This window comes from Mesoplodon bidens (assembly GCF_964165515.1).
Source record: "Mesoplodon bidens genome assembly, chromosome: 7".
NCBI classification, from domain to species: Eukaryota; Metazoa; Chordata; class Mammalia; order Artiodactyla; family Ziphiidae; genus Mesoplodon; species Mesoplodon bidens.
This window is the reverse complement of record NC_138164.1, coordinates 112,177,791-112,247,243: the sequence shown is the minus strand read 5'-3', so window position 1 is coordinate 112,247,243 and position 69,453 is coordinate 112,177,791. Positions and strand designations below refer to the sequence as shown.

Here is a 69,453-nt window from a genome sequence, read left to right as displayed (position 1 = left end):
GCCCCCTCCCACCCCAAGTGCACTAAAGCTCCAGAGGGCTCTGGCTGGCATAGATGGGCAGTGGCTGCACACGGTGGGGGGCCTTGGGGCCGCCACACAGGAATGTCGGGGCCTGGCGCAGGTTCTGAACCTGCCAGATGGCCCTGCATCCTGGGACCCAGGCTGGTAGCCAAGGAGGAGCCCTGGGGCTGGGTCCACAGCCCTCCAGGCCTCTGCACAAAGCCATTTGTCAAAGGTGTTTCCCAAACGTCTCTCGAAGGAGCTGCCCTTTGAGAGGCTGGCTTGGGCTCAAGCCAGGCAGAGCCGTCTGGGGCTCTTGGCAAGAGTACCAGCCGTCCTGAGATCCAAAGCCCCTCTCCTGCTTGTCCCCGCTTCTCTGGGCCAGGTGAGCGAGCCGCAGGGCACCAGGGGCCGGCGAGGCAAGGGTTGTCTGACCCAGATGACCACACGGGGGTGGGGTCCCCCGGACCCATGCAACCCCCCGTCACACAAGATCCACGGCGGGGCCCCCTCAAACAGGAGCTTTCCCAGCACCCCACTCTGGGTGGGATCATTAGCTATTTGGCAGAGAAGCCCGGAGCGAGGGGGTGTGAAGCCAGAGGGAAGGGAGACCCTGCTGGCTGACGTGGCGTCGGCATCGAGAAGGAAAGACGGTCATGCAGGCAAGAGGGGTACCGTAAAACCAACAAAAAGTGAACTCCTCTCCACGGGGCCCCGTTTCTGAACAAGGAGACTAGGTGCAAACAGCTGCATGCTTTTCGCCATGCGGCAGGGGTGCTGGCAGCCTGGTGGTCACACTGCCTGCATTTGTCTTCTGCTGGTGGACACCGCACGGCCCAGTGTCCTAGCAGCCCAGCATCCGAGGAAAGACTCTGGGATGTCGCTGATTCCGAGAAAGCCTGCATTTCCCACTCCCAACGTCACCTGTGCCACCCTTCTAGGACAACTCATCTCTAAAGGTGTCTGATAATTATAATAGTTTCCTGGGTTCGTCCTGTTGGCACTCACCATTAATAATGCCAATAAAACCTATGCTGGACCAAAGCATTCAGGAGAGAGACAAGGTACGCGAGACTCCCCTCAACCACCTCCAGGGGCCGGGACCCAAGCCACACACTCAGCGAGGCTGGTCTGTGCTGAGCGCCGACCCTGGGCCAGGCACTGGGGGCCATGGCGAGGAGGGGGCTTCCTGCTGGTCTCTGGTCCATCCTCACTGCAGGCCAGCCAGGTGGGCACGATCGTTATCCCATCCTGCAGATAAGACAACCGAGGTACAAGGGGTTTGTGCAGCCACCGGGCGGCAGGACGGGACCCGTGGCCGTTCCCGAGGACGCTGCTCCTGGTCCCACAGTAACCGTCTCTTCTCTGTCCTCTCCATTTCCTTCAGAGAATCAGGCACTGACGTCAGTGTGGTGGTGACGTCAGCAGACCCATTTTACAGATACAGACACTGAGGCCAAGCAGGCTCAGTAACTCACCAAGACCAAACAGCTACCAAACGGCAAGGCCGGCATTGGAACCCAAACTGGGCACCAAACTCCAGCCCTGATTCCTGCAGCCCCTCCACGTTGAGTCCCCTTGTGCCCAGCATGCAGCCACTGGAAGTTCTGCTGGGTTCATTCACATCCCCCAACCCCGGAACCGCAGCACGTGACCTTATTTGAAAACAGGGCCTTGGTGGATGTAACTAAGATGAGCTCAGCTGGGTTAGGGTGGGCCCTAAAGCCAATGAGTAGCATCCTTATCAGAAGAGAGAACACAGGGCTTCCCTGGTGGCGCTGTGGTTGAGAGTCCGCCTGCCGATGCAGGGGACACTGGTTCGTGCCCCGGTCCGGGAAGATCCTACATGCCGCAGAGCGGCTGGGCCCATGAGCCATGGCCGCTGAGCCTGCGTGTCCGGAGCCTGTGCTCCACAACGGGAGAGGCCACAGCAGTGAGAGGCCCACATACCGCAAACAAAAACAAAAAAAAAAAAGAAGAGGGAACACAGACAGAGGGACACCCACGTGAAGACAAGGCAGAGGTTAGGGGGATGCAGCCACAAGCCAAGGATTGCTGGTGGGGCCCCAGAAGCTAGAGAAGGCAGGGAGGATCATCCCTCAGCGCCCTCGGAGGGAGAGTGGCCACCACAACACCTTGACCTAGGACTTCCGGCCTCCAGGCTGTGAGAAGAGAAACCTCTGTTGTTTAAAGCCACCCAGTTGTGGTGCTTTGCTCCAGCCTCCCAGGAAGGTAGTACTTCACCCCAGCGCCCTGTGTTCCGGGAGGAGGAGTCATGCAGGTCAGCTTCCGTGCTGCCACGTGACCTTTCTCTTCCTGCCACGTTACCAGTTGAGTGGCGATGTGGGTGAGCTTGGTTCTGGAAAAAGAGAAACAGGTGCCAGAACTCTCCCCTAAGGAGCACGGGTCCCAGGCCACGAAGGATGGCCGATCCTCCCACCAGGACCCAGGAGGGGCCCTTCTCCAGCCTGGGTGGCCTCACCCCCACGCCCAGCCCCCCTCCCCTGCTGCGGTCCACCCGACAGGCAGGGGCAGAGATATGTCCTGCACACCTTCGCGGCCATGTGGTCAAGCAGTCACTGCCCTTTAGTTATGCGGCAGAATTACGTACCCGGTGGAGAGCGGGGCCATCCGGTCCCAAGCGCCCCCAAACACGTTCCTCGTGTCTCAAAACAGTGCCAAAGGCATCTGATCAGGGTGAGAGCCGTCCCAGAGCGGGGTCTCCCAGTCCTGCGAAACCCTCCTCGAGGCCCCAGTGCCGGCCAGTCTCTTGCCCCTGCCAGCGCGCGTCGGGCTCTGGAAGGGACTCGGCCCGTTTCCCTCAAGCCCCTCACCCCACGACACCTCTGGACACCTCTGACGGTAACAGTACCCCCCTCTTTCTGAGCTAAAATCAGTCTCACTGGGGTGACCTCTAACCCTGGACAATCCCCAACATAAGCGGCCAACACTTTGGTTTCCGGAAGCAGCCAGCCAGGCACACACAGTGGGTGGGGTGTGGATGTTGGGGGGAGGTGTTCTGGAATGTTCTCAGCCCCAGTTCCCTCCTCTATAAGACAGAAATGAGGACGCATGAGCCTCTGGGGGCAAAGAGAGACGCCCTTGGCAGGCACCCGTGTGCCCTGATGCTGGCCGAGCCCCCAGAGGTTTATTTAACCGTTTTTCCAAGGATGTGAGCTCGGGTCCCCTTCACTCCCCTCCGTGTTGATTTCCCTGGAGCACAGATGGCGAGCCAGAACCTCTTCCAGCCTCTGGGGCTGGACAGAGAAGAGTTGGGATCTGTCCCCTTGTTTCCTCGTGGTCCATCGTCCTAGCTACATCCTGGTACCTCCCAGGCGCCACGGAGCCACGCCTCCAGGGCCTGGGCCCACCTCACGGAGCCCCATCTTTCGCTCCAGGGGGCAGGAACAGGAGTTGGGCCAGAGACAGTCAGCCCCCAGGGGCCTCTGGGCCCAGAGTAGACAGACTTGAGTCCCTCTGCCAACCAGGTGTGACTCGGCCCCGGTCCAGGTGACAACAAGCCTCTCCAGCGAGAGGCACAGCAGATCCCACATCTGAGCACAGGACACACAGCCCTGGCAGACGACCAGGGACCTCTCCCCGCCTGACCCCGCCTGACCCCACCCGGGCCAGGTGGCCACACCTCCCACAGTGGGGGACCCGGGCAGGACAACGGGGTGCAAGCAGGGGGCTTCGTCCTCTCACCTCACCTCGCCCCCCTCCACCCAGCCCCGCGGCTGCTCAGAAGTGGGATGGGGCAGCCCTGAGGGCGGGGCACGGGGTCAGGCCGCCATTCATTCATTCAGTCAACACATGCTTACACAGCACCCACTACGTGCCTAGCAGTATTCTGGGCACCGGGGACTTGGCAGAGGATACAGTAAAGTCCTCGCCCTTGTGGAGTTTACATTCCGGTAAGGAAGGCAAACAACAGACAGATACCACACTCAAGACACTGTGGGGAAGGGTCCCACCGAAGAGACCTGGTGAGGCGGGGGGAGCCCACCCGAGACCCAGGATCCTGGGAAATACGGCTGCACGAACCGAGCATCCATAGAAGCGCGAGGTCTTTCCAGCCACGACAGAGGGGCCCTCACTCTCCACCCCCAGCACCCAGACTCTCCCTGCGGGCAGCTGAGGCGGACACCTCCGGTGCCCCTGCGGGGGAGACGGGGCTCCACGGTGCCACCGCAGCAGCCGGCAGGCGGGTCCGGCACCGGGGTCACTCCAGACCCACCCAGAGGGGTTCCTGCGGCCAGAGAGGCCTGGGCCACCACCTCGCGGCTAGACGGCACCACCCGCCGAGCGTGGTCACGCCATCCCCCCACTTTCAGGCCAGATTGCCCTCCGTCGCATAGCCTGCAATTCAGCAGGTGTTTACTGTCGGCCTAGACACATCACTGCCACCACCCGGGTCCCCTGGCGTCCCTCAGACCAGCTAAAGCAGCGACAAGGGAGCCCTAAAGGAGGTAATGCCCGCCAGAGGACGTTCCCAGCACGGGCCTGGGAGCCAGGAAGGCTGCAGGAGGAGGAGACCCTTTGCAGAGAAGGAAAGAGGGAACGTTCCAGACTGGGGCACCTGGCCCCGGGCTGAGTCGGGCAGCGCTGGAGTTGGGGTGGGGCTGGGGGTGGTCTAGGCCAGGCCTCCGGGGACCCCCGTCGCTGGAGCTCTGCTGCCCTCTGCTGGCCAACTCTGGTACTGCGCACATGCCAGGGAGCGTCTCCGGGCGTGTCCTACCTGGCCCTCTACCGGGCCTTGCCTCTGGATGCCCAGGGCCTCTGTCTCCAGCCCCCACCTGTATGCAAATCACCTGTGGGACCCCCAGCCCACTGCCAGCAGGGGCAGCAGGAAGAACCTGCATTTCCTGTCACCCAAGTGTCTGGTGGATTGACAAGGTGCCCGCTCCAGGCTCACAGGCAGCCCTTCCATCCTATCTCGCACACCGGGCAACTAAGGCCAGAGGAGAGAAGGAGCCCCATCACAGAGCAGGGTCCTACTGGGCTGGGGTCAAGCCCTGGCCTGTGTGACCTCCAAGCCAGATGGTCACCTGTGCTCTGCCGTGGGTCAGCAAATCTCCCACTCAGTCAGTGGGCCTCCTGGGAGGTCCCCTAGACCCTGTGGCTTATGGGGCCACACTAGGATGGCTGGTAGCCCACGGGTGGCTGGAACGTCCACCTCCATCGCGCAGCCGCAGGCCTGACACGTGGACCCATGCCTTAGAGCCCAGGGCAGGCTGTTTGGATTATTCCCGTGGTACCTGGACCCCAAAAGTCACAACGTGCATCTTCTTCCCAGCTCACCCAGGCTTACCCTTGGAGCCAGACCCAGGCTGCTTGGGCCTAGATGTGTCCCAGAAGCTTCTTTGGGTCACCTCACTAAGAACAGCAGGAAACAGGACGGAACATCATCTGTTTTGCCTTTTTTCCCTTGAGCACTGGCCCCACTGGACGGGTCTGGGCCACCTGGAGCCTGTGATCTGAGGTCTCAACGAGCTTAGCAAAAAAGAAAAGCTGCAGCCGCTTCGCACACTGTCAGGGGCTGTGTGAGTGCCCTAGGGTGGCCATGACGAGGTATCACGAGTGGCGCTTTGGGGGCTCCTCCCAAAGGATCTAGGGGAGGGTCCTTCCTCCAGGGGCTCCAGGCATCCCTGTGCTTGTGGCCACGTCCCTCCAGCCTTGCTTCCGTGACCACGTGGCCTCTTCTCCCTGTGTCTCTGCATCCTCTCCTCTTCTTGTACAGACACCTCATCCTGTTCAGGGTCCACCTTCAATCCAGGGTGACTTCATCTCAAGATCCTTAATACAAGCACATCTGCAAAGACCATTTCCGTATAAGCACACCTTCCCAGGTACCAGGGGTAAGGACTGGGACATATATTTTGGGAGGGGTCACCATTGATTTCCCTACAGTGGTGCCAGGGAAGGGAACACCCCCAGTGGCTCCCAGAGTCCTGCCCCTAGCCAGCAGCAAGAGCATCCCCTAGGAACTGGTTAGAAATGCAAATTCCCAGGCCGATCTCCCCAGGCCTGCTGAATCAGAAACTCCAGAGTGGAGCCCAGCAAGTTGTGTTCCGTAAGCCCTCCAAGCATCCTGAGATGTGCTCAAGTTTGGGTACCACCTAAATGATACCAGAAAACATCCCTTCCTGCCTCACTAACCCATACGCACAAGAGTCCTGCTTGGGGTTGCACTGGGTGCCACGTTTACTGGGACTCATTTTACTTATTGGGATTGAGGAGACATGAGACATCTCGTTCCCAGGCCCACACCCACCTGTGACTTAGGGGTGGGGTCAGTGGTGGAACAGAGAGACAGGGCAGTAGGAACTGGGGAGGGGGTTCATTCCTGCGGGGGGACCAGAGAGGCCTCCCGGCAGAGGGGGCTGGGACGGCCCCCACAGCCACGGCCAACATCAGAACTGAGCTACTTTCACCATCCTAATTCAGCGACCACGGGGAAGAATCCTGCCACGGTTCCGCCTGTGAGCGTGCGTGGGAAAAATCAAACTCTGAGGGCTTCCCTGGTGGCGCAGTGGTTAAGAATCCTCCTGCCAACGCAGGGGATGCAGGTTCAGTCCCTGGTCCGGGAAGATCCCACATGCCGTGGAGCAACTAAGCCTGTGCGCCACAACTACTGAGCCCACGTGCCACAGCTACTGAAGCCTGCGTGCCTAGAGCCCGTGCTCCACAACGAGAGAAGCCACCACAATGAGAAGCCCGCGCACCACAACGAAGAGTAGCCCCCACTCACCGCAACTGGAGAAAACCCACGCGCAGCAACAAAGACAAATAAATAACTCTTATTAAAAAAAAAAATCAAACCCCATTGTGTCATTCCCTTCTATATGAACACAGGCCACAGGCCAGGGTGACGGTAGGACCACCGGCCTGTCATCAGCAGAAATCACAGGCACATTCCTCACTGTGGCCACTGTTGCCCATGTCCCAAAACAGGCTGTGGGTCTGCTCTGTCCCACGTGTGGGTCTGTTGCTGTTTTGTTGACAACTTTTCAATATCATTTCCTTGCACCGTGTTTTTTAGGTTATGTTTTTGGCAGGTGCCCAAGGGCCACTGGCATCACGAGGGCTATAGGCTTTAACCCTCTGTCCAATCTAGAACTTTCTAGTTCATTTTAAAGCAGTTTGCCCCTCCTTTTTCCACAATCAGGACATAGTATGGAGGGAAGGGTGGGCATTCAGTCCTTTCTTTAAACATCTCTCACGTTGCCGCCATCCAGAGGAAAGACCCACCAGCCCGAGACTTTCTGGGTTTGCCTCTGTGCAGACACACCAGCGGGGGATGCTACGGATGATGTTTCCACCTGCACCCGAAAGGCGTGACATCCCAAGGTCAGAGCCCTTTGGACGTAAAAAGTATCGACAGAGGAGAGGGATAAAAACCAGCTCCCCGATTCCTAAGCCCCCTTGTCCACTTGAGACTAGAAAGCACCCAGAGTGGGGAGTAGGTAGGATTTGCACCGCTGTGCTGCACCCCTTCCCCATATCTGACACCACCACACCTGTACTGGGCTCAGGGTCCCCTGGAGGGCTGCACCCCACAACTGGGGACCAAGCACCGAGGCCAAAGCAGCATGGCAGCACCCGCAGACTCCAGTCAGCGGGGCCAGGACCACCTGAGGCTTCCTGGGGCCAGGTGTGGGTGATGCGGGAAGGGGAGAGGATGCTGGGATGGAGCCGTTTGAAGACCTGTCCAAAGGGACCTCTGGGAGGACAAGGGTCTCCAGCGGCGAGTGTCACCCCCAGGGACAGGCATGGCACCTGTCACAAGAGGCACTGGACGGGTAGGAGGGACCCAGCAGAGCCCCAAGGAGTCAGCTCTGAACTTGTAGCGCCTTCATCCACCCGGGAAACCGTGTCCTTCACCTGGAGCCTCCTCTCCCCTGAGCCCCACTGCAGGGCGGGGCCTCCGTCCGCAAATCAGGGAGGAAGAGCTGGGGCGGGAGAAAGCAGTGACCACATACCGGAGCTCCAGCACGGACCGCGGGACATGGCCAGTGGAGCTGGGAGCACCCCAGCCTCCTCCCTCCCCCTTCCCTCTGCTGCGCACTTCTCCAGGTGGTGCTGTGGGGCAGGAGAAAGCAGGTCACGCGAGCCTGTGCTCGTCCACATCCTCGGACACAAGGTCCTCCGTGCCTCCCTCCCTTGAATGGTGGGACACCTGTGTGGACTTCGGAAACTATCAGAGCCAGAGTTTTACTTTCTTTTTGGTTTTTTTTTTCTGGTTGGTTGGTTGATTGGTTTTTTCTTTTTCTTTTTTTTTTGGCCGTACCACGCGGCATGCGGGATCTTCCCCGACCAGGGATCAAACCCGTGCCCCCTGCAATGGAAGCACAGAGTCTGAACCACTGGACCGCCAGGGAAGTCCTATTTCTTTTTTGTTTTACGTTAAGAACCTGTGAAATTTTGGAGAGGCTAAATTGACCGTGTGCCCTGGGTGTGCCTCACGACCCCATCTGTGTCCAGGGCTGGACCCTGTCTTTCTCCTAAGTGAGAAAGGGAGCTCGTGAAAGCTCACAGATGGGGCGGGTGAAACTCCCAGACAGAGGGAGCCCACTGGCCTCAGTGACCCAGCCCAGGGGCCTGGACTCTGTCCCCAGGTGGAGGAGGTGGGGCTGACGGGGCCTCTGAGGATGCTCCTAAGCAGCCAAGTACAGGTGATACACTAGGTATCACCGGGTACCCGGCACTGGACAGGGGGAGGGGAGGGGGATCCCCAACAGAAGGTTCAGCCCTTCCAGGTGGGGCCCATCCAGAGACCCTCCCTGCCTCAGCCACTGCCAAGCTCAGGGTGACAAGGTGCTCACCGAGTGGCCCGTTGACAGCTGAGGACATGAGTACAGAGAAGCCAGTGGTCCACTAAGACCCACAGTCATTGTGGTGGAGCCAAGGGCTGGAAACCCAGGAGCCAACACATGGGGAATTCATGGCCACAGCCATGGGGACAGCAGGCTGAGAGAGCACCTGGCCTCCCAGACAGCCCTGAGCTCATACTCTGCCTTGCCGCCTGTGGGCTTGGGCCCCTGCATCTCTTGTGGCTCAGTTTCCCCACTTGCAAGACGAGGACAATGACCCCCACCTACAAAGAGCTCAGAAGTGCTATTTGCACGTGTCTGAAGTGCAAATACTGCACCTGAACCAGCACAAGGGCTTCCTAGACGTCATTTCTCCAGCCGCCTACCCATCTCCTTTTCCAGTGAGGGAACCCGTGCCCAGGAAGGCCAGCCACGCATCCCGGCGTGCAGAAGGCAGGGTGCAGACCCAGACCTAGATTTCGGGTGCCCTGGGCTACTTTGGATAGTGGCTAAGATGAGAGAAAGTCACAAGAAGCCCAGCCTGCGCCCTGAAGGTCACCTCATCGTGCGTGCCACCTCCCACCTCCTGTGGTGACACACGGAGCCCACCAGGGCCTCAGTGACTCTGCCAGTCCCGCAAGTTACACCTGACGCTCCAGCGCTTGCTCTGTGAATTCTCCCACTGATGCACAGGGGGATGGAAACAGAGACAAGCCTGGGCCAGGAGAGGAGGCATCGCCATCACCAGCTGTGTGGCCATGAGCAAGTTACCCAACCTCTCTGTTGCCTCAGTTTCCCCACCTGTCAGGGGTGCCACAGCTGGGGACTTCTCAGGATTCAACTAGCCAGTGTAAAGTGCTCAGAAAAGCACCTACAGAGAGCAAGCACTCAAACCGTGGTTTTTATTGTGCCTAATTATCACTGTAACTATTAGTCTCCTGAGGGTTCCCTTAAAGGAAATAAAATGCTGACACCTTCTGTGTGCGCTGCTTCACAGACTTGAAAGGAGGAGTTTTCACATCCTTACCTCGTGGGGCCCCCACGATGAGCCCTGAAACATGCAGATGACAAAACCAAGGCTAGGGAGGCTGCTGTGGGTAGGGGCTCATTTCCCTTTTCCCAGAGGCTGCCAGGAAGCTCGGAGCTGGCCTGCAGCAGCAGCAGATCCTCAGGTGTGTTTGCAGTCCCTTCTCTTCCTCCGGGCCCCGCCTCTTCTGTGTTCACCCCCTTTCACTTCTCTCTCCCACTTCTCTTGTTGGCTGCCAGCTTGAGTGTGGTTGGCCCAGGCTCCCTGCTGCTCCGTTTGTGTTCTGGTATATAGTGGCCCCCAGGACGTATTTGTAGAGCAAATGCTAGTGTTTGACGCGGGACTCCTCGTGTCCTCTCCTGCCTTAGATGGTATGAATAGCTGCGGACTCTTTCACGCACAGATGTTGGCTGCGCGCCAGCTACACACTAAGCACCGCAGGCCGTGGGGACAGAGGAGGGAAACACCCCACTGTGGGCAGGGGGAGTGCAGGGGGGCAGCGTGAGAACACAGGACTGTGGACCTGGGAGCGGGTGGCTGGACCCCCATCTCTCCCCACTTCTAGCCCGGGGGCCCTTGGTGCTGTCCCAGCACACTACACCCAGCCCACCCGAGACTGGGGGGGGGGCCCTCAGGGTCCAGCCGGCTCTCCACGGCCAGTCACGCAGTTAGGGCACAGACCCTGAGCCGAGGATGGGCGGCACCGTCTGCCTGGACCCTGCTGACCAAGACGTGCGTCCTGCTGAGCTGACATCTTTCCCTGAATCCTCTTCCCAGAGCGGACAGTTTGGGCAATTCTGACCCCCCAGAAAGGGGTCCTTTCTGTCACAGCCCCCTCCCAAAACGGTGCTTTTTAAAAATTTACCAACAGCAGCTATGTGTGCTCGTTACATACGTGCTAAAAGCAAGCAAACAAGGGAAGGGGTGGGAAGTTCTCTACCTGTGGCCTCTGGACCGGCAGCAGCATCACCTGGGAACTATTAGGAATGCAGGTTCCCAGGCCCCAAGATGGTGTGGTTGGGGCCCAGGACTGGTGTTAACAAGCCCTCCTCCAGGGGATTCTGAGGCTCCCGCAGGTCAGCGCCAATGGCAGAGACTCCTGCTGGACGCTCAGCCCTCAGCCGGCACCAGGCTTCACCAACGGGTGCGGCTGTAGAATGGCCTCGGCCGTGGATTCTGGTGTCAGCAGCTCCCATATCCCCACACATCTTCCTGACCATTAACTGCGATGAAAAAGCAAAGGCCAGGCAGGTCTGGCTCACCTGTCGACAGGTGTTGCAGGGCCCAGGCACGGATTAGCCAACTGCTGTTGGAACCAGGGACACAGGCACGGATTAGCCAACTGCTGTTGGACCCAGGGCAGCAGCTGGGCCACCCAGGTCCCGCAGGTGTGGGCCGGCCGCCCTGGGGCGGCTCCGATTGTTTCCCAGGAGAATAGCTCAGCCAAACGTGAGCAGAGGGCCGGGAGGACGCAGCATCTGCCGGCCACTTTGACGTGAGGGGCGTTGTGAGCCCCACGCCCCCTTCGTTGGTTTTCAAGAGTGGCACAGCGTGCCTGCCTTCCACTTTTTTGTTTTAAGCGAGGAATTGTTCTCACGTTTTAATAAGAACCACCAATTATCAGCAAGGCAGGAAACCAAACCCTGGCTGTTTTGGTGAAAGACAAGGTTCGGAGGAGACCACGTGAAAGACCCACACCCGCCTGCTGGGACTCTGCTCCGAGGTTCCACCGACAGATCGGGCCCCGGGCCTGGACCCTGCCCGGCTGCCAGGGCTGGGGGACGGCACGTGGGAGGGAGCCCGGGAAGGGACCTCGGTGGCCGCTGTTGCTCCCACGAGGAACCTGGGCCTGCGGGGCCGGCAGAAACCCCACACACAGATGCTGCTGGCTGCCTCTAGGGCGCACAGAACACCCCAGCCTGCCCCATGCCCCTGCTGCTGCCCACTGCCCTCGTCCAGGGGGCCACGCCTGTCCCCCACTCAAAGCCAAGGCTACAGCCACTCCCCTTCTCACCCCTGAGTCCCTGGATCTTCCCCATAGTCCACACAATTTCTCCCACGTAAATAACCGACGTTGTCTGGACCCCCCTGCCTTCCAACCATCGCTCCCATGTCTCTGCTCCCCTGGGCAACAAAACTCCCAGGGGGAGCTGCCCATATCCTGTGTCTTCAACTCCCCTCCTCTTGTGCTCTTCCGTTAGTGTATTTTAATATATTACATTTTGGTATGTACAAAAGAATATACGGTAAGTCCCCTACATGCGAACGAGTTCCATTACGAGAGCGCGTTCGTAAGTCCAATTTGTTCGTTAAGTCCAACGAAGTTAGCCTAGGTACCCAACTAACACAGTCGACTATATACCGCTGCTTTTACCCTTGCTTCTGGACGCCCTGGGCTTGAAATAAAAATACTGTACTACTGTACTCTATAAAGTACACAAAAGCACAGCCACTTGTAGAGGATGCATGCACGTGACAACGTACACCAGACACGTGAACTAACACGTGATTGGACATGTGAACGCACATTCGCATCTTCGAAAGTTCGCAACTTGGAGGTTCACTAGTAGGGGACTTACTGTATGTAAATGTGTGTCCATTAGAAAGTTAATGACACACCCGTGTCACCCAGATGGTCCTTCTCACTCTGCCTCCGTCTCCCCAGCGCTGACCCCTCTGCTGGATTACAGGCTGCCCCTGTGTTTCACTTTTAAGTAATCCTACTGCCAATGTGTACATGCCCACACTATAGGGCTTAACTGTGGTTTTGAATTTTATAAATAATATGGTGCCACACGGAGTCTTCTGGAACTTGCTTTGTTCACTCAACATTGTGTTTCTAAGACTTGGTCACGTAGTTGTTTGTGGCTGGAGATCATCCATGTTCACTGCTGCATAATATTCCACTGCATGAATAAACCTCAGTGTATGTGCATTCTGTTGGGGACATCTCTCTGCAGGGCTCACTTTGCTCTTTTAGACATTTTACCACCTGGCACACGTGGGCAGGGGGTTCTCTTGAGTGTGTACCTTGCAGGAGAAGAAGGTATGTCATATTCAACTACAGTAAATAAAGCCAAATTGTTTTCCAGAGAGATTGAGTCCATTTAAATTTCCTCCAAGTATATATAAAAGTTCTAATCATTCAGTTGGTTAGACTTCTTCAATTCTGACCTTGTGGTAACAGTGAAATTATTGCCACGTGGTTTTACCCTGCGTGTCCCTAATTACTAGTGAGATCGAGCATCTTTTCACATACTTGCTGGACTTGGGAGTTTGCTTTTCTGTGAAAAGCCAGTTCAAGCCCATTTTTTTTTCATTCGTTTGTTTGTCTTTTCCTTGCTAATTTGTAGGCGCTCTATATGTGGTCTAGATACAAGTCCTTCATCAGTTATATCTGTTACAAATATCTTCTCCCAGGTTGTGCCTTGCCTACCTTATGGCATCTTTTCTTTTTATTTATTCGGCTGCGTCAGGTCTTAGTTGCGGCACGCGGTTTTAGTTTCAGCATGCGGGATCTTAGCTGCTTCTCTCTGGTGTGGGCAGCCCCGGGCCCAAGGTCCAGGCCACGGGCACCCACACCACCCTGCCCCATCGGTGCCCCTGTGCTGCCCCACAGCCCTGCCCTCCTGCTCCAGCCATGCTCCCAGGTGGGTGCCAACCCCTTCCCCCTCCCCCCGGGCCTGCCCCCCGCACCAGGCCATCTGTCTCCAACCTACTTCCTGCCAACACCCAGCCCAGGGCTCCCCAAGTCCCTGGCGACACAGGCCCCACCTCACACCCTAACCCCAGGCCCCAGGGCTCCTCCAGCCACAGCCACCTCCCAGCCTGCTTCCTTCTGTCCTCATCAGGGCAGACACAGCAGCTCCCGGTGTCCTCAACTCCTGTCACTGTGCTGGGCAATCCCAGGGTCCTACAGGGCTGAGCCCCCTGCACCTGGCACTCAGCCAGAGTGCTGGGGGGTGACCAGAGCCGCTGCAGCACAGGAAACAACAGGAGACCTCACCAGGGCCTCAAGGGTGTAGTGAGACATGCGAGCACGTGTTCTTTGTCAAACGCGTCTTTGGTGCGGCCGTGATATCTTCCTGAGCTCCACGGAGCGCCTGGCTGGGGACAGAGGACACTGGGAGCACTGCAAACCGGGGGACCCCCACCAGCCCTGCCCCCCTTAACGAGCAGCCGAGCCCCGGCTCAGCCTTCTCCTTCAGACAAAGGCTCAGAGGCTGACATCACTTGACACAGGGAACTGACGCAGGGACGGGTGCCCCAGCTTGTGTTCAGAAGGCACAGCAGGCACCAGCACCGGCTTCAGTCGTGCCCCCCCACCCCCCGAGGGCAGAGCCCGCGACTCCCAGAGCCCAGCGTGGGCTGTCCGGAATTATCTGCCACAGGACAGCATAATCAGAGGGGGCCTCTTTGCACACAAGACATGGAACGTGGACCCTCTGAGGTGGACCCTCAGCTGGGACCGGCACAAGGACAGGGCAGAGGGCACATCGCCCACGAGAACCAGGCTCACTCTGGGTGGACAAGCTTGAAGCCCAGTGAGGCCGGGCTCTCAGCCTCGGATCACAGGCGGGTCACAGGGGAAGCAGGCCTCCAGGGGGCCTGGGAAAAGCAAGGAGCTATCCCCTGGGGATCACGGGGTCCAGCTTACACTGAGTCAGGTCAACTGAACCTGAATCCACCACTAGATGGCGCTCAGATCTGGGTGGGGGCTGGACATACAGCCAGAAGGCACAGCAGCTGACCAGACAGGCCTCACCCTTGTCCCCAGAAGAGCAGGGCCTTGCTGAGGCACGCTGGGTATCGACTTCTAAACCATGCTCCATGAGAGCCTCCCCACCCAAAACCAGCCCTCCAGGAAGGCAGCTTACACAGGGGGGCAGGTCTGGGAGAGTCCTGTCTACCTCCAAAAGTCCCCAAAACCTGAGGAATATTGGGTGAATGCCCACAATTTCAGAAAAACTCCGGGATTAGAAACTCAGTGTGCTTGGATACACAAAACATTACCAGCAGTTAGAAAACCTCAAGCAGTTGGATTTCGTGACATTTTAGAAGTGCCGTTTTTTAGTTAAGCTTTCCTCTCATCCCATTTCCCAGACAAGCTGGGGAAGATTGAAATCACTTCCTGCAGTGGAGTCAGCATCTGTACCCTGATCTCCCCTTCAGTGCCCACAGCAGACATCACTAATAGATCCCAGCACCCCTCCCCATGAAGATTCCAATCCTTCTCAACAGAACCGCCAGGAGCTACCACCAACCGCTCGAACTGGCCCTTGAAATGAGAAACCCATTTATCAACCTGGATCGATGGCAGACCAAGTGGCAACGTGGCCATGCACTGCTCACTTTCCCCTCCTCCCCTCCCCACCCCAGCCTCATCTGTCACACACTCTGAGGACACACAAAGTAGGGCCACCGCTGACTTATACATGTCTTTATGCAAATTAGAAAAAGGTGTCCCCTCCTGAGGTAGACAGTCAATGCCAGGACACAGCCAGGTACCCTTGTGCAGTTCACAACCTCCACAACCATACCCAGGGTAGTGTTAAGCCCCGACAGTTGTTGTCTTCTTCTCTGTAATGCAAGTACCTGTCTTAAGCTTTGATTGCATAGGCGTCCACTTCAAACATGGCTCTCTCAAATAAACACATTGGCAGCCGCTCGATGAGATAAAGAGCCAGGCCACCTTCCTCCTCTGAGGCTCCTTTATTTTAGAAATCTTGGTTGATTTTTGATAACTGACCATTTGGACCACTTTTTTTTTCTTCCTTGGCTTTAAATTCCTGCTCTTATGTTTTCAATTCACCAATAAAGAGTGAGCCCCTGAAACCCTCGATCCCAACAAAAGCATAACCCCAGGCCCACACTCTCTCTCTCTCTACCCGAGACCTCACTGTGTGGCCCCAGGTGTACTATGTAATTTCCAGGTCTTGTAAGTAATAAACCTTTATTTTTTCAAAGTTTCCTGATGGTGGTTGCTGAAAGGCATCTTGCTAACACAGTACAAACCACAAAGGCTGGTCCAACCACAGCACTGGCTTCTGACAGGCTGAGACCTGGTGGCCCCGTTCCAGAGAAGCACAGTCGTGTCGGAATAAGGACCACCTCCTTCTTTGCAAGACTTACTGATGAAGATGACTGGCGTCCTCACCCATAAAGACACGCACCCAATCACACTCACACGAGACATAAAATAATAAAACACAGTCCAGATTCTTATCATGTAAAACCGGGATCCCAAGCTTGATGCCCTGGAAAGCTGCTGGTTGGCCTGTGCGGGCCTCACGTGGGCCTCTGGTCCCTGAAGGCCACCAGCAGTGAAGGCACCACGGAAATCACAGGGCACAGGGGGAGGGCTGCTGCATCTCCCTTTCACACCGTCTCAAAGGTCTCTGTGGAGTCACCCTCTTTCCACATTTAGAAAAATAAGTCTCAGGGAAGCAGCTTATAAAAGAAAGTGGCGTGGGGCTTCCCTGGTGGCGCAGCGGTTGAGAGTCCGCCTGCCGATGCAGGGGACGCGGGTTCGTGCCCCGGTCCGGGAAGATCCCACATGCCGCAGAGCGGCTGGGCCCGTGAGCCATGGCCGCTGAGCCTGCGCGTCCGGAGCCTGTGCTCCGCGATGGGAGAGGCCACAACAGTGAGAGACCCGCGTACCCAAAAAAAAAAAAAGAAAGTGGCGTGGACAGCGCCCGAGGGGCCGCGGAGGTGGTCCAGCTCGGCTCCCAACCAGGGCCTGCGTGTGTCCCAGCGTCGGCGCGCACGGTGGCTCTGCCCAAGGGAGAAGCCTGTCCGGTGGGCCGCGGCCGCCTCCTCCCCCAGCCGGCGCCCATCCCAAGGCCGCATCACCTGCCGCCGCCCCAGCCAGGAAGGCGTCTGGACGTCACCTGCACAGCTGCAGGTGCGGGTGGTGGCTCAGCTTCTCTGTCAGCTCTTCCTCCGTGGGCTCCTCCAGGACATCCCTGCGGGACGGGGGACAGCATGGGTGGGGAGCCTGGGCACCCCCAGACGAGCAGGTGAGCAGAGCTGATGCAGAAGGCCCGTCAGTGCTCGGGACGAGGGGCCCCTCGGAACCACCCCCGGGGACTCCGGTCCACCTCTGGGATGCTTACGTGGTGTCCCCCACAGCCTGGGAGGACACCTCTCCACGTGGCCGTAACAACCCAGCAAACGCTCGGAGACGGCAGTTCGACAGGCGGGGCTGACTCGGGGATGGCTGTCACCTCTGCACCAGCAGAGGGACAATCTCCAGGTTACCGCGGAGAAGAGACGGGCGACGCTTACTCGGGCCACCGATCTACACCCACCAACAGAATCACCTGGAGGCCAACGGAACCTGAGGGTGCTTCCCTAAAGATGCTCACCGGACAGCAGGAGAGAGGCAGACCCCGGGCTCGGGGGGACCAACCGCCCACCCACTGCCCCTCCACCCTCCACGCACCTGAACAGGAGCTCCACGGTCACCTCAGAGGTGGCCTCTAGGTCCCCTGTGAGGGACTGCAGGTGACTGCGGCGGTCCCACTTGTGAAGGAAGTTCTGGCAAGAGGGAGGGAGGGACGGGTGGCCAGTAGGCGTGGGCCCTGCGTGGAACCAGCCTTGTCCCCCCACCTCAACCCCAGTGTCGGCCTGGCTGAGAAGCCCACCCCGGACACCAGGATCCAAGGCCACCAGCTCCTACGGGAGCAGATGCCTGAGAGCCCTCCTCCAGCCCCCCTCCCACAGGTCAAAGGTCAGGAGCATTCCAAGAGGCCCCCAGCAGCCAGGGCGAGCAGCCCCAAGGGAGGACTGAGCCTGAACCCACCAGGGCTGCCCGAACCCAGCACGGCCTCTTCGGACCAAGCTCCGGGTGGGCCCCCATCAGCCAGTTAGCAACTCCAACTGAGAAGAGCCCAGGCAGGGTCGCCGATACCTCCAGAATCAGAGCCAGGAACAGGTTGACCCAGATGACAGACGACACCAGCCACCACAGCACAAAATAGATCTTGGACCACCTGCGGAGAACAAGGAGGCCACCGGGGCCGCCCGTGAACCGAGCGCGGCTGCTCCCCCGACCCTGCTGCCCCGCCTGCGACATCGCCGTTCCCCCCCTCGAGCTGGCCCAGCCTGGCCTTCAGGGGCGCTCGGCCAGCGGCCAGGCGGCACGGCCGGCAAGAGCGGGAGCCGGTCTGAGCTCTGCAAGCTGCAGGCTGAGCCCCGTCACCCCACGAGCCCCGCTGTCACGGCCCCCAGAAGCCACCTGCTCCTGCACGTGCCCCGCCATCCCCGGGAGGCGCAGACCCAGACGCGCACCCCGCGCAGAGCCGCGGCCGGGGCCGCCAGGGCGGGTCACTCACGGGCCCGCGTAGCGCCGGAAGGCGTCCAGGAACACCTGCCAGTTGTTCACGACCATCACGTCCCACAGAGTGACCAGGGCGGCCTGTGGGGCAGCAGACGCAGGGTCCAGGAGGCCGCGGGAGGTGGAGGCGGGGGTCCCGAGGGGCGGGGGGCGCAGGACTCACGGCAAAGTCGTCAAAGTTGTTGGTCCAGTACTCCAGCTGCTCGAAGCTCCCGCAGGGCGCAGAGCCGTTGTCAGGGGCCAGGCTGGGGGGGCACAAGCCGGGTCGGTGGGAGGCGGGGGCAGGACACACAGCCAGGCGCCCTGGCACCGCCATGGCCCCTGCTCGGCGTGGACCCAGCTGGGCCCCTGAGGAAGCGGGGAAAAGGGGAGACGGCCCCCGACCTCGGAGGTGCTGAGGGCGGCGAGGAGGCCAGCACTGTGGACACACACGGCCAGCGGCCGGCCCGGGGGGGCCCTCGGCCCTACAGTTCAGGCCTGGCCCTGGACGCACCCCCTGCCGCCGGCACGCGGCCTGGCCTGCAGGCCCAGAAAGGGGCACGGCTGGGGGCTCTGAGCCGGCACGGGAAACACCCTCAGTACAGGCTGGAGGGAGGGCTTCAGTGAGGGGCAGGCGGGTGGAGAGGCCAAGGAAGAAAGGGGCCTCCTGGATCTCTCCTGGAGAGCTGCGCCTTACCCCTCCACCCCCCGCCCGGCCCGTCACCCGCGGCTCCAGCGCCCCCAGAGGCGAGGCGCTCTCTGCACCTCGGAGCCCCCCTCACCTGCTGTTTCCAGGAGCCACGATGACACCTCGGAACAGGATGATGCCGATGACAGCAAAGACGTAGTAGACCACCTAGGGAGGTAGGCGGGGCCTGTCAGCACCACCCAGAGGGACCCCCGCAAAGCCAGGCTGAGGCCTGCGAGGGCAGCATGCCAGCAGGGATTCCCAACTGCGGGCACTGCCGGCCTCCCCGGGAACACTGGGGTTCCCAGGCACCTGCGCCAGAGGGAAGCGGGGAGGAGCCACTGTGGGGAGCCCCAAGATAAACCGGGGGCCCAGGCGTAAGAACGGAGGCTGTCCACCCCTCCTCCAGGACTGGTATGACAGGAAGAGGGTGCCACTGAGAACAGGGCAGCGAGGGCCAGGGGACGGCGTGCCATGGAAGGGTGGCCGGGGGCTGGCCGGGTCCCTCCGGAGGAGTCCCACCACTCTCCCCACGTCCATCAGGAGACATCTGAGGGCACCACTGGGCAGCCTTGTGCCACAGTCAGAGAAGGGGCTGCTGGCTGCCCCAGACCTGTCCCCAGCATGCCCGGGGGGGGGGGGAGGGGTGCAGGGAAGAGGCGCACACCCCAGGCTAACCCAGCCCCCCTCTGAGCCTCAGTTTCCTCCACTGTGCAGATAGGGGTATGCGGGGCAGTGCCCGAAGCAAGGTGCCACCTCTAGCATCCCATGACAGCCCAGAGCACCACAGGAGCCCCCTCATTGTCCAAAACAAGAAGCAGCAGGGCTTTGTCACCTTCCCTCCTGCCCTCCAGGCCTCGTGCCTGGAGCAGCACCCAGGGCCCCTGCTCACAGGGCAGCCCCGCCTGGGCCACAGGGTAGAGTCAACAGTGGCGGCGGGGGAAGGGCTGACCCCGGGGTTGGGGGGACATCACGGCTCTGTCAGCAAAAGTGACTGTGAGTTCCCAAAATCCTTCTGAGCAAGGACGGTTGACCAAACCCCACTGGGGGCTCTGTGGGCCCTGAGGGGCCCCTGGTGCCTCTTACATCTTACAGCTTCTCAGTGTGGCCCCTGGCCCAGGACACAGGAGGGATTCGGAAGTGACCAAGAGGATCTCTGGCACAGGAAGGCGTGTGGCGAGGCGGCGCCTCCAGGCGGACCAGCCCTGAGCTCCTCTCTCTGGCTTCCTGCCCCGCCCTGAGCTTCCTGGGCCCTGGTCACTCGATCCCCGAACACAGGGACCCTCCTTCCGAAGGCCACCAGAGCTTCCTGTTGAGCTCCGGCTCCCCATCCAACAGTCCAGCTCCACTGCCCCGAGGGGCCAGCGCAGGCGGCCAGACTCACCGCCAGTATCCCGCCGAAAGCCCGCATGTTTTTGATCAGGTCCAGGATGGTACTGGCCACCACAGCCATCAGCTGAGACAGGGAGAAAGCACAGACCCGGTTTCTCCTGGTCCCACTGAGGTGACACCAACCCGCCCACCACCCAACGCTGACCTGGAAAGGCAGGAGGAGACTGGTGACTTCCCAACCCACACACCTGTACACAAACCCCTCAGGCATCCAGACACACCTCACCTGTACATACACCTGTACACACCCACAGCCCCCATACACACCTGTACACACACACCCAAGGCCTCACACACACACCTGTACAAACACCCACAGCCACCCATACACGCCTCACCTGTACACATACCTGTACACACACCCACAGGCCCCCATACACACCTGTATACACATACCTGTACACACACCCCACAGCTACCCATACACGCCTCACCCGTACACACACCCATACACACCTCACCTGTACACGCACCTGTACACACCCACAGGCCCCCATACACACCTGTATACCCATACCTGTACACACACCCCACAGCTACCCATACACGCCTCACCTGTACACACACCCATACACACCTCACCTGTACACGCACCTGTACACACCCACAGGCCCCATACACACCTGTATACCCATACCTGTACACACACATGCTCATACCTCCATGCCCACCCAAACATACTCACACTTGTATACACCCATCCATGCAGATGCATATACCCCCTTCCCTGCAGATACCTCCACCCACCCAGCCTCGGGTGGGTCTAAGTCCAAGACCCTTGGTGAAGCCATGGTGTGCAGGGCCTCGGCCCACACTGCCCACCAACCCACTAAGGCTGGGTCAGCTCCTCCCTGGTCTGGAGGCTCCTAAGAAATGCCGACCTGGAGACGGCCAGTCAGCCCCGGGTGATAGGGTTTGAGATGGGGCCTCAGAGACCCCATCAGGAACCCCGGCTACAGGCCACCCTGAGCCCCGAAGAAGGGCTTTCCAAGCAGCCTGGTTCCCCGACCTGGTAAGTTAGGAGAACACAGCGCTGGATGGTAGCAGGCGGGGACCATGCTGTACATGTGCGCACATGTGATCTATGTGCACGTATGTGCATGTGTGTGTGCATGTGTGTACAGGTGTGTACAGGTGATCATGCATGTGTGTATGAGTGCACACGTGTGATTATTTATGTATATACAGTTGTGCTTGTATAAGCATATATTATGTGTGCTCTAGTGTATGATTATGTGTGATTACATGCACGTGTGTACAATTGTGTGGTTACACATATACACGTGTCAGTATATGCACGTGTATAGTCATGTGTATGTGTGAGAGGATGCATGTGATTGTGTGGATGTGTGATTACGTGTGCGTGTGTATAATTGTGTGTGCTTGTGGGTCTCTGTGTGTGTGATCACATGCCTGCGTACACTATGTGTATGCGTGTGTATAATCGCACAGGTGTGTGTGTGTGTGTGTGTGTATGAAGGCCTCAGGGCAGCAGCCCCCCTCTGCACCCAGGACCCCCGAGCCACCTTCAGATGGGAAATACCCCTGGGTGACAGGTCACTCCCCTGACAGGCCAGGAGCGCAGCTTGGTAGGAAGGACAGACGTGCACAGGGGAAGGACCTGGACACTCAGAAAGGGGTCAGATGTCCTCCGTTTCTTTTCTCCTGAAAACTGCTCAGGAAAGCAGACGGGAGCCTCCGTGCCAGGCGGGAGCTGGGTCTGAGCACCCGACTCCCGCCTCCCCTCCCCTCAAGGTGGGTGTTACTCCGGTGGGAACATTAAGAGAAACCGAGGCCCAGAGACTGTCACAACCCGCCCCACTCCTGCTCTGGGGGTCCTGGAAATGAGCACCAGCAGCCACCAGCAGCCCGTGCCGAAGGCCTTTCAGAAACGCAGGATGCCTGGGAGCACACCAGTTCCTCGCAAAGGTCAGGGACCCCAAGGAGCACGAGGCCACCCCTGCAACTGGCCGACGGGCCTCACATGGGTCTCGCCTGCACCCCCTCGCTGTCCTCACCCACAAAGCAGGGCTGGACACTCATACTTCCAACCGCCGCCAGCATGGCCCAGCCACAGTGCAGGGCGGGGCCGCAGCCCGAAGGGCCCCAGGTGGTGGGGGCAGGTGGGCAGGGTGGACAGTGCCCGGCCCCGGTCCCTGCCCACCAGGCACACCCACTTCCAGAGCAAGGCCACAGCATGTGCAGGCGGGGGCGGTACCTCCACGCTGGGAATGATGCGCAGGAAGCGGAAGGCTATGAGCGTGTTCACGAGCCGGGTCATGTCCCACAGCGACAGCAGGCCCAGCATCTCTGGCTTCCTGCGGAGACACATGGAGACGGGTTGGGGGAGGCCGGGAGGCCAGCGAGGAGCACACGGGAGACACATGGTCCAGAGACAGAGACGCAGAGACTCAGAGAGAGCCACAGAAGTGCCGGGAACGCGCCCCGTAGCCAACACCAACCAGAAAAGCTCCATCGTGACAAGAGGGCAGAGCCTGAGCCGCCCACGTCTGCAGCCCCAGGGCGGTCACGGCAACACCTTCCAGGGCACAGCCCCGTGCAGTGCTGCAGGGCTACCCGACCCCCGTCCTACACGGGAGAACACTGAGGTTCCAGACACCCAGCTCAGGTCCCAGCAGAGCTGGGAGAGATGGGGCCCCGACCCATCCCCTATCCTGTGACCCCGTCCCCTAACCTCTGAGCCATCCCGAGCCCTGACCCTGTCCCCTTGGCGTCCCTCATGGCCTTACTGGCCTCTCATTTCTATTTAAATTTAAACCCATTCTCACCCAAGATGTTACCCCCCAACACCAGCCCACCCGCCTCCCCAACGCAGGTTTTAGCGCACTTGAGAAACAAGGTGAGCCGGCCCCAAGGTGCCGGGCGGGGCAGCAGCCCCACAGCTCCCAGGGCGCAGGTCCCCGCTGAGGACCACACGGCCCCCGTCTTCCCGACACAGACCCTTCCCGGGGCCCCATCCCCGTCTCGGGCAACTCCCAGCTGCTCCACTGAGACGGAAGCAGCCCAGGAGAGGGACCAAGACACCAGGGTTGCCCGAGGGCCCGAGGTCGGCACGCATGCTTGCTGGCGGCTGTACTCTGGGCAGCGAGACCCCAAGGCTGCCACAAGCCACACTGCGAGGTGCCCTGGGACCCCTGGCCAGAGGTCCATCGCTCTGCGCGGCTAGAACTGGTGGCAGCGTAAGTTCAGCAAGCCCCGGGCCATCCCTGCCATCTACAGGGAGGTGAACTGACACCCAGAGTGGGAGGTGACGACCCCGGGTCACAGGGCCTCCAACCAGAGGAGGGCCCCAGCCCGATTCCAGTGCCCCCAGGACCTCCCTGCTTCTGGCCCCCAGCACACCTGGGGCCCGTGTCCCATCCTGGGGTGGGGGTCAGGGGGCGCTGAGCCAGCACTGCAGGCAGCACCTCCACAGCTTCCCGTCCCGGCTCTGGGAACGCTACCCTTCTGAAGGCGGCTACAAAGCACCAGCAGAGTCCCCAAGAGCGATGAGAAGGGGCCTGTCCCCATAGGCCTCAGCAGGGCAGGAGCCGCGGCCGCGCCCCATGACAGTCGGGCGTTTGGCTCTAGAACTGCCCGGGCCAGCGGCCGGAAGCCGGGTGCACACCCTTCCCCAGGGCGCTAGCCAGGCCTCCCTGGGCCCTCCACAGTCACATACCAGCCCGGGTGTGGGAAGCGGTACACAGCCAGAGTTGAGATCTCCAAAACCTTTAATCACAAAAGAAAAGAAGCTCGCTCAAGGCTCACTGGCAGCTCTAACACGCTGTCCCCAAAGGGGGTTCCGGGGAGAACAGGACCAGGGGGGTCCTATCCCCACAGTGGGTGCCACGTGGGGACATCCTGCAGCTGAGAAAGACACCTGGCCTCAGGCGTCGGTCGGGCTGCACACACGAAGGGCGGGGCTCGGGAAGGGCCGGCCGAGTCCCGGGCAAGGGAGAAGCTACTCGGTCAGCTGTCTCCCTCCTGCTCCCAGGGGCCCACGGCTCGAATCCATCAAATACGAATACATGTCACGCCAATATCGCTGCCGTGACACGCACACCAGGCGTGGCCCCTCACTCCCCCAGGCCCTGGGCAAGGGTGTCCCGAGACCCGCGGTGCCTGAGAACCCCTGCCCCTCCCGCACCCACGTCGAGGCCCCACTGGCCAGCGGGGACTGCGGGTTCCCTCCAGGCCTCCCTCAGGGGTCAGGAGAGGCAGCCTGCCACCGCTGCACACCTCCACCCACGATGCGCAGATGCAGCAGAAACCAGCCTCCTGTAGCCGCCCGCCAAGCAGCTCAGCCGGGGGAAGCCGGGCCCTGTGTCACCGGAGGCGGGAGCCCCAGTGCCCGCGGCCCCCGGGCCCGGCCAGACGCCGAGCGCTCACCGCCCGCCCGAGAGCGCGCCTCGACCCGTCTCAGACTTTACCAGCAGGACGACGGTGAGTAGCCCGTCGAACACGTTGCTGGAGGAGACGAGGTACCCCTGCAGGCCCAGAGCGAACACCTTGAGCAGCATCTCCAGCAGGTAGTACAGGATGAAGACGCAGTTGAGAATCTGAAAAGGGAGAAGCGGGACCCGGGGTTCAGTCCCGGTGCCGCCTGGCTCCCCAACCGCCCCTGACCCCTGCGCCCCGCCCCCCACCGCAATGGGGCCCAGGAGGGACCCACGCGGCTTGGACGCCACAGGGCCCCTTGGATGCCGCCCTGTTCCCCTGCTGCACACGGCGAAACCCAGCACGGGGGCTGGCCGGGGAGCAGACAGCCCCGCCCCCCCGAGCCACGTGACCCTCTCCTCCCACTTCTCTGCTGCTCCCCGGCCCCTCTGGGCTGCTCTTCCCGATGCCCCCGCACCCCCAGACACGGGCATCTTCAGAGCCCCCTTCTTGCTCCATACCCTCTCCTCGGGTGACCTGCACCCCGTGCACAGCTTCAACAACAATTCGCACGTCTGCATCCCCCGACCCAGACTCCCCCCCACCATCCGACGGGCCCTCAACCCCCCAGGCCCGGTGTCTCCCAACCCCACATCATTTCTATGCTGGCAGGGCCTGGGTCACCCACACCTGCCCCGTCCTGTTCTGCCCCATGGCTCCCTCCCCATGGCCACAGCCGGAGCCCCACCCCCAGGCCTCTGTCCCCTGGCCTCCTCGGGGGTCTCCGCCTCCAACCTGGCCCCTCTGGTCCAATCTCCTAGGGACACTGGGCAGGGTCCCTCCCTAACGGAAACTCCTGGCTCTCAGCAGCATCCTCCCAGTCGCTGGGGGGATGTGTTTAGGAGGCCTCATCATCAAAGCTGGTCTCAGGCTATGGGGTCACTGTCTTTTTTGAAGCCAGTAAGTAAAGTATCAAGTAGCTCTTCCCTTAAAGGGGGCTACGTCGGGGTGGGGTGAGGGGGGGCATGGGGTCAGCTGAGCACTGCAGTCACCTTGCCCGGTGTCCAGTCTAAATTCTATATTCTTAGCCAATGCTGTCTCATTCACACCTACACAGAGATCACCGTTAAAGGCAGAAGAATAAACATCTCTGACCCTGCATTATGAGCAGTTATCGAGGGGCATAAAATGATGGAATTCTGCAAAGTCACCTCAAGAACCCTACGTGGCATTGATCTGACCAGAAGTCTCTCATAAGCAATCAAGCTGACTCGAGTGCTTAAAAAAACTATTGTTAAAAAGGATGAAATACAGGTCAACTGTAGCCAACTTGACATTTGTCAGGAATAAAATCCAGCCACCTCTGCGATATGTGATCCACACAGAGGAGACTGAACAATTCCTGTCGAATCCAGGAAAAAAAAAAATTAGGAAAGTAGAAAATTTGATTTTAAGTGTAAAATAGAGTGATTTCAAATAGCAGGTCAAGAAGCCATTTCTTCCATTTTGATGCTGTAAGTTTAACTCTATGTTTAATATACCTGACCTAATGTGTCATTTTTTAATTGGACAAATCAAGCTTTTCTTATATAATTAGAGAACATTCAATGGTTTTCATCAACTTAATATCATTCATAATATTTTTCATTAAAATAAACTTTAAAATACATGCTTTGTGAAGGTCTGGCATTAAGTAATATGGGGGGCGGGGGGCGCAGGTACAGCTTTTTGCTTAAAATCCAAAACGGAAAAATTGTTTTTAAGTTCCTAAGGAGTTTGACAAGACCTCAGAATGTTAGGAAAGGAATTCTCTCTACACAACCCTCCCTCCGCCGTCCGGCCCGCATGCCGGTTCACCCGGGGCTCTGCATGGGCTCCCGGCTGCCCTCCCATGGCCAGCACCCCGACCCGTGGGCCATCCCTGTGATGCACTAGAACAGCCCAACCTCCCAGGGACCTGGGGCCCCAGGTGGGGAGGCTGTGCCCTCTACCCCCCTAACTCCCCATCACCCCGCACGGCTGGAAAGCTCACCCCCAGCACGAAGTCATCACGGTCCTCGGGCAGCACATCTGCATCCAACACCAGGAACACCTATGGAGCCAGAGTGGATGGCAACTCAGCCCCGAAGCCAGGAGGAAGGGCAAGTGAGAGATCTAGGGGGCGGGAGACGCCAGGGCAAATCTTCACTCACACAGATGGTCACGAGGTTTCCAAGGGCCATGAGGTTGCCCAGGTAGTCAAAGTAGTGGTGGCCGAAGAGGAACTGGGCGTTCTGCAGAAACGGAGACCGGTACTCGGGCCGCGGCGGGGGCTGGGGGGACACACTGGCTCAGAAACATGCCGGAGGTGGCCATGGCCACAGGGGCCCAACGATGCCTGTACCCCCTTATCCTGGGATTTGACCTCTTCCTACCTTACATCCTATCCCAGGCTCTCCAGCCTAAGGAAATCGTCTCAAACACAGTAACGGTTTTATGCGCAAAGATGTTCATCACAGTCTTTCTAACACCAAGAGAGGTGGAAATAACCCAGACGGCCATTGATGCTGTAAGTAACCCGTGACGGACTATCACACAGTCGTCTTAAATGCATGCAAAGCGCCATGTGAAAATACATGTATAAATTACAAGCGAATAACTACGAAAACTCAGCACAGAACGAAGGGACCTCACACACCGTGACCAGGCTGGAGTGGAACTCAAAGGAAGGCAATTAGGCAACAAATACTAACATGAAGACACCCGTCAGACCCAGCACTCCCATGCTCGGCACCCCCCAGAGCCAGGACAGAGGCGCAGGGCGGTCACCGCAGCATGAGATGGACCGCGCCTGCGCTGTCCCACGCAGGGGCCGCTCACTGCATGTGGCCACTTGATTTAAATTTAAATCCGATCAAATTAAACACTCAGCTTCTCTGTCACGATAGCCACATCTCAAGTGGGATGAGGACACCCAAGGAGCTCTGACCCAGCCTCACACTCAGATACATAGTCCCTCGGTGCCAAACAGCCACAGCCTGACCCGGTAAGAACGTTCCCTATCTTCCCACAGTCCTCCAAGTGGGAACTGGTGCCCAGAGGCACCTGCCCACACTAGGACGGTGCGGGTGCAGAGAGAATTAGGTACCAATTCCCTCTGCACCCGCACCCATCCCTGCTGCACCCCAGAGGGTGGCTTCCTGCTTGCCCAGTGACTGCAGACCAGCTCCAGGCCGGGCAAACCGGCAAACGTCTCTGTCACCCTGAGAGCTGGACCACAAGTTCTCCAAGGGAGTGTGAACCCTGGCCTTGGGGAAGACGCCCCCTCCCAGCTCTGCTCTTCCTCAGGCATCTCCCTCACCCCTCAGGTACCACAGAACTTCCTCGTATCTTACGGTTACTTTTTTATCACAGTTGACACTTCTTAATGTTAAACTTCCCCTGCTAAACCCACTGTGTGGTTTCTGTCTCCTGCTTGGACCCAGACTGATATATTGGCCAAGAGAGATTTCAGCATTATCCATGATGTTTAAACGGTTACAAGAAGTATGGACTCATAGATTACCTTGTTATCAGGAAATAACAAACCTTGAGATGATTTCGGTGGTTGTCTCTGGGAAGGGGCACAGCTGGGTGGGTTTTTCTATTTTTCTCTACTACCTATAATGAAGGACTGCCATGCTTTTAACCCAAAAAGCTTCTTATTAAAAGAAAAACAGACTTTCAGAAGCTGGCACAGTGCCTTCTCTACAACCAGTTAGCAAGAACTGACCAGTACTGGAGGCTAGGCTGATGGACAGGGGTTGACCACACACGGGAGGGCTCTCGTGGAAGGCTCATGTTTTCCTGGTATCAGCCTGCCTGGAGAACGCCTCTCTTCAGCAGCGATTCCAAATTCACAGGCTGCCAGGGCACCTGGGACAAGCCCCCACCTGCGAACAATCCGTGAAGCACCCGCCTGCCCCCTTGCAATCAGCATTTCGGGGTAAGAGGCTGTCATAAAACCAAGGCAAGAACACCACAGGTCCCCAAACCTCTAAGCACCCAAACTCCCACCTCAAATCACAATTCTGGACTTTAGACCCATGGAGCTGTGGGAAGAGAGAACATCCCATGGACCACACTAGGAAAGGCGTGGCCAGAGCAGGGGTGTGGTTAGGGCAGGGGCGTGGCCTGCGTGTTAGACCATCCCTGAGTCCGTGCCCAGCATGTGCCCTGCTCCACCAGTCACAACCACAGCACCTCCTTTTCGATATCATCAGATCCTGATGCCAGAAGAGGAAGGGAGAGTTGGCTTTGGAAAACCCGGACCCAGCAGCATCCTACAGGCCAGCAGGCAAGTGCCCAGGGAGAGCCTGGCTGGCCCAGTGGACCCCACTGAGCGAACCTTGAGAAAGGAGTCCGCCTTCCCAGACGTCTTCCTGCCCAGGTCAGCCTGAACCCAGAAAAGGGCTGGATCACATGACAGCTGCCAAGAGCTGCGTCCTGGGCCCAGAAAACCTCCTGCCCCAGGATGAGGACCATCATCTAGAAAGGTGCTTCCTGATTTTCTAACGTTTGAGGGCCACTGTCACAGTTTCTGCAAAATCTGCATCTGGTGGCACATACTTACTACTTCCTTCAAGTCACCTGGAAGCAGACACTGTTGCCTGGCCTCTTCCCAAGACAGGTGCGATGTGCACTAACATACAAAGTGTCCGCCTGTGTGTCCCTACAACCAACTCCCATGCCCCGAGGGTGCCACAATGAGGATGCTGCTGACAACAGACATGCCACGTACATACCACCCAGAGCTCCAGGCCCAGCAGGGCCTGCCTCCAGGTGACCTGGAGAGACCTCAGGAAAACACGTTCCTAGGAAAACTACCTCTGACCGGGGCCTGAGGCCACAGAGGCTGACCACAAGACCTGGAGAAGCTGACATTTGTTGTGGGCTAAGATATATCCCCCACAATTGTATTTTGACATCCTGACCCCCAGAACCTCAGATGTGACTGTATTTGGAGTCAGGGTCTCCTAAGAGGAAATTAGGGGGAAATGAGGTCACTGGGGTGGGGCCCTAGTCCAACGTGACTGGGGTGCTTATAAGAGGATGAGACCAGGACACAGACACACACAGAGGGACGACCCTGTGAGGACACAGGGAGAAGACAGCCATCTGCACGCCAAGGAGAGAGGCCTCAGGAGGACCCAGCCCTGCCCACATGGGGATCTCAGACTTCCAGCCTCCGGGACTGGGAGATAATAAGCCCTGTTACTTAAGCACCTCCAGGCTGTGGTATTTGTTACAGAAGCTGAGCTGACTGACTCAACGGTGACACAGAGCTGCGAGGAGTCCGATCAGCAGGAGATGTCCGATTCCACCTCTTCACTCCAATCCCCGTTCGAGTCCAGCTTGGCCCTCTCAAGGCCACGTGGCTGCAGTGGCAGCCCCCTCCGCTGCCCCCCACGGTCTGCCTGTGAACAGCTCGGCTGTCTGTCAGCACCTCTGCCACCCCCCTCACCCACCCCACTCCACGCCCCCGCCTCCCAGAAACCTGCTACATAAAATACAGGTGGTCCAGGGTCTTGTGGACACAACACTGAGCTGGATGCTGAGGCCCATTTGGTAACTTTAAAACTCAGTGCCAAGGACAACAAACAAAGGTTTTAGACAAACTCAGGAACCTCCCAGGTTAGGACACATGGGAAGAGGATAAAAGTCTATCACGGAGACGAAGAAAACTGTTTGGAAAGTTCCTCTGGGTCAGGACAATAGTCCCTGTGGTCTGTGAATTTCATGAGGTCAACAAAATCTCCCCAAGAGCCACACCATCTCTGTTCCCACGTACCATCCTAAGGACCAGAATCCTTGGGAAGGCAAGTCCTGGCAATGGTCACTAAGCGTGACCCAGATGATCAATGCCAACAGACACCGAGGACCTCCCCCTAACCCTGGGTGGCCCTGGCACTGGGCAGGTGACTCCAGTCTGGCCCGTTACCTCTTTAATCACCCTTTTGTCAAACTCATCGAAGAGCTTCTGAAACTCGTCAGCTGACAGCAGGTCCCCACTGCGGGAATGCAGCTTCTGCAAAGCAGGAAAGCACAGGTCAACCGAGCAGCTGGGCTGAGGGAAGGAGGAGGGAGCTGCCCCTGGCTCCACCCAGACTGGGCCAGCCCGGCTGATCCGAAATGACACCCACTTGACGCCCGGAGCCCAGAGGCACTGGCAGGGGAAGGCGGGGGGCGGGGGGACCGGTACCTCCGTGATGGCCTGTTTGTGGTCACTGTCCAGCTGGACTTTCTGAAGCACCTGCAGGAAGTCCTGGGGCTTCACCCCGACTCTGTGGGGAAAACGCCCCACTGTGAGCCCAGCCAGCTCAGCACCCTCGGGCGCCCCAACCTCTGGCCTGAGCAGCCCCAGGCGATGACAGGGCCTCCAAGAAGGAGCGCCTCATGGTCCTCCTGTCTCCAAAACCCCGAGACCTCATCTTCCACCTTAGAGAGTAGCAGCTGAAGCTGGGAAAGGGGTGCAATCCGACAGGCCCCGTGGCTAATGAGCAGGGGGTACTGAAGCTTCCTCAGTGACACGGCCTCCAAGCCAGGCGGCAGAGTCGATGTGTGTCCCAGGCCCTTCTGGTCCCAACACAGGAGTCACAGTACCAGGGTGTGGGAAGGGTGCCCTGGAGGGGGACAGGTCAGAGCACACGGCCCCTCACCAGCCAGGGATCTCCAGCGGGTCACGAGGACACACGAGTTAACTCAGACGCAAGGACCATGGAAAGAAACCCTGGAGCCCAGGGACGTCTTCCTGATCCCAAAGGAGCCTTGCAACCTGCTGCCAGCAGGGAGCTCGGCACAGAGCAGGTGCTCAGGAAACATCGCCCCCGTGAACACCCCCTCCCAGAGCAGCCCCAGGGGAAGAGGGCTGCAGCCCCACACTCACCCCTCGGGGTGGGCTTCTCCCTCTGCCGTCATGGACGAGAGGACCTTGTAGGCAGCCCGGATCCCCAGGCGCCTCCGCAACAGTGAGGTCTGCAGAGACTTCTGCAAAGAGTATGGCTCTGAGGGGCTCAGCTCAGCCCTCTCCCCAGCCACCCAGCCCCTTGTCCCCGGGCAGCCCCCGCCCGCCGGCAGCCTGGGGAGCAGCTCCTTGCCCCGTGGGCATCAGGGGGACAGTCCCCGACAACAAGGGCTGGTCCTGCCGATAGCCACTCGCTGTGTAATTCACTAAGGTATGCGTTTCTTCTCGGCAGATTTGGGGTCCCTGGCCCCCCTGCAAGGTGGGTTTGGGGTCACTGCAAGAAGACTGCAGCTCCCTCTAGAGGAGGCGGGGCAGGGGAGGGACCCCAGGGTGGCGTTGGGGACAGCACTGCCTGGGGGGGCAGGAAGGGAGGATGGGCCCAGTCCCCCTCACCCACAAGAGGGAGCTGGGGCAGTGCTGAGGCCACTGCGGACCCTGTCCCCCCAGCCCCGCCACTGTTCAGCTTCCCGCCAGGCCTCCAGGGACAGCTCCCCTCACAGCCGGCCAGGGTGGGCAGCTCAGCTCACCATCAGGTAGCCCCGGAACTGATTGTAGATGATGGCCGTCAGCAGGTTCATCAAAAACAAGCTCCCTTGGAGAGGAAAAGGCCATGGTCAGTGGGGACCCCTGTCCGTGGGGACCACACAGGCAGGGGCAGAGTCTGGAAGGAGCACCAGCGTTGGGGGCCCAGAGGGGCGACATGGGCATAGCAAGAAGGTGAGCAGCGAGAAGGGCCCAGATGGGCAGAGACAGGGCCTGGGGCCTGGGGGCCTCGTCTGCGGATGGGGGCGCCACCTGGCCTGCCCAGCAGGGGCACGGAGGACAACTCATCAGTGGTCACAGAATGGAAACCATGGACGGGGAGGCCACGCCGAGGTGCGGTCTCAGGGTTAGGGGGTCCACTGAGGTGAAGTTGCGGGGTCTGGGGAGCACACCCAGCCCCGAGTTTTCGGGATCTTGTCTGCCCCACGTGGCCCTGCAGACCTGCCCAGACTCACCTATCAGGGTGAAGGCTATGAAGAAGATGGCGTAGAGCCGGTTCTTGGAATAGGCAGGAATCATCACTGAAAGAAATTAAAGGAAATAAAACAGACCCACAGATCCAGTGTCCAGTCTGATTCCCTTCACTGTCTCACACCACTGCCTTCTCAACAGAAAGGAGGGCCCTGTGTTAGGAGAGCTGGGAGGTCTTCTCGTCCAACTCTGCTCCTCATGCCTCTGCTTGCACACCCACGGGGACAGGGAACTCACTACCGTTCAAGGACACTCATCCTCTAGGCTTCCCCATGACCACACCTCCCAGACTGAAAGTTCAGCTCTCCCTTGGGTGACTCGAGGACTCACAGGACACGTGGGGACGGTGCTCAGGGTCCCAAGCGCAGATCTCCCCAGGTATGAGAGCCAGTGGCTACCCTCCTGGGAGGGTCTCTATGGTCAGTGACCATCCGAGCCCAAGATGAAAGGCCTCAGCCAGGGCGGCCAGGCCACAGCTGAGCCCCAGAGGACCGTGACCACCCCACCCTGGCCACATCCCCGGCCCGAGCGAACAGAGGCCCCATCAGCAACCCTGACACAGTGAGTGTCACAGCCACCGGAGACCCCAGGGCCTCTCACACGCGGTGCGGCCAAGCCTCACCCCACAGCTGGGCCTCAAAGAGGAGACCACCAAGGCCCCCGCTGAGCACAGCTTGATCCATCACCACACAAAGAACACCGTCCATCTCTAGCTTCTCAGGACGCAGACAACAAGGGGAAGAGGAGAACGGAACAGAGAAAGAAAATTGGGAAGAAAAGGGAAGAAAAAGGGAAAAAGTAGGAGAGAAGGGAAACTAGAAAAAGAGAAAAAGAAAATCAAGAAGGAAAGGAAGGTAGAAGGGAGGGCTCCAACATCACACTTTGATTTCCCAGCTCTCGACAAAAAGGCTTTAGGGGCTCCCACCCCCTGAGCTGGGCTCTCAGGCTCAGCGCTGACTCCGCCCCCCTGCCCCCACCCCCCCCGCCCCGCCCAACAGGGCCCCTAGCCCGGCCCCACCCTCCTGGACACGCACCATCAGGGTTGTTGGCCGTGGTGAGCAACACCAGGAGGGAGGTCAGAGCCTCGGGCAGGTTGCGGAAGTAGGTCAGCCGCTCCCTGTCCCGCCTGTCGTCCTGCGGAAGCAGACGTGGCAGCGCTGAGGTGAGGCCCGGGCCCTAGGCCACTGAAGCCCAGGCCCGGGACCCAGCAAGCCAGGACCACCCAGCGAGGCTCAGCAGCCCCAGACCCGCACCTCCCCATCACCTCCCAGCGGGCTCCGAGCTTGAGGCCGGACAGGACCTAACTCAGGACCTCTGGGCCCGAGGGCCAGCGTCCGGGAATGCCACACACCCACACGGTCACCAGCCACTGCAGCAGGTGAACAGCTCTTGGCCAGCCTGGCAGAGAGCATCACAGCCTAAACACAGAGAGGGCCCACGGGGGGGCCAGCCAGCCCGCTCTCAGCCAGACTCTCCACACGCCGTGCCGTGTGACTTACACCCAGTGTGGGTGGAAGGCATGGCGCCCAGACACACAGAACCACCTGATCACTTAGGGAGCCTTGCAAAGCCACTTTGCCAGCTGCCGCCCAAGGGCCAGCCCTCCAGCAGACACCCTGGAACCCTCAGCGTTCCCAGGCCAGAGGCCCACCCCAGCCCCCCGCACCCAGCGCACCCACCCGCCCTGTCCTGGGCTCCGCGAACAGCAGGGTCGCTGGACAGACACGCGGGGCCTGAGAGTCTGTTAGCCAGTCCCACACCTCACAGGCTAGGTGCCCCCGACACCCAGACACGCACACACACACAGCACCCACAGAGATATACAGAGACACACACACACACACATGCGCGAAGCGGAACTCCTCCCCGGGGGTCTGAGGGATGGTCTTCGTCTTCCCTCACGGGCAGCACAGCCACAACCCCCAAGCGTTGCCACGAACTCACTGCAGACCAGCCCTGGCCAAGCACCGGGCACGATCCCAGGACAGAGGCGCACGACAGCCCCGCCCCGAGGAGGACGGTGACCCCGGCCGGGACACGAGGGAAGAACACGGGACAACAGATGCAAGGCAGGCCCCATGGGTGACACCTCCACACAGCAACAAGCTGCCGGGGGCCGGGCAGCAGTGAGAGGCGGGGAGGAGAGGAAGAGGTGGGAGGTGCCCTCTGGAGAGGCGGGCAGGGGCGGTGGGAGGGGCCATCCTGATGGCCAGACTGAGGGGCCTCCATCTAAGTAAGGTACGGAGAAGGCGGGTCAGCAACCGGCCCAGGAGAGAGGGGCCTTGGGAAGGGGAGAAAGAGGCAGCCAGGCAGAGCCGAGTAGCCAGAGCCCAGGAGGCCGGGGCAGACACCCTGGAGATGCGGCCGCTTGACGAAAGATGCCTGGAGTCCAGGCGGGCCACTACGGACCTCCTGGTGACGAGGCGGGCGGGTAGCCTAACCTGGTCCCCGTCTCTGCTGGCCCGAGAACCACCTGGCAGATTAACCAGGGGCGGCGCCGTCCATCACCCTGCAGGGAGCCTGCCCGGCTGGGGACAGGGCAGAGAGCAGAGCACGGTACCTTCTCGCCGGGGAAGAGCAGCATCCCAAACATGGTGAAGAGGCACAGGTGGATGGCCAGCAGCAGCCCAACGCTGGGGGCGAGAGCGGCACTCAGCGCCGGGCAGACGGGGGTCCAGGACAGCTGACCTGGCCGCGCAGGGAGCTCCCCGCAGCCGAGGCCCTGGGCCCGGTCCCTCCTCCACCCCAGACCTGCCGCCCTCCCGCCCAGGGGTCCTGCTCAGGGGAAGAGCGCAACCCCAGGGGAGTGTCCCAGGGGCCTGGGAGAGGCAGCGTCCCAGGACCCCCAGACTCTCAGAGGGGAAAGGCCACTTCCATTAACCTGGGCCGGACGGGGAACGGTCATCCACATGAGTCATGGGGGTGGGGTGGGGGAGGGCAGGGAGGGCAGGGGTCAGAGCCAAGGTGGGAAGCGCCCGCAGGATGGAGCAGGGGGCGGGGCTCAAAGCAAGGTCATGTAGGGGGCCGCCCTGAGTGTGAGACAGAGACCCCCAAACGCCCACCCACTGGCCTCCCCAGATCAGGGGAGGGGAGCCCCCGCCCCGCTCTGCCAGCCCACCTGACACCAGAGCCCACCTGGCCATCTCGGGCAGCGACCACCGGATGCACTTGAGCGTCTTCTTCATCATGGAGGAGTTCTGCATCAGGAAAAAGGGGCGCAGGAGCCGGCGCACCCGCACGGGCTGGAAGAGACCAGGACCCGGGACCCTGAGCACAGCCACTGCGGGCTGGCAGACGGCACGCAGGCCCAGAGGCCCGGCGCTCTGCACGAGAACGGCCACGGCCACGGCTGTCTGCGGGCTCCCGGCGTGCCCAGCCTTGACCTCGCAGGCTCAACACCCTCCCCGCTCCCTCCCGGGGCCCGGCTCGGAACCCCAGCCCCCAGACCTGCCAGCACCGGGGAAGGGGGGCGACCAGCGTGCCTCTCCCGCTCCTGCTCTGGCCGCGGCCGGGCGCCCTGCACTTGTCTGTGAAGCCGGCTGTCCTGCCCTCTGGGGGCTCTTCAGGGCTCCTCTCCGCAGCCCGCAGCCCCTCTGCTCGGCTCCGGGCCTCAGCCTCCAGCACAGATGGACAGAAACCGAGCAGGAACCCCACACCTCCACTCACACACACACGTGCGCACACACACACACACACACACACACACTCCTTCCTCTCCTCCCTCCTGTCACAACCAAACAGCCCTCCTCCCCGCGCTCAGGACCCCGGCCCCTCAGAGGCTCCCCTCAGGGGCCCTTCCTCCCTCCCCCACGTGGACACCAACACCACGTGTTTCCACAACCTGCCACTCGCAACAAAAACGACACTCGCCCCTTTATCCACCCGTTTCCTGTTCCCACCCCAGCCAATCTGTCCTCCTGTCCAAGGGCAGGGGACCCACCTGCAGTGACCGCCAGGCCTCTGGGCCCAAGGTCACCTCCCGTCCTCCTGCCTGGATTGGCAGCTGCCTCTCCCACCGCCCGGTGCCCTGGCCGCCTCCTCTGTGCCCGACCATGTGCTGGACGCCCTGAGCCCCCGCCTCCCCGCCCTCTGGCCTCACGCCTCAGGGAACATGTCCGTCCTTGGGATTTTAAGGGTCACAACACGTTCCATCTCCAACCCAAGCTCTCAACTCCAGACACATCCTAATGGGCATCTTGTCTCAGAAACGCGAGGCTGATGGAGTCGCCTCCTGGCCCAGACCTCTGGGGCTGCCTGGAGGCCCAGGGCACCCACCCCTCCCCGTCCCACTGGCTCACTGGCCTCCGCGCTCAGCACCGCCATCCCCCACCATCACCCCGCTCAGCAGGCTGCTCGCACCCGGCCCTCCCGTCCCGCCGTCAATGCCGCCTCCGGTGCTGCATGGCCGACCTTCCTTCTCACCACTCGCCTTGATTTCTTTCCCCGCCCCGCACACATCTGGTGCTTCCTGGTACCGTCAGCCCCCCTCACAACAGAACGAGGCCCCGCCAGCAGCAGTGCACAGTAGGCCCTCAGAATGTCTGCAGCGTGAGCGTCCCAAGGACTCACTTGGCTCCCTGGGCTGCACTCGCCCTCAGAAGGGGCCCCGGCTGCCGACAGGACTGAGAAGGGAGAAGGAAACAGCGGTGAACGGGCGCGGCTCAGGGGTCTGCCCCACTCCCAGGCTGAGGGACCAGTGCCCCAGCTCACCCACGACCCGCTCGCTGCTCCTGGGCGAAAGCTCCAGTCTCGGGGCCCATATCGAGAGTCTTTCAGCCCGTCCCCCAGGCCGAGCAGGAGCTAGAGGTCCAGCCGCACCCACTCCCCGGCTGCTGAGCCCTCGCCTGTAGTCAGACACAGACCGGAGCATGGCTTCATCCAGACGCAATCACCCCACCCAACCCAAGCCACCGAGGGCCTTCCCAATGGCTGGGGCCACATCACTGCCACGGATGCAGGGAACACATGTGAAGGGTGGGAGAACGTTCCCACGTGACCTGCCTGCAAGGAGAGCCAGCCCAGTGCCAGCTAAGCCCCTGTCGAGGCTTAAATCACACCGAGAATCACAGCCTAGGCCTCTTAGCCTTTAGAAAGAAGCTACCAACTAATCTGCAGAGAACTAGTCTCTTATGAGAGACAGCCACGGCAGTCATGACTACGGACTATCACCTGACCAGTAGACCATGTGTGACCTGACCCTCCAGCCACAAGGCTGGGGAAGCAGGACTCCATCAGGTGCAAAAGGACAGGAAAGACCAGACTGGAGCAGGTCAGAGGCCCCAGTCCTCCCGCAGGCCCCGAGGCCAGGGGAGCTCTTGAAGACCAGCCAGCTGGCCACGGAGCAGCACCTTGGGCTTGGTGTGCAGACAGTTCTGGGTGATGGGCCAGTCCCAGCCAGAAGTGGACGGCGTGTGGCGTTACAACCTCCACAGGAAAGTACCCTAGCGACGGTCCCACAGGGGGAGCTTTACAAAGGGCAGGGTCCACCCTGTACGGACCAGAAAGGTAATGACTCCCAGGGGGTCAGGGCCATGGAAAGAACAGTCTGGGTGTCTGGGGATGAGACCGTCCGAGAGGACATGTGTGGGTGGGCAGAGAGTGCCCCCACCACGAGGCAGGAGGAGGAGGCTCTCTGGACAGATGACACATCTGTGGACATCCTCAGCCTCTCCCCTGGCCACCCCGCACCGATCTCCACAGGCCACAGACAAAGTGGCCACAGAGCAGGGACGGGGGTGACTCCCGGGGCCAACCACATGGACCCCCCCCAGCCAGGCCACTACTGGGGGCCCACCCTGCCAGAAGCAGAGCCCAGAGCCGGCCCCCAGGCGGCCCCCGCGGGGACCCACCAGCCCCTCCCCAAGCAAGGTCCTCAGCTGTCCTCAGCGGACAAGCAGGCAGGGGTTATGGGCTCTGCCTGCCCTGCCCTCCATGCCTCTCCCAGGACCACCATCTGAGCCTCAGGACCAATGCTGCATCCAACCCGGGCACGGCCCACAGCTCCTACTGGCCTTACCACGGCCCTACCCCGAAGCAGCTGGCCTGTGGGAGGGCCTGGTGACCCTGAGGCGGGGCAGGGGGGTTAGGGGGACAGCCCTTTGCAGGGTGGGAAAACCAGCAGAGGCTCTGAGCACTAGGACAAAATGGGAGCAGCAACACCTCCACTCCCCACGCCACAATCCCGGGCCCTGCTGGTCTGGAAGCATCCGCTCCTGAGATGCTTCTACCAGGGACGCACGCTGGGCCCACTGGGCTGGACCACAACTGTTCATGAAAAGAGGGTTGGGGGCCAGTGTGGGCAAAAAAGCTCCAATTACCAAGGACAGATTGGGATGTTGCTGCCCAGAGGGGCAGGGAGGTCTGCGTCCAACATGAAAAATTATCACAAAACTCCAGTAATAAAAAGCCAGGACCACCGAGGACCCAGGCCCCTTGGGAAGGAAAGTCTGGGTCCCCATACGAGGGGGCCCAAGGCATGTGGGGCTGGGGCAGGGGGCAGCTGGGCTCCTGGGCCACTAACCAAACAAGACCTGCGGGTCTTCATGGCCAGTTACACAGACACAGGTTTGTGTACAGCAATGGCCCTCCTTCCCCTCCCCCTCTTCCTGACCTCACGCAAGGCCCCTTGGTGGTGCTGAGGTTCACAATCCAGCCTTAAAGTGACAAATGCTCAGGTGACATGAGATGGTCACTCAGAAGTAGAGCCGGCGGTGGTTAGGCTGGTGTCTGTCCCCTTTCTGGGGGCGGGTGAGGGCCTCCTCCTTGGTACGAAGGAGGCAGCGCCTTCTCAGGGAGAAGCACACGCTGTCGCGCTCCTACAGGGCCACGGCGGAGGCATGGGGGCTGCAGGGGGCGCTGCGCCCTCCACCCGCCCCGCGGCCCTGCTGGGAGCTGGGCCAGGACCCGCCACTGACACCTCTCCTTCATCGGCCGGCCCTGCCTAGCGGGAAGGAGGCAGGAGGCATGGGCTGGGGCCCCGCTGGCTCCCGTCATCTTGCTGCTCCCGCCGGCGGCACCCAGGGTGTCCAGCGTCCCCCTCCTCCAGCACCCCCAGAACCAGCATCATGGTCGCGCCTCCTGGAGGAGCCAGCACCCCGTCCCCAGAGGGCAGGGTCCCAGCTCTCGGAGCCCCTCCCCTGAGCTTCCAGGCTCTATAACCCCAATCTCCTTCCCTTCCTCCCCTAGCCCCAGGTTAGGGGGGCAGCGGGGTTGCTGCCTGCAGTCCTGTGTTCACCGGACCCCCTTCTCGATTTCTTGCTTACTCAACCCCTGTCTGAGGCCCTATGTTAAATTCTCTCGACTAAAGCACCTGATGGGCTTCTGTGTCCCCGACCAGCCCTGATGGCTCAGGACGTCTCCAAACCAACTGTTCCCAGCTCTGCTCTATCAATTCACAGGGCGATGCTCCTGGGTGTTCGGGGGGAACAAAGATGCTGTCGTCAGCAAGGCTGGGGGCTGCCAGCGCGGCTGAGGCAGGGCAGGAACCCCGGAACTCGCCCCCAGGGCCCCGCGCCTCCCCTAGGCCTCAGTGTCTTCATCTGCAAGATGGGGACAAGGCTCCCTGGCCCGTGGGTGACTGACGGGCTCTGGAGGGCGGGCAGAGCCGGGCAGGTGGGCCAGACGGATGCAGGCCCTCGGGACTTCCGCCCACCGTTCACCTGGGCAGCTGCGTCCCCCCAACCCCCAGAGCGCCCCGCCTCCCCCCTCAGAGTCGCCTCGCCACCTACCTCCTGACACATGAGGCTCAGCGACACGATCCAGTCCACGAAAGACACGAGCAGCACCACGAGGTAGGCCAGCAGCCAGGGGTTCTTCCGAAACTGGGCCCACCCAACCAGGTAGCTCTGCAAGAGGGACGCGGCTGAGCCGGGGGGTGGCCACACAGACCGCAGCCGGGCAGCCGGTCTGAGGCCCACGATGCACGCAGGCGAGGCTAGGCAGCCTCAGCGAGCAGCACAGTCCCCACGTGACTCAGAGCAGGAAGCTGAGCAACGGTCAGAAGGCCCACGGTCCTCGCCCAGCCTGCTTGTGACCCCGGGCAGCTTGTGACCCCGGGCAGCCCGTGACCCCGGGCTCCGCACTGACCGGCTCCAGCCCGTGTCCTCACGGGTAACAGGGTCCCTGCCTGTCCTGCCTACCCAACCACCACTGTAGCTTGTGCCTAGGAATCGTCCCAGAAAAGACTAGGAATCTGACCAGATGTGCGGGGGACGTGCCTTGGGAAGGCGGGAGTTTGTCACCTGTTCAGCGAACCTAACTGCCCTTTCCCATCACTGACCCCCGCCAGAGGTCACAGCTTGCAGATAAAAACCTGTGCTCTCTCTCACCTTTCGAGACTTCCCAAATGGACCAATCATTCCAAACAGGCTAATGAGAACTTCTAACCAGTTTCAGTTCCAGTTTAAAAACCCCCAGACCTCCTAACCACATTATAGGGTAAAAAAGAAGAAATAAGAAACTGCCGGGGCCCTCAGTCACACACACATGCACCAACGCTCACCCACGTCCCTCGGGGTCAGGCCACAGAGGCCAAACCACCCTGCAAGGGGGTGCCCTGCAGGCACGGTGTGGACGTGCACGTAGGCCCGGGGCTGGAGCAACGGAATCACTGTTGTTTGTTAGAAGTGACAGAAGGCGTGGCCAGTGGTACACCCTGCGTCCCAATGGGAAGTCGCTACAGCTCTGAAGCCCTGACACAGCTCAGCTCACGCAAGCAAGGCAGGGCCCACCTCCAGCTTCTAGAAGGACCTGCATCACGGAAGCCAGAGCTGCACACGGCCGGGGGTGGGACAGCAGCCCCTCCCCTCCGGGCTTCTCCTCTGTCGGGGCAGGAACGTGGGCCATGGAGAAACACCCGGTCCCCTCTTGTTCAGCGGGGGTCCCTCCCCACAGCGGCACTGCTGGACCCTCGGCCACTCTCTCCCGGGGTCCCGCAAGGCTGTGTGCCCCCGATGGCTCGGCTGTCCCCATCGGTGGTCTGGGAGGGGGGGGAGCCGTCCAAGAGGCAGCCTAGGCCTCTGCTCTATGGGTCGAAGTGCACAGTAGGACAGGCGGCTTGCTCCAGGAGCACGAAAAATAAACCCAGGAAACAGCAGCCGGGCCAGGAGGGCGCGGGTCCCAACCTCAGCACCTGTGCAGCCCCCTCACCTTCACGGAGACGTCGGCCGCGAAGACCAGCAGGCAGAGTGCCTCGACGCCCTCGGTCAGGCCGCAGGGCGGCTCCCAGGGGGCCGGGCGGTAGCGCACATCAGAGGTGCTGGTGAGTGAGGAGGGGGTCTCAATAAAAGCCAAAGCCAGGATCAAGAAAATGGTGAAGCTCAGAAACCTGGAAAAGGGACCAAAACTGGTCAGAAGGCAAGAACCACCCACACTCTGGGGCCAAACAAGCAGATGAGCAGGCGGGAGGCCTGGAAGGCAGCAGGGCAGACTCCGCAGGTCCAAAGGCCGGAGCCCACACTTCCTGCTCCGTGGCCACTCGTGTGTGTGGTCAGATAACTCGTATCGGTGCAAAACTCAATTGCCGTGGCTGGCCGGAAGGTTCTAGAAAGGAACCCTCACCACAGAGGGGCCGGGCTCTGCTCCGATAAGGAGGGGAGACGGCGGGGAGGGGAGCCTGCCTGCCCCCCAAGACCAGCCCCCTCCCCCAGGCCCGGCTGCGGGAGCCCTGCGGCGCGCGTGCACTCTCACCACTGGCTCATGCTGGAGTAGTACCATCGGTACAGCCACAGAGACCTGGCGTCCACGCGGTGGTTGATGGAGCGATACTGGAAGTGAAGGTCACGCGGGGCACGTGAGGGTCCCCTCTGTGCCACACAGCACAGCCAGCCCCGTGTAGGGCACCCCTCTCACCCACGACAGGCCCGAGGCAGGGACACAGGCTGGGGATCGCAGGGTCCACCTCCACTCAGTACAGGGACCAGGGGCTCGTCGGGACCCAGCAGCGTCAGAACCTCCCAAGCTGCAAGGTTTCCCCAGGGCCGGCAGGTGGACAGACACTTGCTGGCTGGATGCACAGCTGTGCCCTGTCTGTGAGGCTCTCCCGTCCTCTGTGCAAGGCTGACCCCACCCCACCTCAGCTGTGTCACCATGCAGGACGCCCCCGGCCTCATCCCCCAAGCGGGGCACTGATGGCTTCTACAGTCTGTTTCCCTAATTAAGCCTGTGTGTCGTCTGCAGGCAGGGGAAGGTCTTGCCACCTTTGGGCATCTTTCACGGGACCGAGATCAGGGCAGCACACGACAGGCCCTCGGCAGGTGGTGAATCAGTGAAATGAGGGACGAGGGACCCAGAAGAGCACCCAGCACATGTCTCCTTAAGGGGGACTTGAGGGGACCACGCCCCAAAGCCCAGTCATCGCAGCTACAATGGCCACACGGTCCAGCAACCGCAGCCCTGGCCCCAGGATGGCAGGAGTGAAGGGGCCAGTGGGGCAGCCATCGTGCAGCCCCCACGAGCCCCAGGGACAAGCCGCCGGGAGCAGGCGCCGCCCACCTGGATGGCGTCTTCGATGAAGACCACAGCCTGGTCCAAGCACAGATCCCGCCTGGCCACGGCACCTGCGGGCGGAGGGGACATGTAGGGTGAGGAGGGGGCTCGGGAGCCGCTCACCCGCTACAGGGCCACTGGGAGCAAGGCAAGAACCCGGCTGCATTCTTTCCAAGGCTCTGGAACGAGACGCCTCTTGCCCGGCAGCGTGTGTGTGCACGCCCACAGGGCAGGACCCCCGAGGGCTGGGCCCCAGGTGGGGCACGGGCTCTGGGCCCAGAGGAAGAGCAGTTCCCGCGGTCCCCACCCCCTGGGGTGGAGTGGCAGAGGGCACAAAGCAGCCAGTGAGCCGAAACCAGGCTCAGGGGGCTCAGACCCCGGCTCCCCACCTACTGGCTCAAAGGCTGAGGGCCGTGGGCTTAAGCTCACTGTGCCCATCTCCCCCTGTCAAATGGGGGTGTTTGGGCTTCCCTGGTGGCGCAGTGGTTGAGAGTCCGCCTGCCGATGCAGGGGACGCGGGTTCGTGCCCCGGTCCGGGAAGATCCCACATGCCGCGGAGCGGCTGGGCCCGTGAGCCATGGCCGCTGAGCCTGCGCGTCCGGAGCCTGTGCTCCGCAACGGGAGAGGCCACAACAGTGAGAGGCCCGCGTACCGCAAAAAAAAAAAAAAAAAATGGGGGTGTTAACAGCCACACAGCCTGGCCCCCAGTGCACGTGCGGGACCCCCAGGGCTGGCCCGGCACACAGAACGTGCTCATAGCCACCCTTCTGCACCGTCCCGCCACCAGCCTCCAGGTGACCTTTGTCAGGACGCTGCACCCCAGCTTACGCGACTGTAAGGTGGGGCAGCGCTACCGGCCTACCCCCTCACCAAACAAGATCACAGATTTAACACTCACACAGCAAGATGATATCTAGAAGCCTGAGGCGCTGCGGGACCCTCCATCAAACACTGAGCGCTAAGAAGGACCTTCTGAGGCCATCGTGGCCCCCTGCTTGTGTCACGGGCCCACAGGGCCAGGCGACCGCAACCGAGTGACCCCGAGGGTGGGAGCCGAGGAAACCTTCACCAACCAGGGACTGGGGTCCTCGGGGCCAAGGAGGCTGGGGTGGTGCAGGTTCCTGACTAGGAGGGGCCTTCAGGACAAGTCACATGGCTCAAACCTCTGGTCTGTCACCTTGGCCTAGGGTTCTGCCCACCGCGTGGTGGGCAGCTTTGCACAGAAGCCTGATGTAAAGGGCCAAGAAAGGCATGAGGAGCCGCAGCTCACAGGACAAAGGACCCCCCCCAGAGAGGCCCCGGAGAGGGCGCAGCCCAGGCCCCCGGGGGAGCACAGCCGGCACACAGCCCCCAGCAGCTCCCCGATCCGGGCCTGTTCACGAGTGTCCGCCCTTAACCGGTACCGAAAGAGGCAGAGATGTCGAGGCCAGAGGCGGGGGAGGCGGGGCACCTGGGCAGAGCTCCGGGCCCCTGCCCACTCGCCTGCCGACTCCAGGGACGCAGCTGCCGCTGTCCTCAGGGCCTGTGCCCAGCGGGGACGCGGGGGACCCTGGACAGGGACAGGAGGCTGGACTCTGTCCTGTCTCTGCCATCATCTTGCTGTGTCACCCAGAAACAGCACCCTCCTCCGTCTGGGCCACAGATTCCTCCCATGGACGACCTCCAGGCTCACGTGAGGGGCCGAAAAGTTCTCCCATGGAGGCCCTGAGGGTGGCGACTGCCTGCTTCCCCTGGAAGCGTCCCGGGAATGCTGTGATGTGAAGGCGCCCTGTTTTGTCCCCTGCTGTGCCCACAGGACAGCGTGGGGCTCGGCACACAGCAGCCCGCAAGTCCCACTGACCGACTGAATGAACAGCCGAGGGGAGCCTGGGAGGGCAGGGTGGTCTGAGGGGCCGCAAGAGGCCCCATGTCACCAAATCCCCAGGTGAGAATGGGACTCAGCCTGGAGAGATCCAAGGAGACAAGCTTCCTGGATAAGCAGAGACAGGCAGCCAGGGCCCCCAGAGCTCGCTCCAGGACCAGGACTGAGTGCAGCGGAAGGGGCTCCCTCTGGCCACCCGGCCCTCAAGGCACAAAACCTCAGGAAAGCCATCATCCCACGCCGCTCTGCGGCCCCGACAGCAGCCTCCCTTTCCCATCCTGCGGTGGCCGGAGGGATCCTGTCACAGACCCTCAGATGGCAATCACAGCTTTCTGTGGGTCCCCACTGCTCCAGGATAAAGTCCACACTCCACCCCCAGCCCGGCAGCTCGGGGGGCACACCCCGCCCGCCTGCCCGCCTCCTCCCCTGCTGCTTCCTCCACCCTGTGCCCTCCGCGCCACTCACCCTGAACTTGGCTCCGCCAAGGCCAAGCTCTCCAAAGCCTCCCAGCCTGTCAGCCCTACCAGGAGCACTGTCCCCCAGCTTGGCGTCTAGGGACTCATTGCCTCAGGTGGTGATCAGCTGTCAGCGCCCCGCCACCACTGTAGAATGTCGGAGCACAGAAAACCCAGGGGCTCGAACACCTCAGCCCTGCACTGGTCCCCCTGCCCCAAGCCTGCCCTCCCAACATTCCAGAATAAAGCCCCCTTCCCCTCTGACTCCAGCCCCTGCCCACTCCCCACTACCTGGGTGTGGTTCTGACTAGCGGCCTCTGTGACCCTGGACAAGCCCCTTACCCTTTCTGTGCCTCAGTTCCTGCAGGCCCTACACAACAGGACTGATGGGCAGGCTGAATGGGTTACTGTAGCTAAAGTGCTGTGCACAGTAAGCTCTTCATAAACATTTGCTACTATCATTATTCTCGAAGCCTCTTCTATGGCACAGTGACCCCTTGTCCTCTGACTTTTCCATAACCAGTAAGAGGGTAATTCCCTGACCAGGAACAGGAAGAGAAAACGAGTATCCCCACCCTGTGGTCATGGCCCATGAGGTGGGGCTGGGTCTGGACCTGACCACCGGGCCCACTGGGGTCCACGGGGCACGCAGCAGCAGCCCTCCCCTACCCTTGTCGGTAGGAGAGGCCAGCTAGCTGCAGACAGGCGGACCCTGAGCTCAGGGTCCCATCCAGGAGCCTCGCACGGGAGCTGGGCAGAAACTGAATGAGGGTCTTCAGAGCCTGGCTGGACAGCCTGACCAGGGAAATCCAGAACACAGAGTGTCCTGTCCATGTCCTCAGGAGCCCCCACCAAGGCCACGGCGTCGGGACAAAAAGCCGTCCCCAGGCTCCCCCCTCACCAGCCACACTGCCTGCCCCGGCTCCTGTCTCTAGGGTGGGTCTCATCTGCCCTCCATGCACTCTCCCGGGGCTGGACCTGCAGTGGTCACAGTTCTCCACCCAGAATGGCCATCAGCACTGACGCGCACCAGCTCTGCCACCTGGCCGGGCACCTGGACTCTCTCTGATTCCTCACAACGCCCCGACCACCCCCCTTTTATTGAGACTCAGAAAGGTTAGGCAACCTGCCAAGGTCACACAGCCGGGAAGTGGCCTCCCGGCGCAAAGGCTGCATCCCCTGAATGCCACCATGTCCAGGGCCACGGGAGGTCTGGCACGGACTGGACGGAGAACTTTCCCAGCACAGCCTCTCAGATGGGCAGGTGGGCATGTTTTCCATCTCCTGTCAGGGACCCGCCCCAATAATCCCAGGACAGGGACACACTGCGGACCCCTCCCCAACAGAGGAGGAAAGTGAGCCCAGAGACAGAAGGTGGCCTAGAAGGAGCACCCAGTGTGGGTGCCTGCAGCGGCTGAGACAGATCCCAGGTCTATGTTCTTGGACAGGTCCTGGACACTCTCTGGGCCTCAGTTTCCCCCTCTGCAAAACGAGGCTGAGGCCCTTCCATCCGTAACCCGGCACCCAGTGTCCTTGGGGTCTGCCAAGGACAGAAGACTTCACCCTCCCCGCCCTCCTTGGGATTCAGCAATCTCTCTGCGGGTAAACAGGAAGAGCAGGATGGAGCTGCAGAGAAGGAAGGAAGGAAGCCGCCCCGGTCTGGGGAGGCCTGCCCCAAGCCGACGCTGAAGGAGGAGCCTCACAATTCACTCCCAGCTGGGTTCGAATCCCACCTCGACCACTTCCTGGCTGTGTGACCTTGGGTAGGGGAACGCCCCTCTCTGTGCCTCACTTTCCCCCTAAGAACGGGGGAAAACGGAAGTGCTTCCTCCTAGGAATCACCAAGGCGATGCACGGAAAGCACGAGGCCCCGGGCGCACCGAGGGGGCTGCAGGGGCCTGGCTGCCCCTGGGCTGAGCGAGGCGTCTCAGCCCGACCGGTCGGCGGCAGGGCGCGACCCCGCAGAATCTGGCTGAAGCCCGCGCCCTGGCCTGGGCCGGGGTCCGCACGGCGCAGCCGCCCCGCCCTCGGGAAGGCGGCTCCCTGGCGCGCCGCGCCGCCCGGGCCCGCTCGGACCTCGGCCGGGGGAGCGGGGCGCGCCCGCAGGGACAGCAGTGACGCGGCGCGGTCCGGCGGGACCCCCACGCGCCACCCCTGAGCGGCCCGGCCCCTCCCCAGGCCGCGGCTCACCAGGGCCGACTTGGACGCTGTGACAGGAGGGTACGGCCTCCGGGAAATCGCGGCCACTGCCGCCGCGGGTCCGGCTCAGAAGGGGCTCCGATTCCTCCCGGGGGTCCGCCATGGGGTCACAGCCGGCCACCCGGACCTCACACAAACACAAGACGCGAGCGCCGAGCTCCACTGCGCAGGCGCAATGTCCCCGCCCCCGGGGTTCGGGAGGAGGCGGGGACAGCCCTGTGATGTACGGGACGCTCCTTCCTACCAGCCAATGAAGATGGAGATCTTGCTCTTGGAGGCGGGGATTAGCCGACCGCGCCTCCTGGTAGGTGGGGCTCAGCTTCCTTCCATCAGGGAAGGGCTCTAAGGACCCTCCTAGGGCTGGAAGGAAGGCCTTCTCAAAGGGTGGTCCCCGACCAGCTCCGTCAGCATCACGTGGGCACGGGTTAGAAATGCACATTCTTGGGCCGCCTCAGACCCGCTGAATCGGAAACTCGGGGCAGGGCCCAGGAATCTGTGTTTTGCATGTGACTTTTGGGTACATGGGAGTGACGCCAAAGGTCATCCCCCCAAATGCAATTTGAGTTTACCCTCTGATAATGAAATTAGGGAGGTTAAGTATAATTGAGGGTAAAGTTTATAATGACAAGTGATACATCTGAAAAAAATATTTACACTATATATAAAAGTATTTCCAACATTAATATGTAAAGAGCTTTTTTTCTATTGCTGCAGTGACACATTACAACAAATTTAGCTTAAAACAACTCCCACTTATTACCTCTAAGCCCTGGAGGTCAGAAGTCCATTGGCTGGGCAGGGTTCTCATCTCAAGGCCTCAGGAGGCCAAAGTCAAGGTTTCAGCCCACCTGGGCTAGGCTCATCCAGGTGGGTGGCAGATTCACTGCCATGGGGCTAGGACTGAGGTACCCATTTCTTCTCTTTTTTATAAAGTTATTTATTTTATTTATTTATTTTTGGCTGCGTTGGGTCTTCGTTGCTGCGCACGGGCTTTCTCTAGTTGCAGCGAGCGGGGGCTACTCTTCCTTGCAGTGCGCGGACTTCTCCTTGCAGTGGCTTTTCTTGTTGTGGAGCACGGGGTCTAGGCGCGCGAACTGTAGTTCAGTAGTTCTGGCACGTGGGCTCAGTAGTTGTGGTGCACAGGCTTAGTTGCTCCATGGCATGTGGGATCTTCCTGGACCAGGGCTCAAACCCCTGTCCCCGGAAGTGGCAGGCAGATTCTTAACCACTGTGGCACCAGGGAAGCCTTGAGGTACCCATTTCTTTCTAGGTGTTGGCTGAGGGTCATTCTCGGCTCCTAGAGGCTACTGCATTCCTTTATTTATGGCCCCCTCCATCATCGGAGCCAGGAAGAGAGCACTGAATCCTCCCATGCTTTGAATTAGATGCTTCAAGATGCAGCAAGGTGCTTCCAATCCTTTTGACCTCCCCCTCTGCAGCATCTCTTTGCTTTTAAGGGCTCATGTGATTACACTGGACACATGGGGTAATCCAGGATAATCTCCTTAGTTTAAAATCAGCTGATTAGTACCCTTAATTACATCTGGAAAATCTCTTTTGCCATCTAACTGACCATAACCACAAGCATGATGGGGAGGGGGAGGTCATGGGGCCCATAATTCTGCCTCCCATAGAGCTCTTAAAAATCAGTAAGAGATTATAAAGCAGAAACTAACACACCATTGTAAAGCAATTATACTCCAATAAAGATGTTAAAAAAAAGGAGAAAAAAATCAGTAAGAGGGACCTCCCTGGTGGCGCAGTGGTTAAGCAATCCACCTACCAGTGCAGGGGATGCAGGTTTGAGCCCTGGTCCGGGAACTAAGATGCTGCGGGGCAACTAAGCCCACCTGCCACAACTACGGAGCCCACGCGCTCTGGAGCCCGTGCACCACGACTAGAGAAGCCTGCATGCCGCAACGAACTTCCTGCGTGTCACAACGGAAAGACCTGAGGCAGCCAAATAAATAAATTAACTTTTTAAAAAAATCAGTAAGAGGGGCCTCCCTGGTGGCGCAGTGGTTGAGAATCTGCCTGCTAATGCAGGGGACACGGGTTCGAGCCCTGGTCTGGGAGGATCCCACATGCCGCGGAGCAACTAGGCCTATGAGCCACAACTACTGAGCCTGCGCGTCTGGAGCCTGTGCTCCACAACAAGAGAGGCCGCGATAGTGAGAGGCCCGCGCACCGCGATGAAGAGTGGCCCCCGCTCGCCACAACTAGAGAAAACCCTTGTACAGAAACGAAGACCCAACACAGCAAAAATAAATAAATTAATTAATAAACTCCTACCCCCAACATCTTCTTTAAAAAAAAGAAAAAATCAGTAAGAAAAAGACTAAATTCCCCCTAGGTGGGAAAGGGGCAAAGGGTAAGAACCAGAAGTACACAAAAGAAGAAATATGAATAATGAATGCTCGAAGCAAAGCTCCACCTCATTAGAATACAGGCATGCAAATTAAAATAACAATGAAATCCTTGAGCCCATCACTTGGCAAGTATTTAAAAGATGATAGCTCTGGAGGGCAGGAGTGTGGTTACCCCAGGAGGGTAGAGAGAAATCACAGGATGCGTTCATGGGTTTGGTTTGTTTTTTCCTTAAACAATCTGCATGCATTTTAAAACCTAGAAAAGGCTCCCGCCCTTTCTCCATCTTGGAATTGGGAGGAAGAGGGAGAGAGACACTGGGACGAGACCGGGGCTGTGGTCAGGAGAGAGGCCGAGACTGAGAAGAGGAGAGGGGCAGGGGGCATCGGCACCGCCCTCAGCTACGATCTTTCAGTTGTCCTCGGGAGAGAGAACGGGAAAGGGAGGGGGCCGGGGCGGGAGTCGGGGCTCTCACCCTCCGACTCCGGTGTGAGAGGGGCTGTGCCACTGGAAGTCCACGGGGGAGGCCCCCTATCAGTGGCCAAAGACCTGGGGCTCAGTCCCCTCCGTCCCGAGTTTCCGGGCCTGACCCCACACTTCTCAAATATCTGGGTCTCAGCTCCTGAGATTCCAGATATCTGGGACTCCTCTCTAAACCTGGGGCTCTGTTCCTCAGGATTTCAAATATCTGGGGTTCAGGACCCTGCGTGCACCAGTATCCGGGGTTCATTGCCCACGAGTTCAAATATCAGATTCGGCCTCCCCCCACGTTCAAATATCTGGGGTTCAGACCCCACAATCAGAAATCTGGGATTCAGCAACCGGCGCCCTCGAGGAGGAGGAGGACTGGACCACGCACGAGGTCAGACCAGGTTGTCACCCCCTCCCCTCCAGGGGAAGCTTCCCCGCGGGCCCCTCAGGAAGGAGCGGGAGGATGGGGGAAGAGGCGGCAAGGGGAAAGCTCTCCTTGGCCCTCTCCCTGCTTGGCAGATCCGTTGGCGGACCCCAGGAGGAGGTGGAGGCTCTGGGCACCAGAGTGACCCCAACAGGTCAAGCCCCACTCTCAGGACCCCCAGGGGCCACCAGGCCGGGCCCGGAGCCTGAAGGACCCCTACGTGGCTGAGCTCTTCTTCAAGGACGACCCGGAAAAGCTCTTCTCTGACCTCCGGGAAATTGGCCATGGCAGCTTTGGAGCCGTGTACTTTGCCGGGAATGTCCGGAATAGTAGGGTGGTGGCCATCAAGAAGATTCTACAGTGGGAAGCAGTCAAATGAGAAACGGCAGGACGTCGTCAAGGAGGTGCGGTTCCTACAGACGTTCCAGCATCCCGATGCCATTCAGTACCGGGACTGTTACCGGAGGAAGCACATGGCTTGGGTGGTGGTGAAGTACCGCCTGGGCTCAGCTTCTGACCTTCTAGAAGTGCACAAGAGGCCCCTTCAGGAGGTGGAGATTGCAGCTGTGAACCACGGGGCCCTGCGCGGCCTGGCTTACGTGCGCTCCCACAGCGTGATCTGCAGGGACGTGAGGCTGGAAACATCCGGCTGTCAGAGCCAGGCTTGGTGAAACTGGGGGCCTTCGGCTCTGCATCCGTCATGGCACCTGCCAACTCCTTCGTGGGCGCCCTGTACTGGATGGCTCCAGAGGTGATCCTGGCCATGGATGAGGGGGCAGGATGATGGCAAGGTGGATGTCTCGGTCCTGAGGCACAACCTGCGCCGAGCTGGCGGAATGGAAACCACCGCTGTTTCACATGAACGCGATGAGTGCCTTATACCACATTGCAGAGAGCGAGTGCCCCGTGCTCCAGTCAGGACACTGGTCTGAGTACCTCCGGAATCTTGTCAACTCCTGCCTTCAGAAAGTCCCTCCAGACAGACCAACATCAGAGGTTCTTCTGAAGCACCGCTTTGTGCTCCGGGAGCAGCCACCCGCAGTCATCATGGACTTAATCCAGAGGACCAAGGGTTCGGGACCTAGACAACGTGCAGTACCGCAAGATGAAGAAGATACTATTGCAAGAGGCGCCCAGTGGCCCTGGCGCTGAGGCCCCAGAGGAGGAGGCTGAGCCCTCCATGCAGCGGGCCGAGACACGGGCCGATCTAGAGAGCCCTCCAGCCAGAGCAGCTCAGTCAACAGCCTGGCAGACACCTCTGACAAGGAGGCACAAGGCCCTGAAGCCCGGGACACGGCCACGATGCAGGAGGGCGAGCACGCCGTCGTCTCCCACAGCTCCATCGTCCACCGGCTGCCGGGGTCTGACAGCCTCTGTGACGACCCCTACCCACCCGCGATGAGCCCGGGCCCTCTCCAGCCACCTGCAGCCCCGGCTCCCACATCCACCACCGCTTCTGCCTGCCGACGGGCCTACTGCCGCAGCCGGGACCGCTCTGCCACCATCCGGGCTGCCTGCCTGCTCAGCCGTCAGACCCGGGAGCGTGGGCAGGACTCAGCCCTGCGGCAGCAGCTGCAGGCAGAAGCAACAACAGCACCGGACGCCGCTGCTGGCGTCGGGGCTGAGGTTGAGGTCGAGGCGCGGCGGGCTGGTTTGGGGGCTGAGGCCGAAAAGCTGTCAAGGCGGCACCAGGCTACGGGCGAGATGGCGGCGCGAGCTGCCCAGGCTGAGGCAGGTAAGTGCCAGCAGCACGTCCGTCCTCGGGCAGCAAGAGGAGGAGCCGGCCGCCCTGCCGGAGGCGCAGAAGCGAGCCTACAAGCTTCGGTAGGCAGGTCCAGCTGAAGGAGGTGGGCTGGGGCTGCAGCGGTGGGTGGGGTTGACGGAGGGTGAGGCGAGCCCTGACGTCCTTGCTGCCCCGCTGCCCTCGCTGAGGAGCGCCAGAAGCCCAGCACTCCCAAGCGGGAGAAGCCTGGGTGGCTTTTGAGGCTGAAGGAGCAGCTACAGCAGCGCCAGGCGGAGGAGGAGGCTGGGCCGCTGCGGCGGCAGCGCCAGGCCTTGGAGCTGCAGTGCCACCAGTACAAGCGCAAGATGCTGCTGGCCCGTCACAGCCAGGACCGGGACCTGCTTCGAGAGGTAGGCCACCCCCTCCCCTGTTCCCCTCCCAGATCCCAGACACCTGCATCCTTTTCCCTTTGCCTCACTTGTGGCGGCCTTTCCCCTCTACCCTCATTTGTGTTACAGCTCGGCTTCTTTTCCACACCTCTTGCGCTTCTCATGCCCGCCAGACCCTGCTAGGTTCCCAGGCCCGCCAGGAGCTTGGCTTCCTTTCACCTCTCATCTGCACCCCTCATCTCCCCACCCTCGGCTCCCTCTGCCAGGGAGTCCTGGGGCTCTCACTTCCTTGACACCAACAAGGCTTTCGGACCAGTTTCTGGGCCCTGCCTCTCTTTTGCCTCAGGACTTGAACAAGAAACAGACACAGAAGGACCTGGAGCGTGCATTGCTGCTACGGCAGCATGAGACCACACGGGAGCCGGAGCTACGGCAGCCCCAGGCCGTACAGCGCACACGGGCCGAGCTCACCCGCCTGCAGCAGCAGACGGAGCTGGGCAACCAGCTGGAGTACAGTAAGTGGCGTGAGCAAGACCACGGCAGAGCACGCGGCCCAGGTTTGCCAGCAGCCCAAGAGCCTCAAAGTACGTGTAGGCCAGTGTTCCCCGGGCCTCCCACTCCCCCTCCTGGGGCTCTGGGACCACCTAACACAGGCACCCTTAAAGAAGAGCAGCCCTGCTAATCTGGCCAGGAGGCAGACTAAAGAATCCTGGGAGGGCTTCCCTGGTGGCGCAGTGTTGAGAATCTGCCTGCCAATGCAGGGGACGCGGGTTCGAGCCCTGGTCCGGGAAGATCCCACATGCCGCGGAACAACTAAGCCTGTGCGCCACAACTACTGAGCCTGCGCTCTGGAGCCCGCGAGCCACAACTACTGAGCCCACGAGCCGCAACTACTGAAGCCCGTGAACCTAGAGCCCATGCTCCGCAACAAGAGAAGCCACCGCAGCGAGAAGCCCGCACACCGCAATGAAGAGTAGCCCCCGCTCACCGCGACTAGAGAAAGCCCGCACACAGCACCGAAGACCCAACACAGCCAAAAATAAAATAAAATAAGTAAATTTTTTTAAAAAGGAGAAGAATCCTGGGAGAGGAGGAGGAAGCAGTTCCAGAGAGGAGGATTCTGGGGAAGGAAGGGGCTGCCTTGGAGCCAGGAGAGCAGAGGATATTGGGGAAAGAATCAAGAACCCCTAGTCCCAGTCCACAAAAACAGAGGAGTTTGGTTGATGAGGAAGTTTGGGGGCTACCTGGGGAGGAGATAGAGGAGAGGAGAGTTCCATCCCCGGCACCCCAGGAGAGGAGCCCCATGGGCCAGGAGGCATCTGGGAAATGGAGGTTGTGGGGGAAGGAGGATGGTAGCCTCTTGGATGAGGAGTTGGAGCTTGGCTGGGTCCAGGCTCCAACAGTGACCCCAGTGCCTGAGGAGGAGGGGGCTCTGTTTAGGACCCCGAGGGATCCTGGAGATGGCTGTCCCTCACCAGACACGCCCCCCAAACCCCTCCCACACGCCTGAGGCCCAGCCCTACTGGCCAGCTCCCTGGACTCCTGTCCCATGGCCTCTTGGCTGGACTCTCCTTTGCAGCGGGGTCCTCCTCTGGCCTCCTGCCCCTGCTACTTCTGTTGCCGCTCCCACTGCTGGCGGCCAGGGCGGTGGTGGCCTGCAGGCAGCCCTGCTGGCACTCGAGGTGGGGGGCTCCTACCTACTTCTTTGTACAGCTCTGCACCTGCCCCCCCTCCCCCGTCTATTCCTACTCCTGGCTCAGGGCAACGCACTGGGGGCCGTCCTCAGTCTGAGCTGGCGCTGAGGCCTCATGGGTGTCCTTCTGGGCCTTGGGGCTGCCTGGCTCCTAGCCTGGCCAGACCTGGCTCTACCTCAGGCAGCTCTGGCAGCTGGGGGCAAATGGGTGCGGCAGCAGGGCCCCCAGATGTGCCGGGGCATCTCTCGACTCTGGTTGCGTGCTCTGCTGCGTCTGTCGCCCATGAGCTTCAGGGCTCTATAGGGCCATGGAGGACCTGGGCCTATTCGCACTCTACCCCAAGACCAACGAGGATGGATGGCTTCCGCAGCCGTCTACCTGTCCCAGGGCCCCGACGGTAATCCTCTCACTGCCCGACACCCACTAGCCCTGTTGGCAAGGTTTGGGGCCCCATGCAAGGGCTGGAACTGGCACCTGGCACAGGCCAGCCAGGGTTTGGCCACCCGCCTGCCCCCCTGGGCCATCCACACACTGGCCAGTTGGCCGTGAGCGGCCCAGCCATATCCCCCGGCTGCTACCACGCAGCCAGCGCCGGCTAAGCCCCCCTGCTTCACACCAGCCACCACCAGTGACCCTAGCTGCGCAGAGATCCCGAACCCGCCAGCCCCGGGGCCCCGCCCCCTGGAGGTGTGACCAACTCTAGCTCCTCCCCAGCGCATATCTAGAGCATTGAAAATGCACTTCATCTGCCACTACTCAGTGAAGTTTCTCCAGTCCCAGTCCCCTCCTCCCTCTCAGCGCTCCTTCCTCGGTACGCTTGCCCACCTCACCCCTAGCTGTTTGGGCCTCTAGACAGGCAGCGTCATCTGCCGTGGAGTCCGGAGATTATATCTGGGGTTCTCCTGATGCCCCGCCCCCACCCTAAGTTATTTCTGTTCTGCCCCGTGTGCGCTCATCCTCGCCCGGGGGTGGCAGTGGGTGGGAAGAGTCATGTGTTTTTTTTTTCTCCCTTTGGTTTTGTTTTTCTGTCTCCCTTCCAACCTTTCCCCCACCAAAAAAAGAAAAAAGACAAACACACATAAAATACCTGAGCAGAACTGTAAAAAAAAAAAAAAAAAAAATTAAATAAATAAATAAAACCTAGGAAAAAGTAAGACATTTTTGTTCTGAAAAAGGAAATAATAGATGCACACAGCCCTTTGCAAAAATGGCCCATCCCCCAAGGACTTGTCTTTACTGCAATTAAAGAATCCCTTTGATGTTCGCACAAACTCAGGAGGCCTGAGTGGAATGCAGCGCCGGGTAAGCATTTACGTGGACTTTATGGAGTCAGTCAAGGCTGGTTTGGATGCAGGTGGGGTTAACAGAAGGAGTGCTCATAAAAGGGGAGAGAGAAACAAGGTTTCTCAGATGCCAGTGTATGCCCCTGTACCACCAAACTGACCCTGGGGTGAAGACAGATGGCCTCTGCGCCAAGTCCAATACTAGCTTTCAGTAAGTAAGTCAGCCTCGCGCTTGGAGGTGCCCGTGGGGAGAGAAAGGGCTGGCGGGGCCCTCTGGGTAGCCGGGTCCTCACGACAGCCTGGTGGTCCCATGTGTGGGTCTCCTGGAGCCCAGGGCACTGACTGAGGGGGACAGGGCCAAGGGAGCAGAGCTGGCCTGGGAGTGAAACCAGAGGGACACCAGCCTGGCCTCGATGTGACCTCAGGCAAGTCACCGCCCCTCTGTGTGCCTCAGTTTCCTCTTCTGTGAAGTGGGATCATAACAAACCCAAGACCACTGTGGGGCATGAAGGGGATGGCACTGGCCCCCAGGACTCTCTGGGCACACACAGCCCCCCTAGCGGCCATGTAACCTCCGCTGAGGTCCAGCCCCCAGGTGAGCTTCCTCCTCAAGGTCCAGCCGCTCTGTGAAGTTGACCAGGAGCCACCACTCAGCCAGTCCTGCCCAGCAAGTGTCTACTGAGCACCTACTGTGTGCCAGATACCAGTCTGGGCTCTGGGATACAGCAGTGAACAAAACAGGTGCTTTGGGATGCCGGCATCCTGACCCTGCTGCTTCTGCTCCTAGGCTGGCCCAGCTCTGAGGCCGTAGGCACGTCATGCCCCTCTCTGAGTCTGTTTCCCCATCTTAGAGTGGGGGCAGAATTACACCAGCCTCACACGGCTGTTGGGAGGATACAAGCAAGGGGACACGTGTCAGGCACTGAGCAGAGGGAGGCACTGAGTGTCAGGGGCCAGGTGGCCCTCAGAGCTCCTCATCTGTCTGGTCCAGTGGAGGGCACAGACGGAGCTGGGAAAGAGGATGCTGTGACAGGCTTGGAGGAAGGGACGCAGACTCAGTGGGCTCTGGCCACACCCCCCAAAGGCCATGGGATGGGGAAACTGAGACCAGAGGTGACAAAGGCTCTGCCAACATCTCCCCTTGTCTGTGGCTGACGTTGGATGAGGTCACCAGGCCTCCTCCCAGCTCTGCCCATGGGTCTTTCTGGTGCCCCAGACCAGGAAGCAGGCCTGCAGGAAACCCGGGGTGTGACAGTGACATCATCTGACACCCCTACCCCCATCTTCCTCTCTCCTTCCCCTTCCTCCTGTGGACCTACTGTCCCTCGTCCTCAGCCCACAGGCAGGTGACGGCCACAGCCAGAAGCTGCCCTAGGGACTTCCCTGGCGGTCCAGTGGTTAGGACTCTGCACTCTCACGGCCGAGGGCGTGGGCTCAATCCCTGATCAGGGAACTAAGATCCCACAAGCTGCATGGTGTGGCCAAAAAAATTCTTTTAATAAAATAAAATTAAAAAAAAAAAAGAATCTGTCCTAGAACCAGGGTTCCCAGATCCTCGGTCCCCTCAACCCACTGGACACTGGGCAACAGCAAAGAGGCCACAAAGCCACTCCTTCCCCCTTGGGGATGCTGCACCCTGCATAGGCTGTGGAAGGGGGTAGTAACTGGGGTGATCTCCTGTGCAGCCTCAGCCCCCTCAGCAGAGCAGAACTCAACCTGGGAAGAGGCAGCCCTTGCTGTACCCTGTAGACAGCTGCACCCAGACACAACCCAGAATTATCTCTGAACACACCTGCTGTGGCGTCAGTGACCCTCCCGTCAATATCTCAGTGCTCTCGGAACTTCAGTCAGTCATCTTCCTCCTCCTCCCGATTTCTGCCGTCCCACACCCATCTGTACGTTTATTTATCTTATCCGTCTCTTCAAACTGATTTAAATGGATTGCCATTCCCTGCTTAGTGTCATTGCAAGCAATAAATGTCCCAAACCCAATTTCACGTGCTACTTATGTTTTTCCTAAGACACATTCAATGAAATCTTTGTATTGGTTATCTATGGCTGCATAACAAGTAACCCCAAAACATTATGGTTTAAAATGACATTTGCTGTCTCCCAGTTTCTCCCAGACTGGAATCCAAATACAGCTTAGCTGGATGGCTGCCTGCGTCTCTCCAGGCTGCAGTCAAGGTGTGGCAGGCTGCAGGTCTCTCCAGGGACCGGGCTTACTCAGCCCCAGCAGCTGTGGGCTGGGTGCAGTTCCTCACGGGCTGATAGACCAAGAGTCTCAGTTCCCTGCCCCATGGCCTTTCCACAAGGCAGCTCACAACAGGGCAGCCGGCTTCATCAGAGCAAGAAAGCGAGAAAAGTCGGAGAGGACTAACGCGATGGAGATCACCGGCCTCTAGAACCTAATCTTGGAAGCACATCCATCACTCCGGCAACGGGGCAGTCGCAGGGCCGCTGGTATACAAAGCAGATGAGAAAGGACATCCTTGGCACAAACCCTGTTCCCTGCCCTGCGCCCAGGCAAGGAAACAGACCTGAGATTCATAAGGGGCCAGCGTCCTCCTGTCTCCTGCCACCCCCTACCCCACATACACCTTAAACGAACGAGGAATCCACCCACCACCCCCCGCAGCTGCCTTTGCAGCATTGCTCTCATGGTCCTTGTCCCCCGGAACCTGCAGTGGAGGAAGATGTCCTCTTGGTGGGGACACTGGCTTTGAGTCAGCCTGGGCATCCTTCATGCCATACCAGGGCCACTGTTGGCGGCTCGCAGCATCAACAGAGAGCTTTCTCTCCCAAGATACCCGCCCGTGGGACGCACCAAACGTGGTTCGAACAACAGAGATGCCCCCACGGCTCCCGAACACTGGCCCCCAGCAGTGTTATTTTGGGCAACGTGCCAACCATGTTGGCACATTTCTGCATTGTTTTATAGGGTTACAGGGTTAGAGGCTCCCAGGGCATGGAGGAGACCCCAGAGGGGCCCAAACATCTTCCCAGCCTGGGCCCATAGCCGTCAGAGGTCGGCCACCCTGGGCCTGCTCGTGACGCTGCTTGATCTCATCCATTTCCTTCCTGGTCAGTTCAGGTCAACGCCCACCACGGGGCTGGGTCTCCCCTGTCACCTGCAGGAGCAGAACACATGTGCCCATGGTTTATGTGCCCATAAAGCCAACGTAGCTTTATGGTTTAATTCATTCACTCACTCATTCATCCATGCATCTATTGAGGGCCTCCTGCATGCCAGGAACTGGCCTAGGTACTACTGAATAAGACAAAAGATGCTCCTCGTAACAGTTTAAATGATTTCTAAAAGCACATGGAAAAATAAATTTAAATCACCCATCCTCATGGTTACAAGGGAAAATCATGGGCCTGGAATCATGCAGATCTGAATTCATATCCCCACCCACGACCACCTTCCTGAGCTCGGGCAGCCCCACTCCCTTGCTGAGCCTCGGTCTCTGTCTGCATAAAACGCAGATAATGATGGCAGCAACTCCCATCTGCAGCGACAAGGGACACGCAACAGGGCCTCAGACCCTGGTCCTGCTCTCCTGGTCCCTCCCTTCTAGACCATCTCTGGGAGAAACATGATGCAGTGTTTTAAGATCACCAAGAACTCTCAAGTGCCTTGTCACACTTCAGTCTTTTTTCTTTTTCTTTTTTTTTTCTTTTTTTTTGCGGTACGTGTGCCTCTCACTGTTGTGGCCTCTCCCGTTGCGGAGCACAGGCTCCGGACGTGCAGGCTCAGCGGCCATGGCTCACGGGCCCAGCCGCTCCGTGGCATGTGGGATCTTCCCAGACCGGGGCACGAACCCGTGTCCCCTGCATCGGCAGGCGGACTCTCAACCACTGCGCCACCAGGGAAGCCCACACTTCAGTCTTGAAATGACCACCAAGATTAGTGCAGCGACAACCCTCCTGTTGCACTTGGGGAAACTGAGGCTGAGAGAGGCCACGTGCTTTGTTCACAGTCACACAGCGAGTGAGGGACACAGTGGACATCAAGCCTGCCCAAGCGTGGGAAGAGAGCACATCGGCTGAGCACGGGGCCAAAAGCAGGGGCGTTTGTGAGCAAGACCTCGTCTGTGCCCTGGGGACCAACCCCTGGGAAAACCAGATCCTTCCCAGGCAGGGCACAGGCCTCACTGGCTATTTTGAGTTCTCCCACACATGACACAAGCAACAGGAATCTGGGGAGACCCGGATCACTGGTCGCATCGGGAACCGAGCTGCTCGGGTGGCGGCCAAGGGATGGGCTGAGGGTGACAAGGGTCTGCAGGGCAGGGGCTGGAGAGCAAAGCCCAGATGCCTTCAGGGTTGGGGTACCTGCTGGAGAGAAGGCCCGTGGGGAGCTGGAGTGAGAGCCTGGGAGAGGCGGGGGCCATGTCAGACTGGGGAGGAATCTGGGGCCTTTCAGGTCAGGCAGGCACACCCGTGTCCTCCTGGGCTGTGATCCTGAGGGGGTTTGAGCAGTGTGTTTGGATGGCAATCCCAGAAGCAGGTCAGGGAAGGGAAGGAAGCCATAGAAGGTGCCCCTTCAACCCGTAGCAGCCAGGCTCAGTCCCCGTGGGGACCTCAGAGAAAAAACCTCAGGGTGTCTCCGCCTCCTCGGGGCAAGGAAGGCTCGGTGCTCCCCCAACTCCCCTGCGACAAGGCCATTGGCTGGAGCCATTCCTAGGATGTGTGTTTCCCAGCGCAGAAAGGCACAGGTGCTGGCGGGAGGGTATCGTTGGCCTGGCCTGGATCCGTGGGTCCACAGCTCTATCAGCCGGCACCAAAGGCATCCACTGAGACAAGGCTGGGCGGAGTTCAGACCATCCCACTCGGGGCGCCCTATTCACCGAGCACCCCAGTGCACCCAGCCCTGGCCGCGCACCGAGGCACAGCCCGGAGAACACAGTCAGGGCCTCCCTCTCGGAGACCGTGTCTCATCAAAGAGACCAAAAGTGAGAAGAGCGCCGTGGGGAAATGAAAAGCATACACTGGATTCGTGCACAAAGGGAGTGAGGGACGGATAAACAAAACATGGCAGATCCATACAAGGGCATATTTATTCAGCCATAAGAAGGAATGAGGTGCTGAATCTTGACGGTAAATATGCTAAGTGGAAGAATCAGATACCAAAGGCCATGTAATGTAGGATTCCATTAATACGAAGTGTCCAGAAGAGGTAAATCCACGGAGACAGAAGGCAGGTTGGTGGTGGCCAGGGCCTGGGGGAGGGGAGGGTCGGAGAGACTGCCAAGGGGTACGAGGTTTCTTCTCTGGGTGAGTAGAGTGTTCTGAAGTTAGACAGTGGTGATGGTTGCACAACCTGGTGAATATACTGAAAATCATTGAATTTTATACTTTAAAGGGGTGAAGTTTATGGTAAGAGAATTCATTAAATCTCGATCCTAAAAAGCACACCCGGGGACTTCCCTGGCAGCTCAGTGGTTAAGATTCCACGCTTCCACCGCAGGGGGCCCGAGTTCGATCCCTGGTTGGGGAGCTAAGATCCCACATGCCGTGCCACGTGGCCAAAAAAAAAAAAGGAATAAATAAAATTTTTTTAAATGAAAAACACACACAGAGGGGTCCTCTTTACATGAGATGGTCAGGGAGGGCCTCTGGGAGGAGGTGACATTTTAGCTGAGGTCTGAAGGATGAGGAGGAGCTGGCCATGGGGCAGGGCAGGAGGGGGCATGGCGTGCAGGGGCAGTGACGGCGGGCTGAGGACAGTGAGCTTGAGGGGAGGGGGCCGAGGTGCAGACAGGGGGCGGCAGCAGACCCCATAGGGTTTGGCATCCGTGCTGATGGGTAGCTCGTTCTGACAGCAGCTGGAGGCAGCTGGAGGGTCTCAAACTTGGGAGAGAAACATGATGGGATTTATGCTTTTAAAGTGTGGTGGCTGGACGGGGTGGACTAGAGGGGACAGGAGGCAGAACCCCCCAGGAGACCACATGCCTCCTGGGAATCCCTTGGGACTGGGGCTTACCCAGTACAAAGCTGTTGTCACCCCCATGCCCTAAGAGGGACTGTGGGTGGGGACACCTTGCTCCGTTGTGGCCATTTGTATCCTGCAGTATCATAAAGGCACCCTTGCCCTGAGGTGATAAACCCCAGGGTGAGGGACAAAAGGCCACAGCACAGAAAAGGGGCTGAGCGGGGGACCGCCTGCAGCCGCAGGGAAGACAAGACAGCGGGGCAGGGACGGAGGCAGACCCCCGGGGCGCCTGGAAAGCCACGCGGACTTTGAGCATGCTGCCCGGCCAGCTGCCCAGGCTCCTGGGGGCGGGGAAGGGGGGTTGGGGGGAGCACGGGCCCAAGGGGCAGAGTCCACCAGGACCAGGAAACCTGACGGGGAGGAACTGGTGGTCTTCCGGGCTGGGGATGGAGGTCCTGCCAATGGATCTAAGTCAGGCCAGCGGATCTGGCAGGTCACAGTCAAGGTTTGTTCTGAGGGCGGAGGGGAAGTCCCCACAAGACTCAGGAACACGTGAGCTCCTCAGAGAGCCAGCGACGTCCCAGCAGCTGGAACAGGGAAGCATCTTGGAGAAGGATGTCAAGGGAGTTCACTGCCCTCCAGAGCTGGCTGAGGGAGCCACACTGGACACATTCATCCCTCATCAAGTGTCTTCTGTGTGCCAAGTCCTGGCAGGGCTTCAGGGGAAGGCTTCCTGGAGGAGGTGACATTTAAATCGGGCCCTGAAGGATAGTAGGAGTTTTCCAAGGAACAGCAGGTGGAGAGAACACACGAGCACAGACCTAGAGGTTGGAAAGGGCCTGCACCAACCAGGGAACCGAGCAGCCCTTGCCTGGGCAGGGGTTGGAAAGTTGGGGGCACTCCTCCAGGAGGAGTGTAAGCCTGGGGTCTCTCCGCCAGGAGACCCCTCGAGCTGGTCCAAGCTAGGATGGGCCAGCGGCTCCCTACCTGGTTAATTCCTTTGACTCTCCCGGCTTTGCTTGTCCACCTGCCCCCCATCCCTGAGACCCTTCCCCAGGTGAGGAGGCAGGTGGCACGATGACCACAGAGGTGAGGGAACCCCACATTTCTGCTGGGAGGGATTTGGTACAGTTCCGAGCCAAGAGGGCGTGCATTCACCTCGGCAACGGCTCCCACCATCTCAGGGAGAGGCCACTTTGCTGACCCCCTTGTAGGGAATCCCACTGCGGAAAGAGGCCTTAAAGACAGGCAGTCACGTCCTCCCTTTGGTCAGGGAAACCACCAGCACATAGCATGCATTCTCAGGGCGGAGGCCGCAGCCCTGGGACGGGACCCAGGGCTCGTGCATGAGCTGGAATTCAGTCCCACTTGCCCTCTCAGCCAAGTGCACCAAGGACATGTGACCCAAGGACAGCGCACGGTGGCCCCGCTTGCAGCTCTCTCTGCCAGGCCTCAAGGTCTGGTGACAGAGGCCTGGAAAGGCCCAGATCCCCATAGATGTCATGCTCTGCTCTTTGGTGCTGCTTGTTTCTATTGACAAACAGCCCACCTCGAGCTGCCATCAAGCCTGGGACTTTCAGAGCAGATACTTCTGCTGCTATTTCATGCTATTTCAAGAGAGCTTGAAAGCAGTCTGGGGAAGATGGAAGAGTGATGCATCTTTTCTGATCTCTCCAAATTCCCCTATAAAAATGGACAGAGCACCTAGGATAGCAAAACCCAAAATTCATGGGTTGCAGCCAGGATGGAACCACACGGCCAGGTGGCCACGGCAGGCAAGCAGGTGGAGATGAATCCCCAACAGGTGCAAGAGCCACGTGGTGTCAGCCTCTGCAAGAGAAGATGGGGAGGCAAGTCAACGGGGCTCTGATGGTCCTGAGAACTGAGGACCCCCCACCCCAGTTGCCAACAGTTCTCACTGCAAAGCGTGGTGGTCCCATCCGAGAGCCGACGTCAGTACCTCACGTGCAGGCTTCTATCTGTGGTGACCACAGGAGGACGGCAAAGAGGTCACACGGTGCTGGGGCAGTCTGGACCCTGAACCCATGACCAAGTTATTAAAGTACCAGAAAACTTCCATGACTGCGCTTCAAAAGTCCACATCTCTTGTAATCACAGGGTCAAGGTTTTAGAAAACCAGACCCAAACTCTGACCCCCCGTGGGGTCAGCACGGCCGTTTGAAATCGTGGCCACATGGGTTCCCTGGGGTGAAGTCAGGATATCAATGGGTAAGAGGGGAACTCCAAACATTGGAACGGATCCCATTTGGAAAGACTGCGGTGCTGCTGGACCTCCAAATCCCTTAGACACTCTGTTGCCTGCAGAAGCCGTCCCAAGTCCCCCCGCCTCCATCACTCCTAAGGGAGACGCTTCCTCTAGGGCCTGCCACCACCTCTTGCTTCTGGATCTGAACTCGAATCGCAGGAGCAGGGGTATAAAATCTGACCCAGGGGGACTTCCCTGGCGGTCCAGTGGTTAGGACTCCTCGCTTTCACTGCCAAGGGCGCGGGTTCAATCCCTGGTCAGGAACTAAGATCCCGCAAGCTGCACAGCACAACCAAAAAAAAAAATAAAAATCTGACCCAGGAAGATGTACTGCATACAACAAAAGAAATGACAGGCATTACCAGTTTCCATTGGCAGAAACCTCGAGAATAAGCACGGCAATGGCCCTACGGGTGTCAGACCAGCATGGAAGAAACGTAATGTTTTCTGATACGGATGCAATTGCCCATCCCAGACTCAAAGTGTTAACCCAGAGCTGGGCGTGGCTCTAATAGAATGCTCATGTCATTGACTGAAGTCTGGATCCAGTGGTGTCTCCTCTTTTTTTTTTCCAAAATCAAAATTTAACTTTTTTGTTTAATGGAAAGAAAGATGCTTTAAATTCTACAGTGCTTTACAATTTTCAAAAACTTCACACACATACTCAGCCATAAAAAAGAACGAAGTGATGCCATTTGCAGCAACATGGATGCAACTAGAGAATATCATACTAAATGAAGTCAGTCAGAAAGAGAAAGAAAAGTACCATATGATATCACTTATATGTGGAATCTAAAATATGGCACAAATGAACTTATCTACAAAACAGAAACAGACTCACAGACATAGAGAACAGAGTTGTGGCTGCCAAGGGGGAAAGGGGGAGGGAGAGTGATGGACTGGGAGTTTGGGGTCAGCAGATGCAAACTATTACATTTAGAATGGATAAACAACAAGGTCCTAATGTACAGCACAGGGAACTATATCCAGTCTCCCAGGATAAACCATAATGGAAAAGAATATTTAAAAAGAATGTATATATGTGTATAACTGAGTCACTTTGCTGTACATCAGAGATTGGAACAACATTGTAAATCAACTATACTTCAATTCAAAAAGTTGAAAAAAAAATTCACACACATGGTTTCATATAATCTCATAATCCCTCCCCATCCCCTATGTTGCCCCTCCCCCAACCCTCTCCCCACTGGTAACCACTAGTTTGTTCTCTATCTCTGTGAGTCTGCTTCTTTTTTGTTTCATTCACTAGTTTGTTGTATTTTTTTAGATTCCACATATAAGTGATACCGTACAGTATTTGTCTTTCTCTGTCTGGCTTATTTCACTTAGTATAATGCCTTCCAAGTCCATCCATGTTTCTGCAAATGGCAAAATTCTGGTGGCTTTTTTTCTTTTTTTTTTTTTTTTTTGCGTTACATGGGCCTCTCACTGTTGTGGCCTCTCCCGTTGCGGAGCACAGGCTCCGGACGCACAGGCTCAACAGCCATGGCTCACGGGCCCAGCTGCTCCGCGGCATGTGGGATCTTCCCAGACCGGGGCACGAACCCGTGTCCCCTGCATCGGCAGGCGGACTCTCAACCACTGCGCCACCAGGGAAGCCCGACTTTTTTTCTTTTTTAATGGCTGAGTAGTATACATTGTATGTATATACCACACCTTCTTTATCCATTCATCTGTTGATGGACGCTTAGGTTGCTTCCATACCTTGGCTATTGTAAATAGCGCTGCTGTGAACATTGGGGTGCATGTATCTTTTTGAATTAGTGTTTTTCTTTTTTTCAGATATATTCCCAGGAGTGGAACTGCTGGGTCATATGGTAGTTCTATTTTTGGTTTTCCACAGTGGCTGCACCAATTTACATTCAGTGATGGCCCATTTGAGATGGAGATGAGAATATGGGATTCCCTTGGTAAACTGTAAAGGACAGTTTTTTAACTTTGGCACTTTTGATATTTGGGACAAGATAATTCTTTTTGTGGGGGGAGGCTCTTGGGGGGGTGCTTAGTGGCATCCCTGGTCCACTAGATGCTAGTAACACACCCCTCCCAGTTGTAACAACCAAAAATGTCTCTAGACATTACTAAATGTCCCCAGGTTGGTGGGCGGTGTGTGGTAGCAAAATCGTCCCTACTGAGAACCCCTGCTGTAGAGAAAGTTCTCCAAACACTTGGGGAAATAGGAATATTGGAGTGGATTCATTATATACAACCCACTCGCCCATGCCCTAACCATGCCCCAAGAGGGCCCTTCACCAAAGCTTTGAGAAATACAGTGGGGAGGGGAACACAGCGCGTGAAAAGTCTTTGTGGCTGTTCTCTGCGGGCTAGGAATGACCTTGGGAGACGCTGCCATTGAAACAGGCTTCCTGAATTCCATGAGGATGAAGGAATCCCAACACAGCAGGGGCCAAGGAGACAAGAAGGGTGTAGTTACCATCATGAAAACATGAATAACCAGAGTAGCTCTCTGGTAGTGGCTAATTGCTCAGGAAGTACCTGGGACTGAAATGTTTGGTTTAACCCCATAAAATTGGTGATAGGCAACCATTTTTGACCTGAACTACCATTTAACATGGTTCAGACTCATAAGGGAGCAGCTAACTGAGATTTACTTGATTGGAATAATCAAAGAAAACCCTCTAGATCTGATTCACAGGACAACAAACTGACCCACCATATCGATGACATCGGTCAGATTGGACCCAATGAGCCAGAAACATAAACCCTCCAGAAATCTTGGTCAGACACATGCATGTCAGGGGGTGGGAAGTGATCCCCACAAAATGCAATGAAATTTCTAGAAGGACAATAGTCTGGGACGTGTTGAGGTAGCCTCGCCAAAAGAAAATACAAGTTGCTAGACCAGCCAGCTCCTACTGCTACGAAAGTCCCACAATGCCTGGCGAGCCTCTTTAGATTTTGGACACAACATACATCTTATAAAGTGTGCTCATCCAACTTGTCTACCTGTAAGGCTGCCTGCGACCTGTAAGGCAGGTGTGAGTAGATGCCAGGACAAGAGAAGGCTCTGGGATGCATCCAGGTTGCAGTGAAATCTACTCTGCTGCTCAGGCCAAAGGACCCAGTAGAGCCGATGGAGCATAAGGTGTCAGGAGATGGGGGGGATTCTGTGGGAAGTCTTTAGCAGGCTCCTACTGGGGTATTGCAGAGCAGACCACTTAAATTTTGGAGCAAAGCACATCTTCTTCTGAAAAGAACTCTTCTCCTTTTGAGAAGACAGCTCCTGGCTTGCCTCTGGGCCCTAATAGAGACTAAACGTGTGAACACAGGTTGCAAATTTACCATCGATCTGAGCTGTCCATCCTGAACTAGGTGTTACCTAACCCAGCAAGATAGACACTGAGATGCCCACCATGGCACTCCATGGTCAAGGGGAAGTGAGACACAGCAGATCAGACCTGAAGGCACAAGTCATTGCAGAAGCAGATGCTAGACTCCCACGGTACCTCCTTTGCTGTGTCAGCCCCTCTCCCTCCATCCATGCAAATGATCTCCTGGGAGTTCCTTAGGACCAGCTGACAGGAAGAAAGACTTCAGGCCTGCACGATAAGCTGGCATCGTCTGAGGGTGGACTGCTGAAGCTCTGCAGCTCCAGGGAGGTGGTCCTGAAGGGTCTGGGGTCAAATTTTCAGACATGTGCCTGGTTGTTCCTTTTACCTGGAAGGAGAGAGGGTCAGAGGTACGGGTCTACACTGACACGTCGGCAGGGCCTAATGGATGGTCAGGGACCCAAAAGGAAAAGGATTGGGGGACTTCCCTGGTAGTCCAAGGGTTAGGACTCCGCACTTCCACTGCAGGCGGCATGGGTTCGATCCCTGGTCAGGGAGCTAAGATCCCGCGTGCCGCACGGCACGACCAAAAAATAAAAAGAAAGGAACAGGATTGGATGATTGGTCACAGGAGGTCAGGAGAAGAGGCCTGAGGAAGAACCTCTCGGAGTAGGTGCAAGGTAGCCGCATAGAGATTAGCATCCCATGTAAATACTCACCAGAGGCCAACTTCACAGAGGAGGCTCAGTGTCATCAGATGGACAAGGTGGCCTGTCTGATGGCATCAGCCAGCCTGTGTCCCCAGCCACCCTGCTTTGCATGGGCTCAGCAACCCAAGCTTCCCTACTCCAAAGCTGACCCAGCTCAGTCACTGCTGCGAGCCCAGGAACCCCCAGGAGACACCATTCCCCAGGGGACAGCCAGCCACCTGGTTGTGGGTTGATTTCACTGGACAACTTCCATCATGAAAGAGGCAGTGATTTCATTTTCCTGGAATTATGACTTTGCTCTGAACATGAATTTGCCTTCCCTGCCTGGAAGTCTTCTGCCAAAACCACCACCCATGGACATACGGAATCTCCTTGGTCATTATTACACCCAACACTGCTTCTCACCAAAGAGTTCATTTCTCCACAAATGAAGGTGCATCACCAGGCTTGAGCCCACTGGCTCCTTGGTCTCACCATGTTCCCCATCGTCCTAAGCATCGTTGAATGAAGGGATGGCCTTTTAATGGCTGGGTGATGATACTTTGCTGTTTCTAGGATACGGTCTAGGCTCTGAACCAAGACACGTAGAAGGGGGTTATTGTACCCGCTGGCATGACTAGTCCTGGTTCAGAGGGGGAATGCAGTGGAGAGATTATGCCCAGAGTCCAGAAGGTTCTCTGGGGCTCTAGGTACGCAGGCTTCAGTAGTTGTGGCGCATGGGCTTAGTTGCTCCGTAGCATGTGGGATCTTCCCGGACCGGGGCTCGAACCCATGTCCCCTGCATTGTCAGGCGGATTCTTAATCCCTGCACCACCAGGGAAGTCCCATGCATCTCCATTTTTGGAGGGAGGATTAGTGTGTCTTTGGTTGAACAGGGGACAATGGGGTTCTGTTAGGTATAGAAAGATTATTGTTTTCTTTTTTTTTCATTGGAGTATGATTGCTTTACAACATCGTGCTCGTTTCTGCTGTATGACAAAGTGAATCAGCTATATGTATACATATATCCCCTCCCTCTTGAGTCTCCTTCCCACCCCCTCCCTGTCCCACCCCTCTAGGTCATCACAGAGCACTGAACTGAGCTCCTTGTGCTATACAGCAACTTCCCACTAGCTATCTGTTTTACACTTGGTAGTGTATATATGTCAATGCTACTCTCTCAGTTCATCCCACCCTCCCCTCCCCCCCACTGTGTCCACAAGTCCATTCTCTACATTTGCATCTCTTTTCCTGCACTGGAAATTGGTTCATCAGTACCATTTTTCTA

At 58.9% G+C, this 69,453-nt stretch overlaps 1 protein-coding gene and 1 pseudogene across 7 annotated transcripts; one reads left to right on the top strand and one right to left on the bottom strand.

Annotated features, from left to right (window-relative positions):
• Positions 1 to 15,766: 15,766 nt before the first annotated feature.
• On the bottom strand, positions 15,767 to 47,765 carry TPCN2 (two pore segment channel 2). 6 transcript variants are annotated; one of them, XM_081239835.1, is made up of 25 exons: positions 47,602 to 47,765; positions 43,102 to 43,166; positions 42,298 to 42,374; positions 41,758 to 41,935; positions 40,338 to 40,454; positions 35,746 to 35,852; positions 35,171 to 35,243; positions 33,645 to 33,744; positions 32,595 to 32,660; positions 32,124 to 32,188; positions 31,519 to 31,619; positions 30,835 to 30,916; positions 30,574 to 30,660; positions 26,807 to 26,926; positions 26,647 to 26,706; positions 24,668 to 24,796; positions 23,917 to 23,966; positions 22,456 to 22,555; positions 20,230 to 20,301; positions 18,940 to 19,013; positions 18,342 to 18,423; positions 18,177 to 18,259; positions 17,753 to 17,834; positions 17,285 to 17,379; positions 15,767 to 16,805 (listed from the first exon to the last, which is right to left on the bottom strand). In XM_081239835.1, the coding sequence occupies exons 1-25, from the start codon at positions 47,711 to 47,713 to the stop codon at positions 16,727 to 16,729; spliced, it is 2,256 nt and encodes a 751-aa protein (XP_081095961.1). In that variant the 5' UTR covers positions 47,714 to 47,765; the 3' UTR covers positions 15,767 to 16,726. The 6 variants fall into 6 exon arrangements, with proteins under 6 accessions (XP_081095961.1, XP_081095959.1, XP_081095960.1 ...); XM_081239833.1 differs by having other exon boundaries at positions 18,133 to 18,423; XM_081239834.1 differs by lacking the exon at positions 20,230 to 20,301 and having other exon boundaries at positions 18,133 to 18,423.
• A 20-nt stretch (positions 47,766 to 47,785) lies between these two features.
• LOC308620864 (serine/threonine-protein kinase TAO2-like) lies at positions 47,786 to 55,381 on the top strand (annotated as a pseudogene). Its single transcript has 6 exons — positions 47,786 to 47,914; positions 50,768 to 50,839; positions 51,045 to 52,719; positions 52,814 to 53,005; positions 53,331 to 53,568; positions 54,276 to 55,381. The product of its transcript is annotated as a serine/threonine-protein kinase TAO2-like (transcript).
• The last annotated feature ends 14,072 nt before the right edge of the window (positions 55,382 to 69,453 follow it).

Excerpts from the sequence above, each read along its gene's own strand:
- TPCN2 (XM_081239833.1), bottom strand. The coding sequence starts at position 47,713 with ATGGCGGACCCCCGGGAGGAATCGGAGCCCCTTCTGAGCCGGACCCGC. Across the intron at positions 42,375-43,101 it reads TCATCGAAGACGCCATCCAG|TATCGCTCCATCAACCACCG; the intron begins GTGGGCGGCGCC and ends CTTCACTTCCAG. Across the intron at positions 31,620-32,123 it reads AGTTCCGGGGCTACCTGATG|AAGTCTCTGCAGACCTCACT; the intron begins GTGAGCTGAGCT and ends TACTCTTTGCAG.